This window comes from Schistocerca nitens, chromosome 6 (assembly GCF_023898315.1).
Source record: "Schistocerca nitens isolate TAMUIC-IGC-003100 chromosome 6, iqSchNite1.1, whole genome shotgun sequence".
Lineage (NCBI taxonomy): Eukaryota > Metazoa > Arthropoda > Insecta > Orthoptera > Acrididae > Schistocerca > Schistocerca nitens.
This window is the reverse complement of record NC_064619.1, coordinates 182219513-182291601: the sequence shown is the minus strand read 5'-3', so window position 1 is coordinate 182291601 and position 72089 is coordinate 182219513.

Below are 72089 nucleotides of genomic sequence, written 5' to 3'. Positions count from 1 at the left end.
TGTGTGTGATGTCCTTAGGTTAGTAAGGTTAGGTAGTTCTAAGTCTAGGGGACTAATGACCTGAGATGTCAAGTCCCATAGTGCTTAGAGCCATTTGAATTTTGAACCCTAATACAATTTGTCATAAATAATGCATCACAGTCTGAGAAAAACTGTGATGTCCATTACTACAAGCCTAGAGGAAAAAATGACCTTTGCAACCCATTATAAAAGCTGTCAGTGGCCCAGAAAGGATTTCAATATGCCGAAACAAAAGTTCTTGATCATTTGTAATATATCTGACAGATTGCGAAGTAAGTTTAAAATGCAACCAAAAACAATTCCTCCTGAACAACTCCTTATATTCTATTGCCGAATTTCTGCTTAGGAACAGGTAGCCTGTAAATATAAAAACTAAGTACAAAATAAAAAAAAAATAACACTTGTTCGTAAGTGTAATTTCATGAATGAAACCAAAAAATTAAATGTTCGTTAGTGCTAACATTAATCATGTACTCATATCCTGCAACTGACTCGTTCCACATAATATACCTAACTAAGTTCTACAGTGCTATTCTGCGTCGGACAGTGGAAGGCTATAGTGACCCGTAGGTCTCCAGACACCGCATCGGTATATACTACCCTGCCCATTACGAGCTATCGCTGGACCAGTTTTTAGGTCCGAGTGTCTTGGGGAAACAAAAAAAAAAAGGGCGTCAGTCTCAAAGGGTGCTGGCCGAACACAGGAAGAACGTAGATCCAGGAACCATCGGATTAACAGCTGTAAATTATCGTAGCTGTGTTGGGAAAGTACCAAAGGTGCAAGCGCTAATAGAAAGCGCTGATGCTCAAATCGTAATAGGCATTGAAAGCTGACTGAAGCCGGAAATAAGTTAACCGGAAATTTTTGTGACGTGCTTAACGGTGTTCAGAAAGGGAAGGTTGAACATAGACGACGGTGGCGAGTTTGTTTGTGTTACAAGTAGAAATTGAAGTAGATAGTTTCTCTGAATTGGTATGGGTAGAAGTCATTCTTGACAACAGGCACAAAATAATAATTGGTTGTTTTACCGACCTCCCAGCTTAGATAATACAACTGCTGAAAGCTTCAAAGAAAACTTGAGTCTAATTTCAATCACGTACCCGACTCATACAATTATAGTTCGTGGTGACTTAAATTTATGATGGCGGAAATACATGTTTAATTCCAGAGATACGCATAAAACATCATCATAAATTGTGCTAAACGCATTCTCTGAAAATTATTTCGAGTAGTAAGTTTATGAGTCCAGTCTAATAATAAACGATTGTAAAAACGCAGTTGCCACCTTAGCAACAAATAATCGTGAGCTAATAATGTGAATCCAAAAGGGTACAGGGGTGAGTAAGCACAGGGTTGTCGTAGTAAAAATGAATATTGTGACGCCCAAATCCTCCAAAAATAAACGAAAAATATACCTATTCAGAAGGGCAAATAAAATTCCGCTTGACGCCTTCCTGATAGGGGATCTCCACTCCTTCCAAATTAATAATGTACCTGTAAGTGTAGACCATATGTGTCTTGAATTTGAAGAAGTAGTACGAACAGCAACTGAGAGATTTATTCCAAATAAATTAACAACCGACGCAGCTGATCCCCTTTGGAACACGAAACGGGTCAGAGCATTGTTACAGAAGCAACGAAAAAAGCATTCCAAATTTAGATGAACGCAAAATATCCAAGATTGGCAATCTTTTATAGAAGCTCGAAATTTAGCGCGGACATCAATGCGAGATGCTTATAAAAGTTTCCACAATGAAACTTTGTCTAGAAACCTGACAGAAAATCCAAAGAAATTGTGGTAATATGTAGCGGCAAGACACAATCAATGCTTTCTCTGCGCGATGGCAATGGGAGTACTACCGATGCCAGTGCCGCTAAAGCGGAGTTACTAAACACTATTTTACGAAATTTCTTCCCAAGAGAAGACGAAGTAAATATTCCAGAATTCGAATCAAAAGAAGCTACCAACATTAGTAACTTAGAATTAGATATCCTCGGAATAGTGAAACAACTTAAATCACTTAATCAAAACGAGTCTTCCGGTCCACACTGTATACCAGTTAGGTTACTTTCAGAGTATGATGATGCAGTAGCTCCATACTTAATAATCGTATAAAATCGCTCGCTCGGCGAAAGATCCGTGCCCAAAGACAGGGAAGTTCCACAGATGACACCAATATTACAGAAAGGCAGAAGCAGTAATCCACTAAATTACAGGCCCATATCATTAACACCGATATGGAGCAGAATTTTGGTAGGTATATTGTGTTTGTACATTATGAATTATCTGGAAGAGAACGCTCTATTGACACACAATCAACAGGGATCTAGAAAGCATCGTTCTTGTGAAATATAGCTAGCTCTTTACTCACACGACGTGTTGAGCGATATTGACACAGATTTTATATTGATGCCGTATTTCTAGATTTCCAGAAGACTTCTGACACGGTACCTCATAAACGGCTGGTAATCAAATTGCGTACTTACGGAATATCGTCTCAGTTATTTGTCTATATTTGTGATTTCCTGTCAGAGGTGTCACAGTTTCTAATAACTGATGCAAAGTCACCAAGTAAAACAGAAGTGATTTTTGTTGCTCCCCAAGGTAGTGTTATAGGCCCTCTGCTGTTCTTCATCTATACAGACGATTTAGGAGACAATGTGAGCAGCAGTCTCAGGTTGTTTGCAGATGATGCTCTCTTGTGTGGCCTAGTAAAGTCATCAGAAGATAAAAACAAGTTGGAAACGATTTATAAAAGTTATCTGTATGGTGAGAAAATTGACAATTAACCCTAAATAATGAAAAGTGTGACGTCATCCACATGAGTGCCAAAAAGAATCTGTTAAACTTCGATAATCAGTCAAATCTAAAGGCCGTAAATTCAACTAAATACTTAGGAATTACAATTACGAATAACTTAAATTGAAAAGAACACATAGAAAATGTTGTGGGGAAGGTGAATCAAAGACTGCGTCTTACTGGCAGAAAACTTAAAGATGCAACAGATCTATTAGAGAGACTGCCTACACTATGCTTGTCCGTCCTCTTTTGGAGTACTGCTGCACGATGTGGGATCCTTACCAGATAGAGCATATCGAGAAAGTTCAAAGAAGAGCAGCACGTTTTGTGTCACTGAGAAATAGGAGAGAGAGAGAGAGTGTCATTGACATGATACAGGATTTCGGGTGTACACAATTAAAACAAAGGTGTCTCTCGCGGATGAACACAATTAAATCAAATGGTTCAAATGGCTCTGAGCACTATGGGACTCAACATCTGTGGTCATAAGTCCCCTAGAACTTAGAACTACTTAAACCTAACTAACCTAAGGACGTCACACACATCCATGCCCGAGGCAGGATTCGAACTTGCGACCGTAGCAGTCGCGCGGTTGCTGACTGAGCGCCTAGAACCGATAGACCACCGCGGCAGGCAACACAATTAAAACAAAGGTGTCTCTCGTTGCGGCGGGATCTTCTTACGAAATTTCAATCACCAAATTTCTCTTCCGCATGCGAAAATATTTTGTTGACGCCGACCTACATATGGAGAAACGATCGTGATAATAAAATAAGGGAGATTAGAGCTCGCACGGAGATATGTAGGTGTTCGTTTTTCCGCGCTTTGGAGTAGTAGAGAATTAATTTGAAGGTGGTTCGATGAACCCCCTGCCAGGCACTTAAACGTGATTTGCAGAGTATCAATGTAGATGTAGATGTAGTTGTAGATACTCTGATGCATGCAGCAGGTGCACAATATTGCGAGGAAATTAATTAGAACGAAGGTTGTATTTTAATGATCGGTTGTTCGGGGCTTGAGCTTTTGATCATCAGTGGAAGTGTTAATGTTCAAGATTTGGACTGCCTTATCACGTTCTTGATTATTCGTTGTTATAGAATCTAACAATGTTCACGTCGTGTGAGCTCGATGCAGTTTACTATCTGTGGTCCATCAATAATCAATTTGAAGTTGTCTACAACCAACCTGGAAACACTGATCCACGTAAACTGGTACAATCAGCCATAAGAAATGGTTTTATCCGACGAGTTTATTTTCTGCTTTCCTGGGCACGGCGATACTCAGCATTAATATCGCATCTATCGCAATCTGTAGCGTCTAACAATAATAGTATCGTTGCTTGTTTGAACTTCGCTTTACGCGCAAAGACAATGTTTATATTTGCTATTTCGAAAACTGTCACAGCTAAATTCGTAGTTAAATTCACTTTTCTTCAGTCGAGATTGAAATAAAATCTACGAAGCCTTGGGAAAATACCTTTCATAGCTGTTTCATCCAGACGTCGTGAAGTAAAATCACCTCAAAGTCAGTAGCGTAGCTTGAATAATCCGAAGATGCTACTATTCGGCATCTGTTCATGTAAGATATATTTTAAATGGCACTTCAGCTTAGAAAACTTTACTTGGTCTGAAAAACTTTCACCTAAGCCCATGAAATGTTCTTCAAGTAGGATTAAATCTTGAAAAACTTTTAGTCACCTTTTTAATCTGTATTACATAATTTTTGCACACACTGATAATATCGTCACGTCTTAGACATTAATGAAATGCATCAACAGCTTTGAACTATCTGTAGTCAAAGCTGCATACATCGGTTAATTTTACAACTCAAAGTACAATATTTTCTTTTTTCATCATTATTACCACAGGGAAGGCGAGTTGCTTTAGGATGTGTTCTCTGGAAAAGAGTCGTCAATTCGACGCCAGTGTAGCCCTGTGACGGTGTTGCCTTTTCGCAGAAAGATTGTTATTTCTGTCACGGCTGAGCCCCACGCTTGCAATATTAACCGTTAGAACCAACACCCATTCGTTCAAAATATACGACATTTTCCTTTATATTAACGTTGCGAAACTTATAGCTACTTACTATGTATCTTGTGGCAGATAACTATCAGTGGTACGGCTTACAAACCAATGTATGAAACGCCAGAATCCATAAGATTTCTTGGCAGCTGCTGGAATCCTTCCCCCACTATTTGTGGGAAGTGACAGATGACCTCTTTTGCTGTTTCTGAATTATTCCACAATAGTTTTGGGTGTAAATAAATGCGTGTAATGGCGGAAGAGGACCCATTCCTGCGAATGGCAAATCAGTAAAGACAGACGGCACTTCTTGCAGTTTTTCATCAGAAGGGCTGTGATGACCGATTAATGACTGACAGCGTTTTGCGCATAACTTTCATCAACACAGGCAGACATAATTATCTGATTTAGGTTAAAAATCCTACTGTTATCTGAATACCATATCAAAACATGTGGAAACATTTGGAGATTTCATTAGTAGCTACACAACACCAGAAAAGTCTTCATGTCTGCAAAGAATTTTCTCACTACTCTTTCAGGTAATTTGGGCGATCTTTTCCGTTGTCAGTCCTTCTCACACACTTTCCTCCCTTCAGGGTTGCTGGAAGACTTTCACCTTTCATCAGTCGTCTTTGATGATCGACCACGCAGCTCACATGATGCTTTGCCGGCCGAAGTGGCCGTGCGGTTAAAGGCGCTGCAGTCTGGAACCGCAAGACCGCTCCGGTCGCAGGTTCGAATCCTGCCTCGGGCATGGATGTTTGTGATGTCCTTAGGTTAGTTAGGTTTAACTAGTTCTAAGTTCTAGGGGACTAATGACCTCAGCAGTTGAGTCCCATAGTGCTCAGAGCCATTTGAACCATTTGAACCATGATGCTTTAAAGCATTCTGTAGTCGAGTCAGCGTGAGGAGATCCCTGACACCTAGAAGCGCTGCTGTCGGCTTTCAACTGTGAAACGTTAATGGCTGCAGGAGAAACAACAGTCATCTACAGAAATGCGACGACAATGAGGTATTACCATGCAGACATTTAAAAATCGTTCTCCTACTGTCTTCTGCTCTAGAAATCTCCTGAATTTAGTACTCGGCTCGAAGGAAGCCCGGTTCAATCCCGTCTCCAGCCATCCTGATTTAGGTTTTCCGTGATTTCCCTAAATCGTTTCAGGCAAATGCCGGGATGGTTCCTTTGAAAGGGCACGGCCGATTTCCTTCCCCATCCTTCCCTAACCCGAGCTTGCGCTCCGTCTCTAATGACCTCGTTGTCGACGAGACGTTAAAACAACACTAACCTAAGGAAGCCATTTGGACGATTAAATATCACACCAAAGCAACTTCGTGTCCATGAAACAGGTAAGCCTTAAAGAATAAACTTTTTGACACACCATTTATCTTCCTAGGTCTTCTGTTTCCGAAATCTCCTAAATTATGTACCTCATTCTAAAGAGACCTATGTGGCACTTACATAACACACTCTTGCAACTTTTTGTCAGTGAAATCGTCACGCATTATGACATTAACTACCTGACACGTCATGAAATTATTAATCGAGTATGTCTTGATTAATTTTACCACTTTCCAGCACATTTAGTATTTTTTGCATAAATGTATTTCATGCTGGTCTACTTGATACACTGCTTGTTCATTCCCATTCTTCATTTGGTTAGGAAAATTAGAAACAGAAAACGTTATATAATTTATGGAGAGGTTTTTTGTTGTTGTTGCAGTGCATTCACACTAGGCCAGCGAACGCAACGAACGACAGTGATTGGATTCGGCCATACGCTGGTCGACAAAGTATAGGCATTCGACCTCACACCCTCATCAAACTAAAGGGCTAAGGAATTCGGCCTATTGAATAGTAGTTGGCTCTGATAACTTGTCAAGCTTGCTCCCATTTTGTTATTGTCATAGAGTAACGTTTTAATTAAAATTTCATACGCCGGTTCTGAGAGGGAAAAAGAGTCATTGCATGTGCAACACTTATTTTACTGCCAGAAGCTAAGCATCAGGAAAAGGAAGAGAAGAAACGACGCTGGTGGATGACTACCCATCTAAAAATAGATAACAGTGTGGTGTGAGAAATTTAATAACTGACCTCATAGCATGCATTTTTATGCATGAAAGCTACTGTTTTAGGGCCTTTATTGAATCGCGTAGGTCCTAAAATTTCAAAAGATGATACCTCTTTTAGGAGAGCTGTGTCCGTTGCAGAAAGACTACCGGTCACTCTGAGATATTTTAGGTACTATGGATTCATATACCAGCTTAACGTATTTTTAAACACAATTAATACACGTCCATTCAACAGAAACCATATAAATCACTATTCGAGCAGCAGACACTTCACTCTGTCTCCAGACTACGAGAGATGTCCTCAGACCAACCCAACGCCAATACTGATGTTAGCGTTGGCCATAGGAACCTCAAGCAAGGCAAACTGCTTCCTTGATCCGATTTGCCGCCGGCACACAGTGAATGCGTATACAAACAAGACCAAAAAGAACCAATGAGGGACAACCAATCCGTTCCTTGGCCTAGATTTGGTTGATATGTATGGACGGCATATCGGTGCCAACAAAGCGGTTGGCCTTGGTTGTGGTTCAGACTGCTGGCGGTAACACCAAAGTGTTTGTCAGTTGGTTGGCCTTGGGTCACCTCTTCTAGTGTGGACATTGGGTGGAATGTTTATTCGTTTTGTTGTGATTAGCTCTGTCAGCTGAAAGGGTGTGCATTTATTTTGTTTAAAAATACTGGAGTCTGGAGTGGATTACAGGCACAGATTTGAGACTGATAGAGTTTTATCGTGAAAGAGAATGTTTGGGGGTCCCTACGAACTGCGATTAATTGAAAAGGTTAGACACTTGGAGGGAAATAAGTGCGCTGTCAGAAAATAACGAGTATAATCTGAAAAAGGCAACGGCGTTTCGTAGTGGATACACCGGTTCCTGCGAGATCACCGAAGTTAAGCGCTGTTGGGCGTGGCCGGCACTTGGGTCGGTGACCATCCAGCCGCCAAGCGCTGTTGTCATTTTTCGGGGTGCACTCAGCCTCGTGATGCCAATTGAGGAGCTACTCGACCGAATAGTAGCGGCTTTGGTCAAGAATACCATCATAACGACCGGGAGAGCGGAGTGCTAACCCCATGCCCCTCCTATTCGCATCCTTCCTTGAGGATGACACGGCGGTCGGATGGTCCCGGTAGGCCACTCGTGGTCTGAAGACGGAGTGCTTTTTTATAATCTGAAAAAGAAAGAGAAACCTTTATTGACACCTTTGCGCTTAGTAACTGAATACCTCAGAGTTCCTATTAATCTTACTGCTGCAGGTACTGCAGTCTTAAAGAAGTGTGACCTTTGGAAATATTAGGGCCTACACAATTTAATAAAAATTGAAAATGTGTAACTTTCAGTCGGAAAAGTTGCTGAATAACCCGCATTCCAATTCAGCTTCAAGATCAGCCATTAATTTTGCCACATCACATTGTTCCGCCCATTTTAAAAGAGAGGTCATTCACCAGTGTCGGTTCTTCTTCTTCTTTTCCTGATGATCAGATTCTTGGAGTAAACTAAGTGCTGCGCATCCGACGACTGCTAAACCCTCTTCTTACCACATAATATCGGCCGATGAAACTATTTCGAACGCTACTTTGTAGCAATAACAAAATGGGGTCAATGTCGACAAGTTATCAGAGCCAACTGTGATTTCACATGGCCGAATCCCTTAGCCCGAATCCTTTGGTTTGGTGAGGATGAGAGGCCAAACGACAATGTGTTGGCGACTGAAGTTCGACCAAATCCATTTCCTGTAGTTTGCTGGCCTTCGTTGGCCTAGTGTGTATGCTCGCTAAGCAGACCTCTTCCATTGAAGCAGTAGGTGGTCGTTCGTTGACCTTCGTTGGCCTAGTAGCTTTTATGGTATCACGTGTTGACACCACCCCAAGGGCGTCATAGTTGGCATTAGAATTCCGCCAGACGCCGAAAGCAGTCGTGTGGGATCCAGCTGAAACAATGGTGCACGCCTGCTGAGCTGAACGTCTACTGGCTCCGTACCGCGAGTACCCTCTGCTGCTGAGATGTAGGAGGGATTGTGGCAGCTACAAAGCCCACTCGCAGTGGGAGCTTCTTCGCTAGATGACACTATGCAGACGGCACCTAGTCGCAGCTCCGACACCACTGTTCAGAGAGCCTCTTCCTTGTTGACAATAAGAGCTGGACTCCTGTTCTTGTGCAACGCAGCTAGCTCTTTATTCGCACGAAGTAATGGCCGCTATCGACAGGGGATCTCAAGTTGATTCCGTATTTCTAGATTTCCGGAAAGCTTTTGACACCGTTCCTCACAAGCGACTTCTAATCAAGCTGCGGGCCTATGGGGTATCGTCTCAGTTGTGCGACTGGATTCGTGATTTCCTGTCAGGAAGGTCGCAGTTCGTAGTAATAGACGGCAAATCATTGAGTAAAACTGAAGTGATACCAGGTGTTCCCCAGGGAAGCGTCCTGGGACCTCTGCTGTTCCTGATCTATATGAATGACCTGGGTGACAATCTGAGCAGTTCTCTTAGGTTGTTGCCAGATGATGCTGTAATTTACCGTCTAGTAAGGTCATCCGAAGACCAGTATCAGTTGCAAAGCGATTTAGAAAAGATTGCTGTATGGTGTGGCAGGTGGCAGTTGACGCTAAATAACGAAAAGTGTGAGGTGATCCACATGAGTTCCAAAAGAAATCCGTTGGAATTCGATTACTCGATAAATAGTACAATTCTGAAGGCTGTCAATTCAACTAAGTACCTGGGTGTTAAAATTACGAACAACTTCAGTTGGAAAGACCACATAGATAATATTGGGGGGAAGGCGAGCCAAAGGTTGCGTTTCAATGGCAGGACACTTAGAAGATGCAACAAGTCCACTAAAGAGACAGCTTACACTACACTCGTTCGTCCTCTGTTGGAATATTGCTGCGCGGTTTTGGATCCTTACCAGGTGGGATTGACGGAGGATATCGAAAGGGTGCAGAAAAGGGCAGCTCGTTTTGTATTATCACGTAGTAGTGGAGAGAGTATGGCAGATATGATACGCGAATTGGGATGGAAGTCATTACAGCAAAGACGTTTTTCGTCGCGGCGAGATCTATTTACGAAATTTCAGTCACAAAATTTCTCTTACGAATGCGAAAATATTTTGTTGAGCCCAACCTACATAGGTAGGAATGATCATCTAAATAAAATAAGAGAAATCAGAGCTCGAACAGAAAGGTTTAGATGTTCGTTTTTCCCGCGCGCTGTTCGGGAGTGGAATGGTAGAGAGATAGTATGATTGTGGTTCGATGAACCCTCTGCCAAGCACTTAAATGTGAATTGCAGAGTAGTCATGTAGATGTAGATGTAGATGTAGACTCTATTTCTTGCTGCAGTATTTGTAACGGGTCTATGCTCTCTTGCAGAAATACAAGGAAGTCTTCTACTTACAGTGTTAACTTTTTCGCTAATCATTTCTGCTCCTGTCCAGCTTTCCTACGACGAATGTTGCCACTTCTCCTCACCGTCGCGTACGAAGTTGTACACAACATCTTTAGACTGAAACATTTGACCAGAAAAGGCACAGAAACTTTGTTGGCGTCATGAAGTCGAAATTGTCTCCTCAGACCAGGTGAAGGTTGCCGTCAAATTTCCCAAATTATTATGTCCGCTGTTGAAGTCGGCGATGTGTCAGTGTCGCATGACGGCTGACGCTGCCGACTCTGATGCCCCACCATAACGAGGGAGGCGCGCTGGACGGCCAGTGTGTGCGGGCCGGCCTCGGAGCGGCGGAGCGGCGTCTGCGGGGTGATTGATCAGCGCCCAGCGCGGCCCCGCCCTGTCCCCAAACAGCGGCCGCCACCACCGGCGACACTTTTATGTGCCAATTTCTCACCACGGCAAACACGGCCGGGCCGCACGCGCGCGCACACCCACACACACACATGGCGTAGGCGGGGCGCGGCCACAGCACGCTACGCCACGCCACACATTGATACGGCGCCCGCCCAGCATGTGGGTCACTCTGCAGCACGTGCTCTGCACAAACCAAGAGCTCAGCGCTCGTGCTTTACTCACGACTTTGCCGAGAAGCCGAACTTTGTAAAACCAGTGTCGTAGCGTTGAATGGGGGCACTCGATCCACCTTACATGTAATTTTGTACTTTTACAGTGTTGCAGATTTGTCAAGATCTGGAGAGTGTCTTCTCTTTGCTAGTATTGTCTGCTTTTTTTGTACGCGAGGGAAGGCGATCACGCTGGGAACCGAAGTTGAGAGTCAGTAATGAAAGTGGAACACCACAGCCGTATTTTTGAAGTACTCATTATTCAGACGAGTAGTTTCAACCCAACATTTGCTTCATCTTGAGGTCTTACTAGAGACCAAAGAAGTACTTCCAGTCTTCGGCTCATGTACCACTGGACCCGCACAATAACTAGGTGCGGTGGGCTGTACTACATCACGAGTGCAGTCACCAATGTAAATAGTGACTATACATTCAGCCGGCCGCTGTGACCGAGCCCTTCTAGGCGCTTCAGTCCGGAAACGCGCTGCTGCTACGGTCGCAGGTTCGAATCCTGCCGCGGGCATGGATGTTGGGTTGGGTTGATTGGGAAAGGAGACCATACAGCGAGGTCATCGGTTTCATCGGATTAGGGAAGGACGGGGAAGGAAGTCGGCCGTGCCCTTTGAAAGGAACCATCCTGGCATTTGCCTGGAGCGATTTAGGAAAATCACGGAAAACCTAAATCAGGATGGCTGGGCACTGGGTTGAACCGTCGTCTTCCCGAACGGGCTTGCATGTGTGTGATGTCCTTAGGTTAGTTAGGTTTAAGTAGTTCAAAGTCTAGCGGACTAATGACCTCAGATGTTAAGTCCCATAGTGCTTAGAGCCATTTTAACTATACATTCAGAATACAGGACTCGAACTGTACTGAAAATAGTGGCGTGACGCCAACAACACCTCACAGTCTTGACTGGAATCCACGCAGGGAGAATGCACAATAGCAAAACTGATACCACCTGAACAAGATGGCTGGGTCGTTAATCGAAATATTGTGCGTAAAATGGACGCAGCGACTCTGCTGAAGAGCCGCAAGCTGTTACAGGCAGGTTGTTATAGCCCGGAACCTGCGAAAGAGTATCTCGCAATCGCAAACCTGTTAGCGTCCTACTGTCGAAAGTGTCTCTCGGAAGCGGCGGAATGACGATCAGGCCACGAGTTTGCAACGAAGTGTTGCACCTTACGTCAGTGGTTGCTTAGACACAGTGTAGTGAGGTTTAAAACATGTGATTTGGTCATCTGTTTTATTCAACAACAACATCAAGTGAAGATGTCACGTTAATTGCCAGTAAATTAGCTTATTACACAAATCTTATAGTTCTTACTTTTGGCAAAATTGGTTTGTGTAACCGAAGCTATATATATTTACGGTTTACGTGAGTGTTCAGTGTTGTGCATCCCCTTTTTTGAGTGTTGCGAATAGAAACGAGATTGTCGTTGTGTTTTTTTTTTTTTTTTGATTGTGCCTGTCTACTTGCTGTGTATCTTCATTAGCGTGGTCAACCCTGTGGTTTTATATTTTAACTTCCACAACTTTCCACCATTTTATAGTTTCTAAAAAGTCACTGTTTTATCGTCTGTTTTTCTTGTTTGTTATCTTCTCATTATGTTTATTAACTCTTCTGTAGGCTACCGATCGGCATATTAAACCAAATTCAATAAAATAAATCAAATTCAATAAATCAATCAAATTCAATCAATCAAAATTCAATACAGGAAAAAACTACGGTGACGATGACTTGTGTTCTAGTCCAGTCTAATAGTTTTTGATACACTTGATATTGCTATAAGGCTGAGTGTAGAATTAAATCCCTCTGTATTGTCAAATTGCGGTTAGGCCTTTGAAAATAAAATTCAAAGAGGTGTTGCTCGTTCACGCTCCATCGCTTATCGTAAAGGTCGGCCGCTTGTTCATTGTGTGTGGTGGGATAGTCGGCGATCTGTGGTAGGTCTGATGACAGACTACGATGCTGCTGGAAGCACATAAGTTTCCGAGGACATCGTTCAGCTCGTATTGTTTGAACGTGGGGCTCTAAAGCAGACGGCCCATACGTGTTCCCAAATGTACCCAACAAAATCGTCAAGCAGCCTACATCCTTCTGAATCTGCTTAGTGTATTCATCTCTTGGTCTCCCTCTACGATTTTTACCCTCCACGCTACCCTCCAATACTAAATTGGTGATCTCTTGATGCCTCAGAACATGTCCTACCAACTGATCCCTTCTTCTAGTCAAGTTGTGCCACAAACTCCTCTTCTCCCCAATTCTATTCAATACCTCCTCATTAGTTATGTGATCTACCCATCTAATCTTCAGCATTCTTCTGTAGCACCACATTTCGAAAGCTTCTATTCTCTTCTTGTCCGAACTATTTATCGTCCATGTTTCACTTCCATACATGGCTACACTCCATACAAATATTCTCAGAAACGACTTTCTGACACTTAAATCTATACTCGATGTTGTGAGGAAGGCAACTCAAAGTCTGCATTTTATTGGCAGAATACTTAGAAAATGTAACAGATCTACTAAAGAGACTGCCTACACTACGCTTGTCCGTCCTCTTTTGCAGTACTGCTGCGCGGTATAGGATCCTTACCAGATAGCATTAACGGAGTACATCGAGAAAGTACAAAGAAGAGCAGCACGTTTCGTATTATAGAGAAATAGAGGAGAGAGTGTCACGGACATGAAACAGTATTGGTTGTGGACATAATTAAAGCAAAGACGATTTTCGTTGCGGCGAAATCTTCACACGAAATTTCAATCACCGACTTTCTCCTCCGAAAGCGAAAATATTTTGTTGACGCCGACCTACATAGGGAGAGACGATCATCATAATAAAACAAGGGAAATAAGAGCTCGCTCGTAAAGATATAGGTGTTCGTTTTTCTCCCCCGCTGTTAGAGATTGGAATAATAGAGAATTACTGTGAAGGAGTTTCGATGAATCCTCTGCCAAGCACTTAAGTGTGATTTGCAGAATATCCACGTAGATGTTAATGTAGATGTAGATCAGATGAACACGAAGAACGACGGTGCCACAGTTCCACATTTTCTTCGTCAGAGAGACATAAAAACAAAACAACTTTATTGTTACACACTCCACGAACGTATGTTACGTTTTTATTGTAGTTTAGTACCGTAAGCCGGTATTACATTTTTTATCGCTGAAATTACATAATTACCATTGAGTCAACATGGACTTAGGCATTCACAAAGTGTGAATAACGATCTAGCAGTTTGTGAGTTCCATGAAGTAAGATTATGTTGGCAGCAGTGCCCCCAATGTCATAAATATTTTGACAGCTGTTACATACCAATGATTAGTGCCTGAAGGGTTCGCATCAGCTGAGCTAAAAGTACAGTCAGTGTAATTTTGAAATCTATAATAGATAATAAGGTGAGAAACTGTCGCTTGTGTGAAGTTCAATTTAGATACTATATTTAAAACTTCTACAAAACTGTGCACGATGGGGTTACTCTATCCCAGGCCAAAGTAGCCCCAAAATGAAAATGAAGTTTCCTTAAGTTTTGTGTAGTTACATGTTATGACTACATGGTGTGAGTATACGTTGGTACTTTCGCCTGGTTATTCTTGACTTCCATATCGCATTGGGTAAACATAGACATTTTATAGTCAAAGATAGAATTAGCAGCATAGACTAATCAACAAATTTCATAAACTGTGTGAAGCAACTTTGTAATCGTACATCATCGACGGTCTAACTGTCAAATAAGTTGTCAAAAATTCGTTAACACATAAATATAAAACGAAAATACCCTGGACAGCATCGACTGATGTGAAAATGGACCAACAAGCTGTCACAAACGAAGCTCACAAAATCATAGACTGCAATTTAGCAAGCGACAGCACCGACCGATGTAATACAGAATTCAAGAAAGACTAGACGTGAGAGCCAAAGTATCCACACACCACATAGCAACAACATGTAACTACAGAAATTAAAGCAAACAATGATAGAAGTATATGTGTTATGCCCAGATAGTTTGACAATGGTATTTTTAGCCGAAATAGGCCTATCGCAGTTAAGATATACGATTGAGGATGCGGGCTTGCATATAATAAAACGAAAAGTGAACGAAGTAAATGCACAATAATGATTGGTAGTCTGGCAACACTGTAAATACATGTACGGTAAATACTCTGTCAGCATAGAAGTGCTGTGCAACTTACGCAGTGGATAGCCTTTTCGTTCAGGATGCAGGAGGTCGACTGTTCAATTCTGGGTCGCGGCGTATTTGAATTCTCATACCTTTGCATTCTCATATAGATGCGAATGGCCCTATGCCATGCGCCCAAATTAACGAAATCTACTTCTCATTGTTCATAATTTGCATGTGAGGTGTATACTGAAGACTAGTCCTTCAGAAGAGAATTGGCGGTCCACGTTCCTTCAGACGTTTCCTAATTCTAATTAGTTATCTAATATATCGTACATTGCATATCACATCATCATGTGCACGCTCCTTTCATTTAGTACTGTATGCTACGGAAATGATTCTTACCCTTATTAAACCCTAATTAGAGGAAAATGTGAAGTAAGTTGGGCAAATTGTACTGTCATCAGAAATTTACTGCCACCAGAAACACTTAGTGTTCAATTCTTTGCTTTCAGTAATAGTACCCCCATGATGGAATCTTTTCAGTCGGCTACAAGATGTAAATGCAGTAATAGCTATTTATGAAAGGCGTCGTATTCTGTGAAGTCAGATTCAAGATCGAACGTTGCTGCAGTGGACGTTGCAAAAATTGCTGTAGACACTTCGGGCAATACACTTCCTCTGTTCTGGTTATGGGATTGTGTTTTCGATGCTTAATTTAGGACGTTCTTGACAGCTGTGACAGAGTTAGTAGAGGATCTCATAGGTAACTCGGAATTATACTGGAGTCTCCAGTAAAATGGCTTATGTGACACCTTTGACGCCTTCTTACATTTTTCCTTGCATTATGTCAATACGTCAATTTCTGTACATCGAGCTGGCTGCATAAGTAAAAGGCTGTACATTCGTATGCAACAGAAGTGGGATTCAAATCTTGACACGGAGTTTTTGATTTAGATTTTCCGCAACTCGCTGTTCAGTCGGATCACGACCAATTTCTTTTCTCATTTGCATGGAACTGCCGTTCTTGTGAACAAAACATCGTATTTCGCCAGTCCCCTCTTCCCCTCTCATATTTTTCCCATTAATGTGTAATACCTATTGCAGTACTTATCAAGTCTTCTAGTGTGTACCCTAAACCGCTCTTACAACCCATCATCACAAGTTCATTCCTCCTGACTAACATACCTAGCGAGGTGATGTAGTCTGTAGTGGGTAAGGCACTGGGTTTACAGTCGGGAAGAATAGGGCCCAGTTAAACGGAATAAGGGTCAGTTTGGTTTCGAGAAAGCACTTCACGTGGAGACTGGAATGGTGCCTTTGGAAAGATCACGGACTATTTTCTTCTCTATGACTCCCAAATATTAACTTTCCCTCCATCTCTAATTTATGTATCGAGAAAAATGGAATCACCACTAGTCATGTTTTCTTCTTCCTGGATGACTCAGTACTTGTCCAACCAGCTTTTTTTTTTGTCTGATGATGGGTGTTCCCAAACAATATTTCCTCTTCTCATTTTGTTCCTAATTTCTGTTTGTTTCCTCTTTATTCGCCTAATTAACTTACAAGTATCTACACTCAATTGTGAGATCCGTTTTTTTTTGACTTGATTCATTGTGATAGTACAAGCCTTTCTTGAAAAGTACCAGTCGATCGTCCCATTCGTTCTTTGAAGTCTTTCAGTCTCCTTGTGAAGCTCCCATCTGAACGGTAAAGTAGCACTCTGTGATCCGATATCCAATTCATTTATTGACATCATTCATTCACTTCATGTAGCGTCTTTTGAACAGTCCTATGTTCTGAAGCATTCATTCACATCATTCATTCTCTTCATGTAGCCTCTGCCGAACTATCCTGCTTTATGATCTAGTTCATTCATTGACATAATTCGTTCTTTTCATGTAGCCCCTTTTGAACAGTGCTGCTCTGTGGTCCAACTCATTCACTGATATCATTCAGTCTGTAGCCGATCCCAAATAGTCCTGCCTGTTCACTGAGATCAATCATTATCTTCCTGTAGCCCCTTAGGAAGAATACTGCTCTATGGTGTGATTCATTTATTCTCACCATTCATTCTGTAGCCTGTTCCGACAAGTCATACCTTATGGTCTTATTCACTCGTTGAGAGCATTCATTGTCTTTCCGTAGCCCCTCGCCAACAGTCCTACACTAGGAAACCTATTTATTCATTGATTTAATTTCTTCTCTTTGTCTAGCCCCTCCTGAACAGTTTTACTCGACGACTGAGTTCATTCACTGACTTCTTTCATTGTCTTCGTGTATCTGTTCACGAACAGTCCTACTCCATGGTCCAATGAATTCATTGACATCAATCATTCTCTTTCTGTAGCATCTCTCTAACAGTCCTACTGTACTGGTAGAGTTCGATTCATTCACTGATGTCATTCATTCTCCTCAAGTAGTCCCATCCCGAAAATTCCCACAGGCAGAAGGTAGGATCTGAAAAACAGCACTCTCCGTTACATACTGGATGCAGGGGCCATCTATGACGTCCTACCTTTTCGTCATTAGCAGTAATTTCTCACTCCAATACGCTGGAATTCCAAAAACGTCTATTCCATCAGCACAAATGTACAGATTTTCTTTCTTTCAAAATAATGCAGCAGCTCTGTTCAGGCTGCCACAAATGGACCCACGCTGAAACTCTCTGATCTACTAAACCGCTCTCATCATCAAGGAACAGTCCGCCCCCGATATCTCAGTGGTCAGAATGGCAGAATGTCAATCCTAAGGGCCCGGGATCGATTCCCAGCTGGGTGAAATTTTCTCCACTCAGGAACTGATTGTTGTGTTGTCCTAATCATCATCATTTCATCCCCATCGACGTGCAAGTCACCGAAGCGGCGTCAAATCGAAAGATTTGCACCCGTCGAACGGTCTACCCAACGGGAGGTCCTAGTAACATGCCATTTTTATCACGGGACACAGTGTACAAGAATGAAGGAAGGCCGGGGTGGCCGAGCGGTTCTAGGCGTTACAGTCTGGCACCGCGTGACCGCTACGTTCGCAGGTTCGAATCCTACCTCGGGCTTGGATGTGTGTGAAGTCCTTAGTTAAGTTAGGTTTAAGTAGTTCCAAGTTATAGGGGACTGATGACCTCAGACGTTAAGTCCCATAGTGCTCAGAGCCATTTGAACCACTTTGAATTTGAATGAAGGAAGATGAATTTCGAACTCGACTGCATTAGATACAGGGCAGAAATTCTGGGTTGTTAGGGTAGCTAAGCGAATTGACTATCGCCTTATTAAATAGATTTCCATAACACTACTGATTTGTCTTTTAGGAAAATCATTGTGGGTGTCATGGAGAGGGGAGGGGGAGGTATGTGGGACCCCTCTCGTTCATAATACACGACTATTATTCGTAAAGAAAGTTCCGATCGGTGCTGTACTGGAGCCGGATGACGTGGCCGAGCAGTTCTAGGCGCTACAGTCTGGAACCGCGTGACCGCTACGGTCGCAGGTTCGAATCCTGCGTCGGACATAGGTGTGTGTGATGTCCTTAGGTTAGTTAGGTTCAAGTAGTTCTACGTTCTAGGGGACTGATGACCTCAGATGTTAAGTCCCATAGTGCTCAGAGCCATTTGAACCAGTTTTTTGCTGTAGTGGAAATCAGAGTGAAAATCCAATGAAGTTTTGCACATATGTATTGGGCAATGTGTGTAGTAATCCTGTCGAGCGCATCTGTCGATGTGTTCAGTTCTGAGAACACAGTAAGCATGTAAAGATGCCTAGAAAATAGTGTCTCCCGCCACGTATGAGTGTCAGGTGAGAGATTTCGCCTGATTTCACGCAGCCCACATAACATAACTGTCATGTATTTCCTTCTGCTTGACAATTCTCGGCTGCATACTGCAGGGACAATGATGACTCTCCTGCAGTGCTTTCGATGGGAAGTGTTTGACCACCGACAGTAAAGCCCAGACTTGACTCTCTCTTGGGTTTCTTCTCTACCGACACTAACTATGAAGAAAACGACTAGGCACAGACAACGAACTGCAAACCAGTGTAGATAATTGGCGGAAGGACAAGGCGGGTACCTTTTGTGGTGAGGGTATTGGAACGTCGTAGACAAATGTCTAAGTCGGAGAGGCGACTGTGTAGACAAGTTGCTGGAAGAGCAGCAGATTATAGCAAATAAAAAATTTCGGGTTTTCATTTCGCGAACGATAGGATCTTGCTTTCCGAACAGTCCTCGTTAAGTCCTGCCTGTTAACCAAAGTCCGAAGTCCGACCACGCTCAGCTGGATATTTCGATAATGTCTGAAATAAAAAATTTGACAGTGAGTGGCAGATGGTCGTCAGAAGGCGAAGCAAGTATCTTCCCTCACGGCTACCATCTACTGTTACAAATTTACGAGAAAAGAGTCTCATTACTTTACAGAAGAACCTATCGTGGAATGGCCAATTTACGGCGCAGCAGTATTCCGGCGTAGGGAAACAGCTCCGCAGAGAGTACAGGCGGCCGAACGAGTAATCGAAGACTGTCTGGGAGGGGGACGGCAGCGACTTAACAAGGCCCGCAGCAGCGCCTAAGTGGGCCGTCCCTGGCTGGGTGGCTCGTTACCCCGCGCTGGCGGCGCGCTTTGTGCCCTGCTGGGGCGCCGCGGCACGGCAGGCAAGCAGGCAGCGGCAGCAGCAGCGGCGGTGGCGGCGGCGGCGGCTAACAACGCGCGTCTCCGGTGTCCCCGCCTCTCGGCTGACACGGCGAGGCCGCCCCATAATGAAGTGTGCACCGAGCCCGCCGCGTCGCGACGTTACCCTCCGCTGGGCACCGTGCTTGAGCCAAAAAGTTTTCTGGAGCTAAGGAGGCCTTTAGAAAAGGTAAAAGTACCAAGAAAGCAAGTCGGACCCTGCGCTTCGCAATGAAAAAGGTAGGAAAATCAACTTAGCTTCCACTGATGTATTGGGCTCTGGCAACGAAGTGTTCACAACCAGAATCGTCGTCGCCTGTCGGAGATTATACCAGAAGATAGCTTCCCAACGGTGGAGAAAATCATTCTCCAGTCCAATTCTTGTATCCGATGCTAGCTATGGTTTTATGTGCGGTAGTATGGAGTGATCTGATGGTAAACTACTGACCTTAATCTGCGATTCTGATTAAGAATAGGTAAAACAGGACTTGAATATATTAACTGCTAGTCACTTCTGCATTTTAATAACATCCACTAATGTTTGTATCATGCAAACATCAGCAGGTTTTTATACTACTGGCCATTAAAATTGCTACACCACGAAGATGACGCGACATTTAACCAACAGGAAGAAGATGCTGTGATATGCAAGGTTGGCGCCGGTGGCGACACCTGCAACGTGCTGACATGAAGACAGTTTCCAACAGATTTATCATACACAAACAGCAGTTGACCGGCGTTACCTGGTGAAACGTTGTTGTGGTTGTTGTGATGCCTCGTGTAAGGGGGAGAAATGCGTTCCATCACGTTTCCGACTTTGATAAAGGTCGTATTGTAGCCTATCGCGATTGCGGTTTATCGTATCGCGACATTGCTGCCCGCGTTGGTCGAGATCCAATGACTGTTAGCAGAATATGGAATCGGTGGGTTCAGGAGGGTAATACGGAACGCCGTGTTAGATCCCAACGGCCTCGTATCACTAGCAGTCGAGATGACAGGCATCGTATCCGCATCGCGCAGCCACGTCTCGATCCCTGAGTCAACAGATGTTGACGTTTGCAAGACAACAACCATCTGCACGAACAGTTAGACGACGTTTGCAGCAGCATCGACTATCAGCTCGGAGACCATGGCTGCGGTTACCCTTGACGCTGCATCACGGACAGGAGCACCTGCGACGGTGTACTCAACGACGAACCTGGGTGCACTAATGGCAAAACGTCATTTTTTCGGATGAATCCAGGTTCTGTTTACAGCCTCATGATGGTCGCATCCGTGTTTGGCGACATCGCGGTGAACGCACATTGGAAGCGTGTATTCGTCATCGCCATACTGGCGTATCACCCGGAGTGATGGTATGGGGTGCCATTGGTTACACGTCTCGGTCACCTCTTGTTCGCATTGACGGCACTTTGAACAGTGGACGTTACATTTCAGATGTGTTACGATCCGTGGCTCTACCCTTTATTTGATCCCTGCGAAACCCTACATTTCAGCAGGATAATGCACGACCGCATGTTGCAGGTCCTGTAAGAGCCTTTCTGGATACAGAAAATGTTCGACTGCTGCCCTGGCCTGCACATTCTCCAGATCTCTCACCAATTGAAAACGTCTGGTCAATGGTGGCCGAGCAACTGGCTGGTCACAATACGCCAGTCACTACTCTTGATGAACTGTGGTATTGTGTTCAAGCTGCATGGGCAGCTGTACCTGTACACGCCATCCAAGCTCTGTATGACTCAATGCCCAGGCGTATCAAGGCCGTTATTACGGCCAGACGTGGTTGTTCTGGGTACTGATTTCTCAGGATTTATGCACCCAAATTTCGTGAAAATGTAATTACATGTCAGTTCTAATATAATATATTTGTCCAATGATTACACTTTGCCATCTGCATTTCTTCTTGGTGTAGCAATTTTAATGGCCATTAGTGTAGAAAGCACTGCTGCTGCGCAACTCAGCTAGCCCTTTTCTCACATGATATACTGGAAATTATGTATGAAGGGCAAAGGCAGATTCCACATTTCTAGATTTCCGGAAAGAATCTGACATGGTGCCCCATTGCATGTTGTTAAAGAAGGTATCAGCATATATAATAAGTTCATAGATACGTTAGTGGCTCGAAGACCTCTGAAGTAATGGAACCCAGTATGTTGTCCTCGACGCTGAGTGATCTTCAGAGACAAGATGTCGAAGTTGAGTGACTGTAGGAAGATACAAGACGACTTAGACAAAGTATCCAGTTGGTGTGAGGAATGGCAGCTAGCACAGAATTTGGAAAAATGGAAGTTAATGGGGATGAATACGACGATCAAACCTGTAATGTTCGTATAAAATATTACTGGTGTCCTGCATGACACAGTCAAGTCGTTCAAAGATCTGGGCGTAACGTTGCAAAGCAATATGAGGTTGAACGGGCGTGTGAAATCTTTTGTAGGAAATTTAAATGGTCCACTTCGGTTTATTGGAGAATTTTAGGTAGGATAGAGTGGTTCACCTGTAAAGGAGACCGCATATAAGACGCTGGTGCGGCCTATTCTTGAGTACTGTTCCAGTTTTTGGGATCCTTACCAGGTCGGATTGAAGGCAGACATAGAGGCAATTCAGAGGCGGCGTGCTAGATTCGTTAAGGTATCTTCGGACAACACGTAAGTGTAACGCAGATGCTTCTGCAGCTCAGATAGGAATCCCTGGAGCGAAGACGACGTTCTTTTCGAGAACCAATATTGAGAAAATTTAGAGAACCGGCATTTGGAGCTTACTGTGGAACGATTCTATTGTCGCCAACATACAATACATATAAGGACCACGAAGATAAGATATGAGAAATTAGGGATAATACGGAGGCATACAGACAGTTCTTTTTCCCTCGCTGTATTTGCGAGTGGAACAGGAAATAATATGACAAGCAGTGGTACAGGTTACTCTCCGTCACGCACCGTACGGTGGTTTCAACAGTATCTATGTAGATCTAGATAAGAGCAGTGGCCACCCAGTGGTTAATTAAATTAGAAGAAATTTCTGCCCTGAAATCACGTAAAACAGTGTCTTTACCGTGACACCCTTATGGAGGCGAAACCAATTTGAGCAGTATCTCATATAATTGTTAATCTAATGCTTCATGCACCTGAAAATGACCTGGGAGGCTTGAAGTAAAAGACTGGGAAATTGCTTGTACATGAACGAAGTTTAACTGCGTAACAAAAAGTTTTCCTACATGCTGCTGTCCCTAACGGAATGCAGACTTGACAAAGTGATCAGCATGGGAGGTGGGGCGGGGTGGGAGTGGGTGAGGGAGAGTTGGGGGGGGGGGGGGAACTGCCTCTCTGGGAACAAGGGAAATAATTTTTTTATAAGCTTGTGCATGAGCCAACATGCTGCAACAGAGATAAGCGTTGCTGAGAACAAAGAACAAGAGGGAAAGTTGTTATTAGTCTTCCACAGAAATTCGCAATGCTGATAAACTTAGAACTTCGTAACCGATTTGAACGGGAGAAGAGCAGCGCGAGAGAAAATTTGATGCTAATTACAGCCATTGAAACAAGAGAACCAGCACACTGGTCATACTAAAACAGGACGGTGTAGAGAATGTAGCTTGCATCACAATTCGCTAAGACTTCAGCTATTCGCGAGGAGTTCGATACTTTGAATTGTGACCACTAACAAGAACTGATCATGATATGACTAACGGTAAGCCAGCAAACGGTTGCATTGCGTCTCACGAATAATGCCTAGTGGTACAGCTGTAAAGTGCGTCCCCATTGGCCAAGAGCATCTGCAACGTGTCCATCCTGTAGCACATCCAGTCTTCAACTGCTCATTCGATCCTCTCACTCATGAGACGAAGCTCTTTTTCTCGCACCTTCCGGCCAATCACCACTCTAGCTTCCGAGCGCGTAACAACGGTATTAACGGCTTGCTTCGAAAGCGCAACCTGCGGATACCTTGTCCGCCCGTTTTACCGACGGACTCTCTCGAACGATCTCGAAACTTCTAAGGCAAACTTCCAGCAACTAATGGAAACACACGCTCACGAATTCGGAGGGAATGATCGTTCCACCTCCATGCCCGAAGACACATACGCCAAGTCAGAAAGGGCTGATGTCCTCTGCCACTATCTATCTCCTTGTTCTCCGATTCATCTCCCTGTTATTGTCCTGTGAGTTCCAACAGTTCAGTCCTCAGTTTATAAGCTTGGAGGGAGAAAAAAGTTCTCTGTAGCCCACAGAAAGACTAAGAGAATGGATTTCATGCAAGGCAGGGAATATTCTGAAACAGAGGTTGCTTATCACAAAGGAAAGTCAGATTCAAATAAAATACGTAACCCACAGGTTACTTCCTACAGGTTTAGGGCGAAATAGAAGATCATGAAGATGACACACGAAAATGATAAAATGCCTTATCTAGTTGATGGGCTCGACTGTAATAAAAGATATACTCAAATGAAAGGACGTCTTACACTAGACTAGAGCAGGAGGTGTACAGTCATATATAGCTCCGACGTTCTGGCCTCAGACAGGCCAACCAGTTCGAGCGACCGACAGCAACGTCATCCTCAGCCAGTGGCGTCATTCGTATGCGGTAAGGAGGGCCTTGAGTGTCAGCATACCGTTATTATGGCCGAGGTCACTTTTGCAGACATTAGAGGCTAGTTCCTTAACTGGCACCACAAGATTGAATGGACCCAGTTCCAATCCTTCCAATAAGTAGAAATCCGTGGCAGTACCGGGAATCGAACCCAGGACTCCGTATGGCATTCAGCCATGCTAACAACTTTTTTACAGAGTTGAAAACAGCTTTAGTTTAACGTAAGGTTTCCTTCACAAACAAGAAATTAGCTGCCTCTAAAATTTACGTTACAGAACTCTCTACATTGTATAATTTTTGTGAAATTCTACTTTTAGATCGAAGACAAAAACTTACATATTTTTCGTAATCGTTTATTCCATCTATCCTCCTTTTACTGCATGTAGAGTACGCTATCTCATAACACTAGTTTTACTACATTCACTCTCATTGTGGAATCTTCGGTAGTGAACTTTTTTCTTGCAATAAGCTATTCACACAATCGAACCTTACATTTTCAGTGTCTCTGAACAAATATTTTTCACACATACATCCTGTAAGTCAAGGTTTAGATTCTCCCTTACAATTGACAGATATATGTGTCAGATTATGGTATAATTTCTCAAGTTTGGCATTTACAAACTATATTCTCGCCACCTCCGGTAAAGAACAGGTGGTTAGGAACAAAATTTTAAATACCTTATTTATCAAAGATTCAATACACTGCACGATTAACTTGTGTTCATCTTTACCAAATGATGTCTACCTTGAACGAGAGATGGAATATGATGTATATACCGGTGACAGAGCGAGTACCATTCTAGTGTTGCGGGTTGCATACATCGTAAGTCAAGTCCCCGCTGTTTCGTTAGTGCTCAAGGGTTTCCCTCGTTCCCGTTGTAATTCCGCTAATAAGTTGAGTCTGATAACTCTGGCGCTATGGTCGCTTCCTAATCGTCGACTCCTTCACTCTTACTGAAGCATGCAGGAGTGTAATGATAGTGATGACTTACTGCTAGTACGGAAGAAGCGCGAATGACTTGCTGTTGTAAAGTACACTATGTGATCAGAAGTATGCAGACACCTGGCTGAAAATGACTTACAAGTCCGTTGCGCCCTGCATCGTAAAGCTGGAATTCAATATGGTGTTGCACACCATTAGCCTTGATGACAGCTTCCACTCTCGCAGGCATACGTTCAATCAGGCGCTGGAAGGTTTCTTGTGGAATGGAAGCCCATTCTTCACGGAGTGCTGCACTGAGGAGAGGTAGCGATGTCGGTCGGTGAGGTCTGGCACGAAGTCGGCGTTCCAAAAGATCCCAAACGTGTTCTATAGGATTCAAAGCGGGACTCTGTGTAGGCTAGTCCATTACAGGGATGTTATCGTCGTGATACCACTCCGCCACCGGCTGTGCCTTATGAACACGTGCTCAATCGTGTTGAAACATGCAATAACCATCCCCGAATTGTTCTTCAACTGTGGGAAGCAAGAAGGTGCTTAAAACATCAATTTAGGTCTGTGCTGTGATAGTGCCACACAAAACAACAAAGGATGCAAGCCCCGTCCATGAAAATCACGACCACACCATAACACCACTGCCTCCGAAGTTTACTTTTGGCACTACACATGCTGGCAGATGACGTTCACCGGGCATTCGCCATGCCCATACCAGGCCATCGGATCAAAATATTGTGTACTGTGATTCGTCAGTCCACACAACGTTTTCCCACTGTTCAATCGTGCAATGTTTACGTTCCTTACACCAAGCGAGGCGTCCTTTGGCATTTACCGGCGTGATGTGCGGCTTATGAGAAGCCGCTCGATCATGAAATCCAAGTTTTTTTCACCTCCCGCCTAACTGCCATAGTATTTGCAGTGAATCATGATGCAGTCTGGAGTTCCTGTGTGATAGTGTGGATAAATGTCTCCCTATTACACGTTACGATCCTCTTCAACTGTCGGCGGTCCCTGTAAGTCAACAGACAAGGTCGGCCTGTACGCTTTTGTGCTGTCCGTGCACTTCACGTCTCCACTTTACCATCGCATCGGAAACAGTGGACCTAGGGATGTTAAGGACTGTGGAAATTCGTGTACAGACTTATGACACAAGTGACACCCAATCGACTGACCACGTTCGAAGTCCGTGAGTTCCGCGGAGTGCCTCATTCTGGTCTCTCACTACGTCTAATGACTACAGAGGTCGCTGATATGGAGTACCTGGCACTAGGTTGCAACAAAATGCACCTAACACGAAAAACGTATGTTTTTGTGGGTGTCCGAATATTTTTGATCACATAGTGTAGCACTGACAAAACAAAATGACAAATTGTCGGGATTAGATGGCCCTTAACGAAGCTTTGTTTTGTGGGACAACAATAATTGAAGCAAAGTTCACTATTGCAGGCATGTTCCATCAGACAAGGAGTGATACCTAGAATAAGTTCACGCTATAATGAACGATTCATACGAGGAACACACAAATTTAGTCCAGTGGAAACGGAACGGTGGTATTGTTGCCTATTCCATCTCCACCACGAGAAAACACATGTGCTGCGTGGAGTGAAAACTGGGCACAGAGCAACGTCACTGTTGTATCCATGCGACAATAATTCGCGCTGTTTCTTTGTTAATTTGGTCGTGGGAACTTCCGTTTTGTATTGGAACTTAAGCTGGCTTCCCTATATGGGTATATGTTTTACTTTTTCTGTCTGTGTTTATTCATTCATTCACCTATGTTGTTTACTGCAAAGAATAACACGTGGTATGCCCACATCAGTCAACCTAGTGAGGCAACGAGTAAAGATAAAGAACATTAATTTTCTTATGTTTGTAAAAAATCTATCGGATGTTTCATCTATCTCGTACTGTCTGTCTTTTCCCGTTCATGATAGAAAGAGCACATGAATTTCTGTTTCGTTCACTAATAATATATAACATATTAATTCTTATAGTACGAATTCGACTTCACTTCATGGTTTTTTATTTCATCTGATGTATCTATCTGCGTTACCGGTACTTGTAATATTTTGCGGAAGCAAGAAATTTGAGCAGAGTGAGCTAAATAACGTCTAGGCTCAATGAACTCTCATCTAACAATCCAAGCCGGCCGCGGTGGTCTAGCGGTTGTAGGCGCTCAGTCCGGAACCGCGCGACTGCTACGGTCGCAGGTTCGAATCCTGCCTCGGGCATGGATGTGTGTGATGTCCTTAGTTTGGTTAGGTTTAAGTAGTTCTAAGTTCTAGGGGACTAATGACCTCAGAAGTTGAGTCCCATAGTGCTCAGAGCCATTTAACAATCCAATATTACATGTTACATATTTTTCGTGTATACGAAAAACAATAAGCTGGACTGTTTGGAGTGTGCGTCACTGTGCGTAAATTAGCTGAAACATACGATCCTGAGCGTACTCACTATTGTTGCGCCTCTTTTGCAGCGTCAACAAATTTCTATTGCAATTATTATTCTTAAAATTATTAATTAATCAGTAAAGTTTATGAGAACTGGGAGTTGTGTAGCGTGTCATTCATTTCTACATTTTTTAATCAATGAATCACCATTTAGAGATTGAACTTCATCCTCATGTAATGTTTTCTGGTATTAACGTTACAACTCGATAATGCCTCGAAAGTGTGTATACGTCTACGTAATTGTTAGACGTTCTCGGAACAGCTATTAAATATTTAAAAAAATTTGCAGCAGTCTTCGAAAACGTTTTATCTATATCAATTGTTGTATGAACAAAACAATATTCACTGCCAACCGATTAGTCGTTGTGCTTGTATGTAACATGCTTCTGTTATTTAAGTAGAACGGACATTTTGTGACATTTCAGCTTGCACTTGACAGTGGGTATAAAACCAAAATCTTGATTGCGTGAAGTAAATTAATATTAATTTGCCATTTAATGGCGGAAATTTCCTTCAGAACCGTTGCGTATGTAGCAGTAATATCTCGAGTCCGCTGTTGTACTTGCTCCCTCTCCTTTCTGAGCGATCCGGGCCCACTTGTAGCCGGCAACAGACTTTGGTGACGAGGGGGCTGTGGCAGAGACTGACGAGTCGGGTCTGCGGGCACACGCAGACAGCGAGTTCGAAGATGACGTCACTGGTCTCGCTGGCTATTTTAAAGCGAGTATACGGAGTTCATTTCTGACACATAATGTGCGAACCGCCTCCAAAATCTTTTGTCCCCATGCGTATCGTGGAATCCATAGGAATGTACGTATTACCATACGATTGACCGCTTGGACAGTTGTGTATAATGTTGATTTCTTGGTGGACGTATATCACTGTGATCTTTTATGCAGTCTACTTTATGTCACCTCCAGTTAATACAGAGACTGACGTCTGCATATAATGTCTGTGACTAACTAGACGTGCACTTTTGTTGAAGACTGGATTAACTAGGCCAACACCCATCCAGTTAGGGTTATCTTGTTTATTTGCCTGAACAAGAGGTGCCCCAGTCAGGATTTCACTTAACATCATCCTATCGAAAGCCTCCTTTCACATAGGAATCCGCTACTATGCACATTACAACATAGGATTCTGTATAATACTTGTCCCACAGAGAATAGAATTATTCTTGACCGTTCAGATTACAAAAATAAGTCTGATTCCAGCAATATGTATTGTCCCAATGTTTAAACCGACTGTGGTTGTTGTTTACTTGCGACATATTCCCTTAAATTTCTTGAACTTTTTCTTGGCAGCCGTGAGGGACGTGGATTTGCCCGCATTATCAAGCACCATAATAAGAACATACTATTCACCTTCTTGCACTAGGTATTTGTAAAGTTTGTAAAAATCTGTGTACATAATAACTCTAACGAACAGTTGACACCAGAGCCTTCACTGACATTAGCCTCATCGTGGCACGATCTACACTGAAGAGCCAAAGAAACTGGTACAAACTACTATTACTATGTACGGCGCCCGCGAAAACGCAGAAGTGTCGCAACACGACGTGACATGGACTCGAATAATGTCTGAAGCAGTGCTGGAGGCAATTGACACCATGAATTCTGCAGACCTGTCCATAAATCCGTAAGAATACGAGGGGGTGGAGATCTCTTACGAACAGCACGCTGCAAGGCATCCCTGATATGCTCAATAATGTTAATGTCTGGGGAGTTTGTTGATTAGCGGAAGTGTTTGAACTCAGAAGAGTGTTCCTGAAACCACCCTGTAGCGATTCTGGACGTGTCGGGTGTCACATTGTCCTGCTGGAATTGCTCAAGTTCGTCGGGTTGCACAATGTATGTGAATGAATACGGGTGATAAGACAGGATGCTTACGTACGTGTTATCTGTCAAAATCGTATCTAGACGTATCAGGGGTCCCATATCACTCCAGCTGCACACACCCCACCCCATTACAGAGTCTCTACTAACTTGAACAGTCATCTGCTGATATGCAGGGTCGACGGATTCAAGAGGTTTTGTCCATACCCGTACACTTCTATCCGCTCGATACAATTTGAAACTAGACTCGTCCGATCAGGCAACATGTTTCCGGTCATCAACAGTCCCATGTCGATGATGACGGGCCCAGGCGAGGCGTAATGATTTGTGCCGTGCAGTCATTAAGGATACACGAGAGGGCCTTCGGCTCGGAAACCCCATATCGACGACATTTCGTCAAATGGTTCGCTCGCTGACACTTGTTGATGACCCAGCATTGAAATCTGCAGCAGTTTGCCGAAGGGTTGCACTTCTGTCACGTTGAACGATTCTCTCCAATCGTCGTTTGTCCCGTTCTTGCAGTACCGTCTTCCGGCAGCAGCGAAGTCGGAGATTCTATGTTTTACCGGATTCCTTATATTCATGGTACACTCGCCAAATGGTCGTACAGGAAAATCCCCACTTCATCAACACCCCAGAGATGCTGTGTGCCACCGCTCGTGCGCCGACTGTAACACGACGTTCAAACTCACTTAAATCTTGATAACCTGTCATTGTAACAGCGGTAACGGATCTAACAACTGCACCAGCCCCTTGCTGTCTTATACAGGTGTTGCCGACCGCAGCGCGGTAGCTGTGGAGTCGTACCACAGAAATAAACGGCGTTGGCAAAATGTGGGAACAACACAAACACAAAACTTTGCCATGTTGTCGGTATAGGAAATCCCTTGTTATTCAAAACAGCTTCCAGGAATGTCAGAATGGATAAATGCATTTCCTGTATGATGTTCAAGGGCTCTGACACCATTCTTCTTACAAAATATTGACGAGTGCAATGAACAATGATGGAGATGGATATAGATCATCTGAATCGGCGAGGAGTGACTTTGGAATTCGAACTCGCACTGCAGTTTCCTACTCATGGAGCTGGTTTCGTTTTGTTTGCTGCTGACTGGTTCACAAGTGTGATATTCTGCTGTTGGTCCCTTACTTTTTGTCACAAGCCTCTTCAAAGACCATATGCCACGATGACTCAGCACACACTTTCGTCCCTGGTGTGATTTTATTTTCCGCTTTCCTTGTATGTGGTATAAATCTTTGGTACGGTGTCTCTTGAAACACCAAGCACTTTCGGCTACCTTGATTACAGAAGATCCTACCATGCGACCACGAATAATTTACCCACGTTCGAATTCACTTAGCTCCGACGTAATACATTCACAACTGTACAGAACACTGCCCTTACACGTTTGACACTTGCAACATATTGAGTACGTCAAAAAGGTGCCGTACGTGGTGAAATACAACAATGCAACCTGCAGGTATGGCCAGCATCTGCATTTATGTTGAACCACGTATTTCTCGCGATGTTTCCATCTTTTGTCCAATCCCTTCGTATCTTCGGAATAATTGACGGAAGACATAACTCCATACGTGTGTACTTACCACTTTACGCCACAGAATACCTATATCAGCAAGGCTGCATGAAGAGCGGCATTGGACAGCCGAAGCAAAGAAAAACGTTAGTTTTGCTGATTGTTCATCGTATACTTTAGTATATCAAGACTGAAACGCCCGAGTAGGGATAAGTTGGGTACTACGGGATAGCAGATTGCACCAAACTGGAGGTGTTTCTAAACTCCAGCACTAGTCACGCCACTTCAGTGTAACTGCGGAGGAAGAAAACCAGTCATTCGAAATTTAATGAAAACGATAGTGCTTTTCGGAGAGGCAATAAGTTTGCTGTTCCTAGCCCGCCCGGCTAGCCGTCCAGTCTAATGCGCTGCATACCGAGCGGGAAGGGGTGCCGATGTCCGGCACGAATCCGCATGGCGGATTTGTGTCGAGGTCCGGTGTGCCGGCCAGCCTGTGGATTGTATTAAGGGCGCTTTTCCATCTACCTCGGCAAATTCGGGTTGGTTCCCCATATTCCACATCAGTTATATTGTGTAGGCGATTGCTGCGCAAACACCGTTTCCACGTACGTGTACTTGATATTGCCGTACTACGCAAACATTTGGGGTTACACTCGTCTGGTATGGGGCATTCCCGGGGGATTCCACTGGGGGGCGGAATCTCACAACAACCCTGGGTTCGGTGAGGGTTCAAATGGTTCAAATGGCTCTGAGCACTATGGGACTTAACATCTGAGGTCATCAGTCCCCTAGAACTTAGAACTACTTAAACCTAACTAACCCAAGGACATCACACACATCTATGACCGAGGCAGGACTCGAACCTGGGACCGTAGCGGTCGCGCGGTTCCAGACTGAAGTGCCTAGAACCGCAAGGGGTTCGGTGTGGGGCGGTGGTGGGTGGGTTGACTGCTGTGGCCTGTAGTGGGTTTGTGGACCACCGAGGGCTATGGCGGGACGAAGCCTCTCCGTCGTTTCCAGGTCACCGGTTTAATGCATTCATGCATATACAGCTGTTCCTAGTGAGTTTTTTGGTGCACTTTGCGGTAGTATGTTTTGTTTGTGAGTGAGAAATATTGGATTTTTATTATATCTTTAGATATAATGGTAATTATTTGCTATGTTACCAGCCGCGACAATTTTTAGCCCTAGTAGTAACTGGTGGAATATCAAACTTCTGCAGCGGTACGTCGGGTTGTATCGAGCAAAGAAATTTCAGGTCTTACCGGAATAAACAGATAGCGAAAAAAGTTAAATTTGTTTATTTTTTTTCCTGTAACGAGCATAGATGTAGAAGTCATGATGAAAAGAACGTGAAGGAGGCCTTAGAAAAGGACAGACGTCTTGCAGTGATAATTCGGAAAGCGAGTGAGAAATATTCTGTTCCAAAAAGTAACTCAGCTTTTAGACTGGAAGCTTTACGGGAAAACAAAGAGGTGGCCAAGTAAGCTGTGTTAGGAAATAATTATGTTTTTGCGAGAACATTCAGTATTGTACGCCCATGTTAAAAATTTAGATAGATGGCTTATGTCGTGAGCAAATACATTTTCCTAATTCTAGTGTGCAAATATGCAGGGCAAATGCAACTAAAGCAGCGATTGCATAAAAACGAAAGCTGTTAAAATCTTTTGCTATTATATTATAAAAACACACGAAGATTTAATGTTGAGGTCAGCTGGATCCACGGCTTTGCAGCAGGCAGGAGGTTTCAACGAGGATCAAGTCGACAGATGCTTTGACATACTAGTTTAGCTGCTGGAGACGTTCAATTTCACAGCCATTTACGATTCAACTAAAACATTTTTGTAACAAAAATGACATTTTTACACGTTTCGGTTTCATGTAGCATGCAACCCTGCAAAAATTTAAAAGATTAAAACGAAAGAGACGAAAAAAATATTTAAAAAAATCAACGAATGTATATTCTTATGACAAAGATATTTATAATTTAATTAAATAATGTACCGTAGCATTATGTAATTTGAAGAATGTTAAAGTGTATTCTACAGAAAATACTGTAATGGGAAAAATCTTACGTGTCCGATAATATCCGAACATCCCGTATTTCGAAATCCCCACAAGTAGAAGCACCGAGATTGCAAACAAGTTGAAGTAAATGAGGGGCATGTTCAAATGGAACTCTCCTGTTTCATTCATTTGCCTACTGCTCCCTAGAAACAAGCTGTATTATCGGTGAGAAACTGGACGACAGTCGTTGCCAATTTGTACTGGTTTGTAAAAATCATCAAGGACGAGGTTGGTTTCGTGCCTCCCAAGGCATCTGAATTGAATCATGTCGAGTTCTCTGGGACGCCTTTGAACTGAATGCACGAACGTTGTACTCCGTTCCAATCAGCGTCACTTATGAGCACCTTTTGGCCAGTTGTTGAGCAGTAAAGAATCGCCGTTGTTCATTAATAATTATCATGCCTCACGCAGTCCGAATCAAGATGGAACACCGTCGCTCTCAAATCGAAAGGGCTTCGTACGCTTTGTTAAGTTGGTGTCTTCAGACCAATCAATCATGAGTGCATGGCAGTGATGACCCGTACCCCGAAAAAAATGCTGTTGTGTAGAAGATCTTTTGATACTTGAAACATTATAAATAAAGGAAACCGTAACTATTAACTACCAGTTAACAAGTAACTGGAATCAGTGTTGACAGGTGCAATTGTAATACAAAGAACGGCTTTTAACGTATTCACTTGTTATTTTCAGGACGTGTTACTTTTTTTTTAAGTCTTAATTCTAACAGTATTTTGACTGTCAAGAGTTTACTCAGCTTAACGAATGCTGAAGGTAAATTTATTTTTCAATACTTCGGACACTGCATTAAATAATACACATATCGTTAAAGGAGGCTGTAACCAGAAGAATGATTTGCAACATTCACTTACGTATATTACGAGTATTCTGCAAATCAATTATTGGAACAACGCCTATTACAGTGATAAAAGAGCTTTGGTCACGAATTACCTCAGTCGTGCTCAGTTTGTACAATTACGTTGCAGTACATATGTCATTACGCTAATTTAATGTTTTTGAGACTGGCGTACTTACAACATTGATTCGATCTTGTATTTTACTGTCTGGAATAATTACTGGTTGAACTTGTCTGCAGTTAATCGCATAGTGAATTAAAAGACTGTTATGTGTAATCCATCATACTGAAATGTGGATTAGGGACGCTGGCTTATTACCAAAGAGGATTGGAATTAAAACGTTCGCTCTGAAAGGATTCGCATCATGGGAATAGTGGCAGGTTTTTGTGTTGCAAGGTATTGCGTGATTCACGATAACCCGTTTCTGCATTATCTGCAAAGACGACTAGCAACAACTTTTTGTGGCCCGCACGATCCATTAAACAAATGACATTCAGCCCCTGCGCATGCAACGCTGAAACTTTGGCTTTACATCGATCTTTGTTGCAGACGCATGAGGTCTAACACTAATATCTTTTGACACGACTATAGCAATGTAACTCGTTTGCTAAAGATACAACTTGAACAACATACATAACAACTATGCCAAGAGTCTTTTGTAATATGGTAATATGTTGTACAACAGGAATGAAATAAATTTTCTCTCACTCAACGGTTTTCGCCCTCAGTTTTCCAGTGTGCAAGGTCTCAGTATATCAACTTGTACATAAATAACGTGTTGTCTCATCATAACTTCTACACAAGACCCCATCATTTTGCTATACTGGCTATGCATGTTCATTGAACGAAACTCCTGTAACTCCTTCTCCGTTACTACTATCTGCAGTGGAACCAAGTTACCTAGTATTTGCGTATGATGTGTCATCATCCTGAATTTAATAAATTATTGAGTCATTTTGTTCTAACATAAAAGCAGCACCGTCTTTAGAATTCCAAAATGGGCTTTCCTTACAACCAAACGCTGAAGGTTATCACCACTTCTACATTTCTCCCCTTCTTTTCGTACTCTAATAAAATCACGCAATCCATTTAACCAACTTCCTTATTGTTTGTACGGTCAGTGTTTCTGCTTACCCTATTTCCTAGGCCGCCTTTATATTCACTTGTGTTGCTTAAACTAATCTAAATTACACATTTTTAATACTTTTTTAATGTTTTAATTTTCGTAACGACCAACTAGGATAACGACACAAATTCAGTTGCTCTTGTTTCTTTGTTGTTGTCACTGTATCCCATTTTTTCAGTACTCTCTCATTTTCCCCACGTTGTCTTTTCCTTTCTCCTGTCCATGTTGTTCCCCACTTCTTATTTATTCTGGTTTGAAAGCCTTCAGGACTTATTTTTTCATTCTTAAAAATGTTTCTTTTCGTAATTCCGATTCTTTGATGTTGCTTCTTTCTAAATTTTGCCTTATTTCTGTTATCCATGCTATTGTCGATTTCTTCTTCCCGAAATACAGGATTATTTGCTTCGTTAACCTGTTCTCGTTCATTCAGTAAACGTGTACAAAAATGATAAATCTTCGCTTACTTATTACTTCCGATATTTTATCTATATTCCTGTATATCTCCTCGTTATTCCTCATTTCCCAACCATCTGTAGTTTTTATTGCACCCATTCCTTTTATAGCAATCCGTCTTTAGAGTAACTCCATTCTGTCAAACTTATAGATCATCGTTAGGCGTTCACGTCCACATACAGTAAATATTCTGGTCGTACCATTGTGGTATAGCGTTTTATATTTGTTTTCCTAGATATTCTCTCCTTGTTGTAATCATTTTTTGGCAAACCATAGGCCGATTCCATTCTTTTAACTCTTAAATCTATTGCAAATTTCTCTAACCCATTCAGTTGTATAGTTTCTCGAAGATATTCAGATTTACTTACTGGCTCTATTTAAACTACTCGTGTTTCGTCGAATTTTGGTGCATTTTTTATAGTTGTCATGAATTTTGGTCCTTCAGCTGAAATTTTGAAACCCATTCTCTCTACTGTTTCTTCCAGAAGACTTACATGAATAACTGCTTGTGTCATGTTTTCTGAAAGTATTGCAAAAAGTCCGCAAAAACCATGTAATTTACCTTAATTCGATTTGTTTTGCCTCCCAGAATTATTTTTTCAATTTTGTGACTTTTTTAGCTCCAGATGTAAGGTTCTTGCATTTTTTTAGTACGTCCATAACCAGTAAAGGTGCTAAACCATTCCCTTGTCTAACTACAATTTTTATTTCAAATAGCTGAGCTACAACTCTCATAAATTTAATTTCAGATATCGTATTTGATAGAGTTTCACGCATTTCCCGATTTAGCGTTAAATAAGATTCTTTAATGATTTTATATGTAGATCCTCTGTCTACCAAACCAACTGCTTTCCTGAAACTAATGATGTTCTGGCGCAGCCGTAAGCGTCGGAACGAAGAAGAAGAACGCAAGACCAGAGAAGGCGGGGAGGCGACGTCAGCCAATAGCGCGCTGACCAGGAAGGAGCGACCTCTGCTAGAAGTGAATATAAGCGCCGCTCCTGCCGACCTCGGCGGGACTCTAGTGGACAGGATTCACAGAGTATTAGCACGGCCTAGCACAGAGTGCTACGATATCAGATTGTAGTGATCCATATCCATAGCTTATTTGAACACTGTGTAAGTGCTACGATATCAGATTGTAGTGACCTATATCCATTGCTTTTTCGAACATTGTGTAAGTGCTACGATATAAGTTTATAGTGATACATATCCACAGCTTTTTCCAACATTGTGTATAGCAAGGACTCAGATTTATGTTGCATGTCGCCCATCGCTTGCGACACCTTTGTGCATTCACGTTAACTACTGGCAACTTCCTTTATTGAAATAAAACTACTGTTGTAATTTGCTTGAACTGTTGTATAGCATTTCGAGAATGCTGCATTCTTTAGGCACCCTATACATGACGAATCAGCATTTGGCGACGAGGGCTCAACATTAATAAATGGCAATGTTATAGATTTACTAGTTAACATTCTGTGATGGGTTATTGATTTTACTTTTTGTTCTGTGTAGGATCTTCCCTTTCAGAAACCACTCTAAAATTATCCTAGATGTTTATTTCAAATATTTATAAACCCCGTCAGAAGAATTTTTGATACTATTTTCTGTGCCACTGATGGAATTTATACTGCTTTGTAATTGTTCCCAATTTGTTTTTCTTCCTTTATTTATTCTTAGATTGGTTTAAGATTTGCTGCATCTGGCAGAGAGCTATACTCTCTCCTGCACGCAATATTCCTTCTTTTTCAGTGGGTTTCTCCTCTTTCCAGCTAGTACTGCCTCTACTTTTTGGTTAAGTTTCGATTTATTACATATGCCAGTGCTGTTTATGGAACAAATCTCTGCCAAAAGCGTCTTTGGCCTTGCTTTCCAATTGATTTAAAGGTCTTATTTAGCGTTTGTAAACTAGGACATTTCGTTTATAGCTTTTGCGTTGAAAAAGCAAAGATATTACTGGTCATTGTGTTTACTTTCATTCTTTTGAGGCGACCGTAAGTCGTATCCGATTTTTGCGGATCGTATGACAGAATTTCTACCACACTGTGAAGTTTTTCATTGGATTTTTCTTAAATGACATTCTTGTAATCGGATACCATTACCCCTTAAATGATTTTGTACTTTTTGTTCTGACAAATTGGTTTGCACTTCCCTGTAGGGAAGATGACGTTCGTTTTGCGAAACACTATTGACAAAATTTTTGAGTCGGTACTTGAAGCTGACTGCAGAATGATTCTACTGTGGGCAACGTACATTTAGCGTAAGGACCACGAAGATAGTATAAGAAAAACTGCGAGACGTTCCGAAGTATATAGACAGTCGTTTCTCCCTCGCTCTATTTGCGAGTGAAACAGGAGTGAAATTAATTAGTAGTGTTTAAAGATAGCCTCCGCCACGCACCATATGGTGACTTTGAGGATGAAGATGTATGCCAGTTTGCATGGGGGGGGGGGGGTTCCCTTTAGTAGGTCGATTGGAATATTAGAAGATTCTATGTCGTTTGATATGACACCGATGTTTTGGCTAAAGCTTGGTAGTCCACCACGATCCTATTAAACTGGATGATGCAGCCGTTGTTTGTAAGTTTTTTTCTCATGGGTGTGGGAATTATTCGCGAATACTGTTGGAAAGCTAGCAGAGACAGGCCATAACTTTGTCACACTCTTGTTTTGACCTGAAAGGAATGTGACGAACATTTTGTGAGGTCCACTTTCGATTATGTGTCTGTCAAGGTGGGTCTAACGATGACCAACAGTTTTCAATCAGCCCCGAGATCATTAAGGATTTTAGACAATATGTCATGGTCAATCGCGTGATCATTCTACTAAGACTGACATCTACATCTACATATTTTTACTTCTACATGACTGCTCTGCAACTCACCGTTAAGTCACTGGCAGAGGTTTCATCGAACCACTTTCACACTATTTCTCTATCGTTCCATTCTTAGACAGGGCGCGGGAAAAACGAACACTTAAATCTTTCCTTGCAAGCTCCTATTTCTCTTATTTTATTACAATGAGCATTTCTCCCTGTGTAGGTTGGCGTCAACAAAATATTTTCGCATTCGGGGGACAAAGTTAGTGAAAACGTCTCGCCGAAAAGAAAAACGCCTTCGAAACCTCCTGGCAGATTAAAACTGTGTGCCGGCCCGAGACTTGAACTCGGGACCTTTGCCTTTCGCGGGCAAGTGCTCATATCAGCGCACACTCCACTGCAGAGTGAAAATCTCATTCTAAAAACGCCTTAATTTTGATGATTATCGCTCCAATTCGCGTATCATATTTATAGCACTCTCTGCCTTGTTTGGCAATAATACAAAACCCGAAACTTTTCGATGTCTTCCGTCAATCCTATCTGGTACGGATCCCATACCACGCTGCAGTACTCCAGAAGAGGGTGGGCAAGCGTAGTGTAGGCAGTCTCTTTAATAGACCTGTTGCATCCTGTAAGTGTTCTGCCACTAAATCACGGTCTCTGGTTTGCTTTCTCCTACAACATTGTCTATGTGATTGTTCTAGTGTAAGTTGTTCGTAATTGTAGCTCGGATATAACGGAACTAATGGTCTTCCGTAATTTATCACGTAACCGAAATAAGTTTTAGTTCTGGTATGAGTGATCTGGCATCTTTCAATATTTAGGATCAACTGCCACTTTTCGCACAATACAGATATCTTGTCTAAATCAGATCCTGTATCTGTTCGGCTTCTTAACAGAAAAGTTTATATTTCAGATACATATGAGAAGGCAACATGCAAAAGCGAAGTTGTCCACAAATTTTTAAAAAAATGAGATATGGTACATATGAGGCATATGGAATATAAATACGTCACACAATTTAAATGAAATCGCACACGTGTTATGATAAAATCCTGTGAAAATTCCTCGAATGTATCCACATATACATTTCGGGCAAAGAAGAATTAGTAAATTAGGACAAATGGGAGACGCTGATTGTAATCACGTGATTCCCATTAAAGTCACGGCCAGATCTTCTCGCGCACATCAGCTTTTATCATCACTAAGTGGCTCTGTGGTACCTCGCAATACTGTTTCACAGTACTAATATTAATAATTCTTACTATGAGGACACAGTTACTTGCCTGCTGACCACATTTTCGGAAGGGTAGAGAAACTTATACGAAACAGGCCAAAAACTGTATCAAAAGAGTAATATAATGTGGTCTACCAGTCAATGGGTGAAGTATTACGAAACTTTGGTGAGGATTGAAGAGTTACAGACGTGTAGTCCCTATCTAAAGGTCTACGAAGTTTAAAGCACATAAGTGAAATGAAACGTATTTTCATATAGAATTTCGAAGCTACAGGGAACACACATATTGACATGGAGACAATTGCGTTCAGAGATCCCAGCAAGATGTAAAAAATCGGAAGTGTCTTTAGAAACGCGAATGGAACATTACGAAACTCTTTTTTTAACCACGAGCTGAAGTACTTCTCTGGATTAGATAACAAGAAGAAAGATGTTGGTGGTTCACTGTAAACTATTTTCGGAGAAGACGGGCAAAATCGAGAAATCTTAAGTAGGTATAGATCCGCCACTGACGATGTGTCCATGTTGTTAGACACCGAGGTAGAGGAAGTTGTCGTGACTGTGAAAAAAAAAATGGTTCAAATGGCTCTGAGCACTATGGGACTCAACTGCTGTGGTCATCAATACCCTAGAACTTAGAACTACTTAAACCTAACTAACCTAAGGACATCACACACATCCATGCCCGAGGCAGGATTCGAACCTGCGACCGTAGCAGTCGCGCGGTTCCGGACTGCGCGCCTAGAACCGCGAGACCACCGCGGCCGGCCGTGACTGTGATTATTTAGATGATGCTTGTAGTTTGTGTGTTTACGTGTAACAGTTACCTCACTGAACCATTCTAAAGGTATGTAATGAAATTGTTACATCACTGTGTTCTGGGATGGTGATTTGAAATATGATTGTGAAGCAACTATGAAATCAGATATTTCAGCAAAACACTGAATATCAATAACATTTTTCAATTTATAATTTTTTTCGTGATATCACATGCTAAATTGTTACAAATACGTGATATGATACAGAATTATAGAATGGCAAGCATTACAGAATAAGGTACAAGTTGAAGTCCGATTCCATGGGAATGATTGTGCCCCATGCATGTGATGTAATCCACGGTAGGAAGAAGGTCAACATCGGTCACAATGTCTTTTGTCTTTTTTACTGCATTGTAGATCTGGATTTCAACTGACAGTGCAGCTTTCATCAGTGCGTTATAAGCAGTCATGTAGATTGAACGTAATTATAAGGACATACATTCCTATCTAACTTACCCTTATACATGCCTATGCTAGAGTGGAATGTGTAACCTTATAATTACGTTCAGTCTACATGACTACTTATAACGCACTGACGATAGCTGCACTGTCAGTTGAAATCTAGATCGGCAGTGCAATAATGACAAAAAAAGAAAACGAAAACAGAAAACGTTACGACCACGTTGACCTTCTTTCCATCCCAGATGTAGGTAAGTTATTTTCAAATACCAAGGTAATTGCTTTTGAAAATTGTTTAAAGCGGAGCATGTCCAAATGGTTCATGAAAATGAGAACAAGTCCATATTTAAATGCAATTTTTGAAGGAATGTGTTCATTGTAGATTTGATTTACAGGTATGAACTGCTTCGTGCCACAATAGTAAAGACATATGCATTAAAATATGTTATTTTCATTCATATGTATACGTAAGATAAGGTTTACGTTGATTGTGAAAAACTGAATATAGTGGATACATTCGTCCTCGTGTGTCACCTCCTCATTTGCACTAACTAGAACAGTATTTCGGAGAGAAAGTAGCGGCGGCTCGTTAGCAGATACGCTCGCAGTTATTTCGGTAAACGACACGTATGTGGACCTTTTCTTACTCGAATGTACTAGCACCTCTTATTGTAGTTTTCATTACCAAGAGGGCTGTTCGGAAAGTAAGGTCCGATCGGAAGCCAAATCGAAACCACAGTGAAAATCAAAACATTTTTATTCACAACAGTAAGCCAAATCTTCCAGCTACCTCAATAAATAGTCACGGGACATTTATCGCGTCGTTGTACAAACTTTCAAACTTTCCAAAACCCTCATCACAGAAACCAGCTGCCTGTGCTTTCCGCCAATTCTCTGCGCTCGTCTGCCTTTCGTTGTTTGTGCCAAACTGTTGTCTTCGTAGCCAGCGGTTCATGTGAGCAGAGATAAACATCGGAGGGAGCCAATCAAGTGCTGCATTGTGGGTGATCAAACACTTCCCGTTGAGAACGCTGTTGCAGCGTCTTCATTGCTCCTGCAGAATGCGGCTGCAAGTTGTTAAGGAAAGCAACGCATGATATCTATGTTGCAAAATTATCTTTTTCGACTGTAATCAAGACTTTAATAAAAATGGTAAAGGTAATGTTAATCAGAACACTGGGAGGAGTTGTGGTCTAGATAACAATAGATTTATTCATTCTTAACATCAAAAGACAGAAACAAGGCTAAACAAAGGGGCAAAAATATGTTTTTATTGGACAAATGCTTTCAATGATATGCGGTCGGTCGTGAACAAAGTGATCAGCTGGGGATCAATACACGACACTAATCAGAACTAATCGCTTTACCTGACTTCATACATGTGAATCCATCGAATGGCCCAAAAATTACGCTACTATCAAGCATCTGTACTCTACCATTCTATAAAGAAAAATATGGTTCCTAAGAACAGGGTGCTGACAAGGGAACCTCCCCATCGCACCCCCCTCAGATTTAGTTATAAGTTGGCACAGTGGATAGACTTTGAAAAACTGAAAACAGATCAATTGAGAAAACAGGAAGAACTTGTGTGGAACTGTGAAAAAATAAGCAAAATATACAAACTGAGTAGTTCATGGGAAGATATGCAATGTCAAGGAGACTGAGAACGCAGGAGCGTCGTGGTCTCGTGGTAACGTGAGCAGCTGCGGAACGAAAGGTTCAAGTCTACCGTCGAGTGAAAACTTTAATTTTTTATTTTCAGTTTATGTGACAAACTATTATGTTTTCATCACTTTTTTGGGAGTGATTATCGCATCCACAAGAAAACCTAAATCGGGCGAGGTAGAAGAATCTTTTACCCCTTCATCAAGTGTACAAATTAGGTGGGTCGACAACATATTCCTGTCATGTGACGCACATGCCGTCACCAGTGTCGTATAGAATATATCAGATGTGTTTTCCTGTGGAGGAATCGGTTGACCTATGACCTTGCGATCAAATGTTTTCGGTTCCCATTGGAGAGGCACGTCCTTTCGTCTACTAATCGCACGGTTTTGCGATGCGGTCGCAAAACACAGACACTAAACTTATTACAGTGAACAAAGACGTCAATGAACGAACGGACAGATAATAACTATGCAAAAATAAAGAAAATAAAATTTTCACTCGAGGGAAGACTTGAACCAAGGACCTCTCGTTCAGCAGCTGCTCACGCTACCACGGGACCACGACGCTCCTGAGCTCATTTTGTCCATGATGTTGCCTATACGACCCGTGGACTACTCAGTTTGTATATTTTGCTTATTTTTTCACAGTTCCACACAACTTCTTCCTGTTTTCTCAATTGATCTGTGTTCAGTTTATCAAGGTCTATCCACTGTGCCAGCTTATAACTAAATCTGAGGGGGGTGCGATGGGGAGGTTCCCTTGTGAGAAGCATATATTGGAGCCCTACGCCATAGCAGCGAATGCTTTACCCTTCTGCAGGTCAGGGTAGCAGACCACGATGCGCTCGGCGACTGGAGTCATGGACGGCCGCAGTCTGCAATTAATGGCAAGCGCCCGGAAAATGCAAGTACGTGGTCTAGCGTTCGGCTAATTCGGAACGCAGGTAGTTCCCTATGAGCCTCTGAAACCCCGTTGGATTCCAGTGTGCGGGTGGACCCGTTTGCTGGTCTGCCAAACCAATTTGACTCCATGCCACGACTATGTGTGACGGAATATGTCAAATGTTTAGACGGCCGACTCAAGACAAATAAGTACACCCACACATCACTCGTTGTGTGCGTGCTGTTAGAAGCAGTAACTCTGACGGTTCAGATGGTGACTGGCACAAGCTATAAGTGGCGCACAAGCAAAGGACACAAGTCTCGCCGTTTAGGTAAAGACCTGCAGTTCTTTACTAGAGAAGCGCCAGTACAGGTGTGACCTCTTCTCTTTCTCTCAGCTTTCCTCGCCAGCTCGGTAGCCTAGAACTTTTACATCTTAGACTACTCCCACTTTAGCCCAAGCCAATCGCGAGATGCTGGGAGATCGCCCCTTGCTCTTGAAACACAAATTTGGCCAATGAGAGACTTTAAAATTTAATTGGGAGAAAAGGGAAAAAGATTCAGATTCGCGGCCTCTTTCCCACGCGTTTACGCCGTGTCATTTGCTAATAGCATGACCTGGATGGAACGACAGCCCTCCATAAAAAGATCGTTATCTCCCCTGTTGCATTCATTTCTAACTTTCCAAAGAACGGCCATAAAATCGCTAAAAGCCTCGTGCCTTCACAAATATGTTTTGTAGCAGAGTCGTCTCGTCTGGGCGCCACTGACCTGTCCCACAGAAATTCGCAGAAACACACAGTCGTCTGATCAGCTTCCTGCCTAACAAGGGCCCATCCTTTGCTTTATTGCTGGTCGTCAATGCCTGGCCCATAGCAGTGGCGATTCCTCGGCGCTAGTCAGCACAACTGGACGCGGTCGCCGACCAACCGGCGCCATCCAACGTGTCTGCGCAATGTCACCGCGGAAACTGGCAGTCTGCAACGTTTTCACGTAGGTTCCGCAGGAAAAACGCTCCCTTCTCCCTCAGCCACCGTACACTTTTACTGCAGTCGCTTAAATCAGCACACTCCTCCTTTGAATGCAGGTAAAGCTTACCGCTATTCCTTCACTAGAGCACACAAGCAAGAGCGTTAACTACAGCCGACGATTTCAGCATATGAAGTCAGATCGTATCCAATATAGCAACCAAGTAATAAAGATCAACTGCCCTAAGAACATTACGCAGCGTAACACAGTATCAGAAGTGAGAGTGCGCAGCAATCATCCGGTGTTATGTGGACTGCATAGCTTCAGGCGAAATCTCTCACCCGATCCACATACTTCGTGGGAGACATTGCTTTTCTAGGAATGCTCACTTTGCACTCTGAACTGAAAAGAACGACGCAAAGCGATCGACAGGCGTAATAAAGACACTGCCCAACACATCTGCGCAAAGTCCCATCTAATTTTCACAGTGATTTCCATTTCGCACTAAATCGGACTTTACTTTCCAAGTACACCTCATAATTATGACTCACTCAGCACATATCTTTGATTCCTTTCCGTTTTTGTATTAGATGACAATGACTCATAAGCATAGTAACATTTATACTCATTGTGGTGTATCTGCAACTGTTGCTAACATTTTTCATGATGAATAAATCATCTCCAGTTTACTTGACGGATCTGTTATTTCCATAAAATGGCGAACACGACCTGGGTTTCGGGATGTAAATCACATATTCAGGCCACAGCTTGTGTGTACTGTCAGTGTGTCGTGGAGCCATGTTTTCAAGGAACGGACTAATATCTGCATTTATTATACAGGGTGTTACAAAAAGGTACGGCCAAACTTTCAGGAAACAACCCTCACACACAAAGAAAGAAAATATGTTTTGTGGATATGTGTCCGGAAACGATTACTTTCCATGTTAGAACTCATTTTATTACTTCTCTTCAAATCATGTTAATCATGGAATGGAAACACACAGCAACAGAACGTACCAACGTGACTTCAAACACTTTGTTACAGGAAATGTTCAAAATGTCCTCCTTTAGTGAGGATACATGCATCCACCCTCCGTCGCATGGAATCCCTGATGCGCTGATGCAGCCCTGGAGAATGGCATATTGTATTACAGCCGTCCACAATACGAGCGCGAAGAGTCTCTACATTTGGTACCGGGGTTGCGTAGACAAGAGCTTTCAAATGCCCCCATAAATGAAAGTCAAGAGGGTTGAGGTCAGGAGAGCGTGGAGGCCATGGAATTGGTCCGCTTCTACCAATCCATCGGTCACCGAATCTGTTGTTGAGAAGCGTACGAACATTCGACTGAAATGTGCAGGAGCTCCATCGTGCATGAACCACATGTTTTGTCGTACTTGTAAAGGCACATGTTCTAGCAGCACAGGTAGAGTATCGCGTATGAAATCACGATAACGTGCTCCATCGAGCGTCGGTGGAAGAACATGGGGCCCAATCAAGACATCACCAACAATGCCTGCCCAAACGTTCACAGAAAACCTGTGTTGATGACGTAATTGCACAATTGCGTGCGGATTCTCTTCAGCCCACACATGTTGATTGTAAAAATTTACAATTTGATCACGTTGGAATGAAGCCTCATCCATAAAGAGAAAATTTGCACTGAAATGAGGATTGACACATTGCTGGATGAACCATTCGCAGAAGTGTACCCGTGCAGGCCAATCAGTTGCTGATAGTACATGCACACGCTGTACATGGTACGGAAACAACTGGTTCTCCCGTTGCACTCTCCATACAGTGACGTGGTCAACGTTACCTTGTACAGCAGGAACTTCTCTGACGCTGACATTAGGGTTATCGTCAACTGCACGAAGAATTGCCTCGTCCATTGCAGGTGTCCTCGTCGTTCTAGGTCTTCCGCAGTCGCGAGTCATAGGCTGGAATGTTCCGTGCTCCCTAAGACGCCGATCAATTGCTTCGAACGTCTTCCTGTCGGGACACCTTCGTTCTGGAAATCTGTCTCGATACAAACGTACCGCGCCACGGCTATTGCCCCGTGCTAATCCATTCATCAAATGGGTATCTGCCAACTCCGCATTTGTAAACATTGCACTGACTGCAAAACCACGTTCGTGATGAACACTAACCTGTTGATGCTACGTACTGAAGTGCTTGATGCTAGTACTGTAGAGCAATGAGTCGCATGTCAACACAAGCACCAAAGTCAACATTACCTTCCTTCAATTGGGCCAACTGGCGGTGAATCGAGGAAGTACAGTACATACTGACGAAACTAAAATGAGCTCTAGCATGGTAATTAAGCGTTTCCGGACACATGTTCACATAACATCTTTTCTTTATTTGTGTTTGAGGAATGTTTCCTGAAAGTTTGGCCGTACCTTTTTGTAACACCCCGTATGTGCGTATGCGCCAGAAGATGGGATTTACGTCGTGAAACCCTGATCCTGTTCATGATTTTATGAAAATGATGGATTTATCAAGTAAAACTGTAGCGGATTTATTCTTCATGAAAAACAGGAATTTATGGCGTGAAAGAACTACACAGGGATTAGATGCAGCTAACACGCGCTGCATAATAAACGGCCGTATTGCGAAGACTGGTGGTTGTCATCGCGCCCAGGCTGCTACCGACTTTTTTCGGACGTCGAAGTCGTCCCGGAGATTATTAATTCTTCAGGAAATTACGTTTCCTGTGAAATCCCCTCCAAATAATAATGCGCCTCGCGCAGCAAATATACTTTCCGGGGGCTGCGGGCGGGCAGTCTGCCCCGCTTCGCCTTGCAACGCGATTGTCGGCGGTCGGGCCTAAGCCGCGTGCTGGGCTGGGGGCCGCAGGCGGTGGCAGCGGGGGTGGGTGGGGGCGGCTCGGCCCCCGCCCCTAGCCGCGCACTCTGTCGCGTTTCAGTCGCGGAGGAGCAAGACGTCTGTCCGCCCCCGCGCGCTCGAGAGGCCGGGAGCTCTCTTTTTCTGGGGGCGGCTTTGGATGCCTCCGCCCTTACCGCCGCCGCCGCCACAGCCGCACTACTTATTTTTTCCGCCGAAAGTCGTCGGCGGGCGCTGGCCCGCGCTGCCGCCACCCCCAACCCCTGGCTCTCCCCTCTGACTCCGACCCCTCACCCTCCCCACCACTCCTTTCTTCCTCCCCCGCCCCCAACCCTCCAAAACATACCTCCTTTCGTTATATGGCAGCTGGGGTGAAGTTATATGAGACGATCTCGTTAGCTACGGGGCTTCTCGCCTGCTCCTTTCCTTTCCCGCTGCGCTTCTTCTTCCCCCCTTCACGAGCCGCCCCCCTCCTCGACACCCCTGCCCGCGTCGCCGCTGCAGATGAAACTTGAGAAGCAATCAGCTGAGTTACGAAGTGAGATTTCGTTCCTTTTCCCCTGCGGGCGGCGCCCTATCCGCTTGCCAGCCCGCCTGCTTGCTTGCTTCTTCCGGCGGTCCTCTTTGCCGCGCCAGCTCTCCTCAAAGGCAGAGAAAAGCAGCTAGGTGTGGTCGCCGCGAGGCCTGTGCGTGTACAGAAAATAACTTGGCGCCTCCTCGCCTCGCTAAACAGGCGCTGCGGTTTGTTGTGACCGGAGGAGCGTGTACTACACTGCAGCACCTTGACGTACGTATAATTAAGAGGTCGGCTACCGTAAACCGAGTATATTTTCAACGATTTTCAGATTGAAATATGATTATCGTGTATAAATGCAGAAAACTGTAGCCAGACACTTTTTTTAAAGTAGCTTTTTTTTTTTCCTTGAACGGATTCCGAACCTTTACACGCTCATCTTCAGATGGTACATAGGAGGAGGTTACATAGTTATTTCAAAGCGTAAAAGATGGGGCTAGCTCTAATGCATCACCATGAAAATTGCTTATATGTCAATCTGGATCCAAACTTTAATTTTATACTTACTGCGACAGTATCGGTCATCTGTCTGCTTCCGTTGTGATGGACAATTGCTAACACTTCAATCACATTTACAGAATGTGTATGTATGTACACCATGGTAACGAAACTTTGCCAGCACCCAGTACGCGCATTTACAATTGTTTCTTGTTACAAAGATCTTCATACCAAGCTATCACATACACTTTTCTCAAAGGTGTTATTTTTTCCATGTATTAAAGTCGATTTATGGGAAAATACTTTAATCAGAACTGGCGTTTACATGAATGCCCAAAATAAATAAATAATTACAAGAATAACTTCAAATGATCTGGTGTCTTATTCCTGTTCTTATATTAACGTATAATACAATCATTTTGTGGGTAATACTTCAATCAAAATTAGCATTAATATGAATGCCCAGGAAAATATAAAACATTGGAGGTATTAATTAAACAACGCCTTGAGTCACAACTTTTTCGTGTTTTATTAACTACACGATGCATTTTGGACCCTGTGCATCCATCGTCAGGTGTAATTTGTCTTAATACATGATTTACTTCTTTTCCTGAATGAGGTGAAATGCATGTTCCTGTCACGAAAAGATTTAATATTAGGTTATGAATTTCGTAAGTCGAACGCGGAAAATATGTGCACTGAAGCTCAAATCGGTATAGGTGTGGAAAGCTGGGTAAAACTTGAAATAGGTTCAGCCGAAATTATTTCAGGTTACCTAACAGTGTCCAGAAAGGATAGATTAAATACAGTTGGTGGAGGAATATTTATTGCTCTTAAACGTAGTTTACCTTATTGCGAAACTGAAGCTGGTAGTTCTTGCTAAATAGCGTGGGAAGAGGCTAAACTTGACAATCGGACTAAATCAATTGGATCGTTTTACCGACCTCCCGACTCAGAAGATATTAGTTGCTGAACAGTTCAAAGAAAACATGAGTCTCATTTCAAATGGGTACCCCAATCATACAATTATAGTCTGTGGTGACTTCAATCTACTCTCGAAATGCTGGAAAAATTATACGTTTAAAGCCGGAGGCAGGCATAAAATGTCATCCGAAATTGTACTGAATGCTTTCTCAGAAAATTATTTTGAACAATTAGTATATGAGTCCAGTCGAAGCGTAAATGGTTGCGAAAGCATACTTATCTTCTTAGCAACAAATAGTACTGGACAGGTAGGGAGTATTATGACAGTTACAGCGATTAGCGACTACAAGGCATTTGCTGCTAGGCTGAATACCGTAACACCCTCAACCAACAAAACGAAACGCGAAGTACATCTATTTAAAGAAGCTGTATTCAGAAAATATCGTTCTTGTGAAACACAACTAGCTCTTTATACTCATGAAGTAATGAGTGCTATCGACAGTATATGTCAAATCCATTCCATATGTTTAGATTTTCAGGAGGCTTTCGACACCGTTCCTCACAAGCCTCTTCTAACCAAACTGCATGCCCATGGAAATCGCCTCAGTTGTGCGACTGGATTCATGATTTCCTGTCAGAAATGTCACAGTTCGTAGTAATAGACGGAAAGTCGTCGAGTAAAACAGAAGTAATATCCGGCGTTCCCCAAGGAAGTGTTATAGGCACTCTTTTGTTCCTGATCTATATTAACGACATGGGAGACAGTCTGACTAGGGGAAGGCCTCAGACACGGCCAACCGATTCGGCTCAAATTTGGCAGGTCGCTTGTGTACAACCTAAAACGAAGGAATCTAAGATATTTTTGGTCAAAATCCCCGCGTTTTTGAGAAAATCACCCTTAAAGGTTATGACGAGCAATCAATTCAAAATTGGTTGGATCGACAGATAATTGTATATTGAGCATTTTTCATCATCAGGTATGGAGTCAGAAAACGCATACTTTTCCAGAAATCGAGATAAGAAACTTTTACAACTGCCGCTTCTGTACCCACATAGTAAACGCTTTTCGCCGACAGCGCCAACACCGCAACGGCCAAGGGAACTAGCTGGGAAACGGAGAACTCGGGTTCGAATCTTGAAGAAACCTCGCGGATGTTCTTCTTTTCGTTTGTATTTTTCTTATCTCAATTGATAGGGATAGGAGGGTTAATAAGGTAAGTAAATCAATAAGGATTGATAATAATAGCGTAGGCAAATAAATTTCTCAAACCTCTTGGGACAGTAAACAACTGAATGTTACTCCAGGTCACTTTACAATGGCTCTTCCAGTCACTGTTGTCGGTGCTGAAAGTTGGTTATCAATTATGCTGTGAATAGTTATTGCATCCGTGCGGTTGTGCATTCCCGCTGGATTTCCAGAAGCACACTGCAATTCTGAAGCCTGGAAATAAAGTTTTTAACCTGGCGATAGAAATAAACATCACACGGCTGGCACACAGGTGTGCAGTTTGGCGGTATTACTTTTATTGTGCACGTCAGCTGACCCTCGCCATCTGTAAACGTTGTGTCATATATTGTAGTATTAATTTTTCCACTCCAGGAATCCAATATTAGACAAAACTTGTTATCAGAAACGTATGGTTTTAAAACATTCTCAAGAAATGTTCTGTAAATCGCATTCGTCAGTTTCCCGGATGTGGAGCAGGTAATGTAAACATTTTTCAACGAGTCGGTTAAACGATTGACCTCTTCTATAACACGAGGACCAAATGTAACATTCGTTTCTTGTAAACACAGAAAAACCTTAGGCAACACTTTTCTAGAAGCTGTGATGACATATTGCGCCGTGTACGAATGTGTTAATTTGTTTTTACTACCAGCTGCGACAAGGGTTCGTTTTTCTCCCTTATGCGATAACGTGCGTCGTATATTCACCCGAAACTCGCATCCTGTTTGATCGGTGTTGATCACGCAATCACGATTAAAACCGGTCATAAGTGAAGCCGTCTGCGTGCTAAAAAGAGCCGCCACTTTCTGTATATCTCCTATATTTTGTACCTCCTTATGAGAGACGTATTTAGTGACGTGCCGTTGACGAGTTTTGTACTCCGGTTAGAAATTTCTTGCCCAAGATAATGATGCAGCAAACGTAAAATCCTTGTTGGCCGTATGTTGAAGCGCTGCACCTGCAGCTCACTCCTGAAGTATTCTCATTGTTACATTCTCGTTACGACAACGAGATTCGACATATCGGTCGTAGTTCCACTTATTTATCGCTGCTATTCATCGTATCTTGTCCCTCCTTTAACGATACCACTTTCCCACAACTTCAAGTCCTTCTTCCATTTCAGGGTTGTTGTTGCTCCATTCTTTTACAGTGTTTGTAAGTTCCAATTTGGATGATTCCTGGCTAGCACTACCGCCTTAACTTTTACTTCAAGGGGTATAGCGCCGTAGTCCAATAGTTTAGTAACCGGTTCGTAATACTCATCGGGAACAGATGAAGCTTATATTCCCAGTGACGTAGAGATTTCCAAAGTGTTATGACCATTTTGCGATTCAGTAGTCGGGATATCTTCCACTGAATCACCTTTTGCTTCGTCTTCATGGTATAGTACTTCAGTATTAACGAAAGTCATTTCGTTCGTCAGCTCCAAAAATCGCTCGACGGTAGCCGCTCCTATCAATCTGGAACGCCAAGAAACAGAACTGTCTGCTTCCGGTAGTGCATTGATAATGCATCTGTCTTGCAACACTTTTACAAACCAATACACAGCGTCGGTAACTTCCCGCTTGCCAGCGTCTGGGACAGGCTCCCAGCTATATATTACAGCCCTAGTTGAAAGGTGTACATCCTCCATTATTCAGATTATGCACCTGAAAGATATGACACAACAAACAATAACTAGATACTACGGAATAAACAGACCAGCTAATTACTACAAACTACATACAGTACTCGTCATATGTTACTTACGGAAGGCCGGCCGGTGTGGCCGAGCGGTTCTAGGCGCTTCAGTCTGGAACCGCGCGACCGCTACGGTCGCAGGTTCGAATCCTGCCTCGGGCATGGATGTGTGTGATGTCCTTAGGGTCGTTAGGTTTAAGTCTAAGTTCTAGGGGACTGATGACCTCAGAAGCTAAGTCCCGTAGTGATCAGAGCCATTTGAACCATTTTTACTTACGGAAGAACACTGTGTTCATTCACAAAACGTATTTCATTCGCCGCATTAAAGATGGAAAAATCACTACAAGTATCCGCGAGGTTGGCGGCAGCCTAATCACGGAAAACCACTCTTTCCGATTGACTTCTATAAGGCTCGTGCTGGACACCTTTACTCTTCCAGCTTCACGACTATGATATGACGAAGAGGCAACCGGGACAACATAACTCTCCCCGCGTGCATTCTGTCCCAAGCCTCGCTGTAAACAAGCGTCGCGCGGTTGGCTATCTGTGATCCCTCGTGAGGAATTCGCAGCACTCTTACTCGGAGTTGTTTTCATGTGACAAGGCTTGAAAGTTTAATACTTTACTAACTCACGGCATTTGGGAAATTAGTTTGCCTACCTTATTATTATCGTTACTTATTGATCTACTTACCTTATTAACCCTCCTATCCCTATCAATTGAGATATATAAAAATACAATCGAAAAGAATAACATCCGCTAGGTTTCTTCGAGATCCGAACCAAGGTTTTCCGATTCCCAGCCAGTTATCTTGGCCGTTGCGCTATTTTCTTTCTTGATCTCATTTTGTTCTGAATTATTCGTTGTGTATGTTCGGGGTGGACGCCCCATGACACCCGTTGAGGTTGTTCGTTGAGCCGTTCAGTCAGTTTTTTATTACAGAGGGCAGCTAACCCTCCGACCGAACACGCTGAACTACCGTGCCGGCAAACTATCGGCGCTGTCGGCGAAAAGCGTATACCATGTGGGTAGAGAAGCGGCAGTTGTAAAAGTTTCTATCTTCGATTTCTGGAAAAGTTTGCGTTTGCGGACCTCATACCTGCTGATGAAAAATGCTCTATTTACAATTATCTATCGATCCCTCCAATTTCGAGTCGATTGCTCGTCATAACCTTTAGGGATAACTTTCTCAAAATTGCGGGAGTGTTGACCCAAAATATCTTAGAATCCTTCGTTTTAGGTTGTACACAAGCGACCAGTAAAATTTGAGCCGAATCGGTTGGCCGTATGTGAGGCCTTCCCCTTGTGAGTAGCCCTCTTAGCTTGTTTGCAGATGATGCTGTCATTTACCGTCTTGTAAAGTTATCAAACGACCAAAACGAATTGCAAAGTGATTTAGATATGATGTCTGTATGGCGCGAAAAGTGACTATTGACACTGAATAAAGAAAGGTGTGAAGTTATTCACATGAGTACCAAAAGAAATCCGCTAAATTTCGATCACGCGATCAGTCACACAACCTGAAGACTGTAAATTCAATTACAAATATCTTACGTTGGAACGATCATATAGATATTGTTTTGGGTAGAACAAACTAAAGACTGCCATTCACTGACAGAACACTTAAAAGATGCAACAGGTCTACTAAAGACACTGCTTACGCCACGCTTGTCCACCCTATTTTGAAGTACTCCTGTACGGTGTGGGATCCGCATCAGGTGGGAATAACGGATGACATCGAAAACGTTCAAAGACGGGCAGCTCGTTTTGTATTATCGCGAAATAGGAGAGGAAGTGTCACAGACATGATACGTGAATTGGAGTGGCAATCATTAAAACAAAGACGTTTTTCGTTGTGGCGGGATCTTCTCATGAAATTTCAATCATCAGTTTTCTCCTCCGATTGCGAAAACATTCTATTGGCACTCACCTACATAGGGAGAAATGATAAGAGATAATAAGAGAAATCAGGGCTAGCACAGAAAAATTTAAGTGCTCGTTTTTCCCGCGCGCCGTTCGAGAGTGGAACGGTAGAGATAGACAGCTGGAGGATCGAATTCGGCAATGTATGTGCACCAAAGTACGGCAAGGGCGTTTGGGATAGGTCCTGAGATGGCCCACCTCCTCAGCTTTGAAATCCCGCTAACTTCCACACGCGCTACATGTCATACGGTTGATCTGACGAAAAACGTCATTCAGACCTATTTTTTGAAAAACTTTATCCTCTTCATTTTCATAAACAGTCAAATTTGCCAATGATTACTACCTTTCTGGGTTATAAACTAAAAACGTCAAATTTTTGTGGTTATTTCCATTTTTTACCCTATTCCGGACGAAAATTTTTCTTAGGACTTCGAAAATTCTGGTTAAGCACCTTCTAAAACATACAGAAAGAGCGACTAAAAAAGCTTTTCGCAAAGCTTTCTGTGGTCTGACCTTTTTGAGTGCCATCTGACAGGACTATGTACTGAGTAAGGATGGGAAAGACTAGCCATGATTTAACAAGAACAGATGTTGTTGTACTCTCAATTCAAAAAACGAAGCAGAAATTTCGACAGGTGAATGTCAGTAGAAAGGGCGCGTCAATAAAAACATTGATGCGCGAAGGAAACAACGACTTCCACGACCATAGGTTAGCGAAACTTCTCGCCGAGAATCCCAGAAGATTCTGGTGCTCTGTAAAATCATTCGTCACTCGTCGGCCAGTCTGGTGTGGCAACAGAAAACAGTAAAAGGAAAATTGAAATACTAATTCTCGCGTTTCAAAAACCCTTCACGCTGGAGGATGGTACAGACACACGATAGTTTCGCCGCCGGGTGGACTCCTCTAAGGAGGACATAGCAATAGGCATTCCTGGAGTTGAGAAGTACTGTAAATGTTGAAAACAAATTTTCCGTCACGTCCGAATGTATTCCAAACTCGATTTTACGGAGAGTGCTCTTCAGCAATGGCCCCTAATTGCTAATTATTCTACAGATATCAATTATTCCCTACGCGGGAAAATTAAAAAAAACTTTCTCACTTAATTCTATTAGTACTGATATTTTACTTTGGGAGGTCTTTTGGAAAATCTGTCACGAAGTATGTAAACTGGTAAGCTATATAAACACTAAAAAGTTTGAGTTTTTGTCTCTAAAAATTTACGTGGAGAAGTTTCTAATGTGACAAAAATATTGTGGAAAACGGGCTTGAAGATACAACAAAAGTTTAACGATCTCTCGGACCTTAGGAAGGATTTTCTGAGCCAATAGACAACTCTGCGTCTTTATTCCTTTTAGCTACTTTCATCTTTTGTCTAGCTTCCCTCTCCAGAAACTTTTGTTTCATCTGAAGATTCGTCTTCCTCTCACTGGCTGTGTATGCCAAGCACTGATCTTGTATTTCCCAGAGCACATGGCACTTAAAGAAATTTCCTTTGTTGTGTGTTGTGGTAGTGTCAGATACTCCAAAGAGTGGAGTGTAACCCACACTGTCTACATATATTTAACTTTTATATGGATTATGTGTAATGGGACCACACACTTGATGCAAATAAATAGATACCAAGGGTTAGAACATTTTTACGTGCATAACGATAGTATACCAAAAGCTGTCAGGACATTATAAAGCGAATTTTCATAGACATATGTAATGGTTGCTTAAAAAGCTGTAATCATGGTGGTACACAGAATTACAACGAGAGTGTGAACAAAGTGCAGTTTGTTCTAGCGCTTGAAGGTAGTCAACCCTAACTTAGGAGTGTCGAAGAGGTTGCCGAACACTCAAGCGCTAGAGTAGCCGTGAGGCTGAACTGGTCTCGAAATTTCTGAGGCACAGACCCATGAAACTTCTTTTCACTGAGAATCGAAGCAGATACCTCGCCGAAACCTCACTGCAGCGTATAAACATTATTCACATTATCGGAAAAATGTTTATTTATTGTTTGATAATATATACCATTCTGAGGGTTTCTTATTGTTAAAAGTGAGTTACCAAAGTATTCTGTAATTCGCACGCACATCAAAGGTGCATGGGGGCACCAAACGTATTCTCGAGCTACAGAGGGTGGGGGCAGAAGGGTGGCGGGGGGTGTTGGGGGGGGATTGATTCGATAATAATAATTATTTGATAATAAATACCATTCTGAGGGTTTCTTATTGTTAAAACTGAGTTACCAAAGTGTTCTGTAATTCGGACGCACATAAAGGTGCATGGGGGCACCAAACGTGTTGCCGAGCTGCAGAGGGTGGAGTGAGGGGGTGTGTGTTGGGGGGGGGGGGGGAGGGGATTCACTTCGCCATTTTACTCACACACATACTAATGTTTCGCTCCTCGTTCCACGCCCCCGTGACAATGCAACAGGAAGACGCAGAAGTGGAGGGTTGAAACAGCATAAATATCCATTGCTTTGCTTTTCCTTTTCAAGTTAGTGTCTCTACCATATTCATGTATTTATTAGTTCATTATCGAATTCTGTGTTTACACTGGTAAAGAACAGCTAAATGTTATACTTCTCCTACTAGCAAACGCCAAGATTTCGGTCGTTACCTTATTCCCTATTTAAGATTTTCGTTTCAATTATTAAAGTTTTCGTGGACAAGAGTGTAAATCGAAAGATTCTGTACTCCTTATTAACCCTTATATGTTGAACTTTGCTGTGGTGTTTAGTAGTCCTAAAACAAATATCAAATAATTGCAGTTATGCTTAAAAGAACCTACTGTGTCTCCAATACACGCACTGTCAAGTGAATTGTAATCGTTTGGAACAGTCGCGGAGACGTACCAGTTTTCTGGTGATACGGGTCACGAAACAGACCTTTCACAATAAAAAAGTGCATAGTTTGTGCTTAAGAAAGACATTTGTTCAGTACATTAAAAACCGTAATATACTGTCACGCTTTTAGGCATAAATATCTAGTGAAAAATAAACTTAAATAAACAGTGAATAATATTCATACACACCAGTACCATTGAAGGTTTTACATGCATTCTATGCATTCTACCTATTTGTGGAGAGTTTCTCAATCTACTCTGACATAATACAGGGTGACAATTATTGAACTATATGAAATAAAATCATCATAACTTCTGAATGGTTTGTGTTAGGACGTTCAAACTGCACGGTTGGCCGTTGACTGATGGGAATTATTAGGCCCATGTATTGTTTGGTTTAGCGACGAATTCTACTTTCATTTGGAAAAGATCGTCAATAAGCAAAATTGGGGAATTTGGGTGCTGAGAACTCGCATTTCGCGATATAGAAGTCTCTTCACTCTCAACGGGTGACTGTGTGGTGTGGAACGTTCAAATAGATCAAATGGCTCTGAGCACTATGGGACTTAACATCTGAGGTCATCAGTCCCCTAGGCTTAGAACTACCTAAACCTAACTAACCTAAGGACATCACACACATGCATGCCTGAGGCAGGATTCGAACCTGCGACCGCAGCAGCAGCGCTGCTCTGGACTGAAGCGCCTTGAACCACTCGGCCACTACCGCCGGTGGTGTGCAACGTCCAGTCAGGGAATAATCGGTGCGATATTCCCTGATGACAGAGTGACTACCGAACCGTACGCGAAGGTTTTGAAAGATAATGCCATTCCCATTCTCCAAAGTGACCTGGTCTTCGACAAGATGCGGTTCATGCAAGGCGGAGCTCGACCACATCGAAACAGGAGAGTGTGACCGCCATATTTTCCGGATGTGACTCTCTTTTATGGGGCTATATTAAAGGCAAGGTGTACAGCAATAGCCTCAAAATCTTTTCTGAGCTGAAAACAGCCAGATCGATGTTCCGATAGTTCAGCGGGTCATGCAGGATCTCGCTATTCGTCTGCGCCATAATATCGTTAATGTGGCAAGCATTACCTAAATCCGAATTTATGTAGTGACGTTTACATGTTGAATAAAGTGTGTGCACGCCGTAGTTGTAACTAATTTACGTTTTCTCTCATATGTACATCTACATGGATATTATGCAAATCACACTTACGTATCTGTCACGGGGTTCATCGAACCATTTTCACAACAATTCTCTATTATTCCACTCTCGAAAAGGATAATACAAAGCGTGGTGCTCTTCGTTGAACTTTCTCAGTGTACTCCGTTAACACTATCAGGCAAGGACCCACACCGCGCAGCAGTACTCCAAAGGAGGACAGACAAGCATACTGCAGGCAGTCTCTCTAGTAGATCAGTTACATTCTCTATGTGTTCTGCCAATGAAACCCCGTCTTTCGTTCGCCTTCCTCACAACATGATCTACGTGTTCTTTCCAATTTAAATTGTTCGTAATTGTAAGTCATAGGTATTTAGTCGAACATACGGTCTTTAGATTAGACTGATTTATCGAGTAACCGAAGTTTAACGGATTCCGTTTAGCACTCGTTTGGATGACTTCACGCTTTTCATTATGCAGGGTCAATTGCCAATTTTTGCACCACTTAGATAAACGACTAGACGATAAACGGCAGCATTATCTGGAAACAACCTAAGATAGCTGCTCAGATTGTCTCCTAAGTCGTTCATAGAGATGAGGAGCAGCAGAGGGTCTATAACACTGTCTTGGGGAACGCCGAAATCGCCTCTGTTTCACTCGATGACTTTTCGTCAATTACTATATATAGTTCAATAATTATTGTCATCCTGTATCTGTCGTTCTCTACTGAGAGGCGATGGCTGACGTATCACGGACACCATATTATCTACATTTACATATGTGTACCGCAAGTCATAATTACGCTTGCATGGCCGAGAGTACCTTGTACCACCATCAACTTTTTACCTTCGTAATCCAGTCGCAAACCGAAAACAGTAAATAGACTGAATGCTTCTGTAGGAATCTCGATATATCTTATCTCGCCTTCGCTCTGTAATAGGACACCCTCCTCTGACATTACCTTTCTTTATAGCAATAGCCGATACCAGGGATATTTTCGAATCTCGTGTAGGTGAACATTATCTCGTCTGTTTCACTGAAATAATTTCATAGGATTTTGTATACGATGTGTTGCATTTCAGGCTAAAATATATAAAACTAAATTAATTTGTTACAATCGATATTTACCTGCTCTGTTTGTATAGATAAAATTCTTCTTCTTTTAGAAATATTTGAAATTACGAAATATCTGCCATACTTAAAATTCAGATTATTAATATCACAATACAACGTTAATTATTAAATTTATTTCTGGGTTGATTTACAAAATAATGATATAACTTGGTGATAATTCTTCTTATGTGATAAAAGTTTCTAAATTCTTTTGTTTTGTAAACTGTTTGAAATGTGATAGTACCGCAGAATGAGATAATAGTAGTGGGCATGACTCCAATGGAAACGGACGTGTTTTTAATTTTGGAAAAATAATGCAGTTTTTGGATTTATGAAACTGAAGGCTGTGAAACCAGTATGATGAAGAAGAAAGAGATAAAATAAAAAAAATCATGGAAAGAGAAAGTACTTCATCAATTATTACGTCAACTTGAACCCACAAAGTCAAAACTGCAACCTCAAGAATCCACCCCTAGACGTACTGCTGCCAACAATGAGAAAATGAAGATAAGTAAAAAAAAAATTGTGTATCTTACGCCTCTCGAAGCTTTTGAAACCAATGAAGGACTGAAAATTCACTGGTGATGTGTGGAACGGTAAGATTGCAGCACTCTTGACATGAGATACACGTTGGTGGCTATAGAATCGTTGAGAAATCTGTCGCAAATGCCGGTTCTCTAACTTTTCTAAATGGTTTTTCGAGAAACGATAATATTCTTCGCTCCACGAATTCACAGTTCAGCTCACGGAGCATATCCGTAATATCTGCGTGCTGATCAAACCTACCGGTAACAAATCTAGCAGGGCTCCTCTCAGTTCCATTTCCTTCTTTAATCCGACTGTAGGGAAGCAGCCTACTCACGCTGTAGTAAATTCACATCAGTCTTTCCATTGTGTGCCAGCCGGTCCGCTGTAACTAGCTCTGACGTCACAAATGTTGCGCAATACTTTAAAAATCAAGCAAATAACCTAAAACATTTCTAGCATGTCAGGAGTAATACTAAATTAATGTGTGTTGAATATCAGTTCGATAACTTTAGCCATTTTCGAAATTTGGACGTTTCTCTGTAAAAATCATTGGCACAACAGAAAAGAGCTAGAAAGTTAAAAATTTATAATTAGATTCATTTTTCATAATTATTTAATAAAACCAGTACTTTGGATTTCACAAATTAAAATTTTAGTGGAAATTCATGATTTTCTGGTTTTTGTCTTAAAACTTAAGGAAGCAAGATAGATTAAGTAGGCTAATAAATAAGGCTAGGATGTTTATATTTAAGTAGGTTGGAGATCCGCTATAACTATGAAGATGTGAGAAGTTTCATTTGAATACCTATAAAACTATAGCGATAGCGTATCTCCAAAGGGCCAGTTCAGAGCTCGTCTACTGCGTGCAGTGTAATTAAATTAATTCTCTCGCCCAAAATATTTAACTTAGCCACGTCAAAATTTTATTATCAATACTTACCTGTGTGCTGAATGCACATTTAAATTGAGAGCTTCATCGGCCATCAGCAAAAGAAGCTATAATTTATTCAATAACTTAATGTGGTGCATTACTAGCCCAGCGGCTAGTCGGGAGAGCCGATTTGATCAGGCGTTCCCTTAGCCGTCCGCACCGCGGCTTTATATACAAGAACGCTGCGCGAGGAAGCAAGGCCCCAGTTCTCTCCAGACGCTGAATAGCACGTCATCTGTGTCGGGAGTCGCGTCGCGTCGCGTCGGTATCATTGCTACAAACAGCCTCGGATGCCGTATTAAGTTACTTGGAATACGCGTAACCATGAAATCATTTTCGAGTGAAGTGTTAATTCTGGGTTGACTTTAATTATCGATCTTCAGTTGGCGTATGTCGTATTTTCACGTGCCGCCGCGGGACAGACATTCTACCAATTATTTAGCGTGGCGTTTGATGAACCTAATCATCAAATTATGGCGAGCATTCATTTAAACATTTAATTTGGACATTTATAGTTGCATCAGCGCATTAGACTCTGAACTGCTCTGTTAGTTAGATTGTGTGGATTCTTCTGTTTTCATCTGTGACTTTCAGAATACAGAACGTTTTTTTTTTAGAAAATCGTTTTTGATTATAAATCCCGGACAATCTTCTAATTCCTCAGAGCTATAAGCTGTAACTATAAGTGTATTCTCAGATGAAGTGGGCACTAGGAATTGTAATTACAGGCTTCACGTTTTGCTAATCACTTTCTGGTAGCCAATATTGTAGTTAGAGAGCCAGTGTTGAGAACGGCGAAAGACAGCATAAACAACAGCATAAATAATAGGAACATTTTTAACAACAATAATTCCACCCGCCGCCCCACATATGGTGCATCGGCCGGGGTATGAAGTGTTTCAACATTCAATCATTTATACAACAGTAAAAATTCCACCCGCCGCCCCACACGACCTGTTGGGAATTGCAAACGCTGGAGCGGTACCGGAGAACGACTGGCAGAAGTGTTCTGTAGAAAGTCTCCTTTGTATACGATTTACAGTTATACAGAATTATTCAGTGTAAACGTCGCAAACTTGGTAATACGTGCACTACCTGTTCCCTTTATATACGATTTACAGTTACACAGAATTAGCGAATGAATAGTGTCTTGTTGCCTACGTTTTCAACGTAGTTGTACATAAAAATTTACGAATTCATTTTATAATGATACTCATCAATCCAGACAACATTTTTCGTGCTTTGAGCGTCTAATCGAACTGTTTGTCCGACTGTAGTAGTCATGGTATGCTGCGATATGCAGGTGGCGGAGGTACAAGAGATAGTCATGATGTTTTAATAATCACCTCTAAAGAAATGAACTTCAAGAAACGTGTTCGCAATTGCGAATGTGGACCACCATCGGGTGAATATTGGAATGACAACAGATTTATTCGCCAATACCAGGCCCTCGGATGCGATTATGTCCTTCCTGCAGGTTGAGGTTCAAAAATGGTTCAAATGGCTCTGAGCACTACGGGACCTAACATCTATGGTCATCAGTCCCCTAGAACTTAGAACTACTTAAACCTAACTAACCTAAGGACAGCACAAAACACCCAGTCATCACGAGGCAGAGAAAATCCCTGACCCCGCCGGGAATCGAACCCAGGAACCGGGGCGCGGGAAGCGAGAACGCTACCGCACGACCACGAGCTGCGGTCCCTGCAGGTTGTGACACGTGGGTGACGGCATATGAAAGCTTGGTTCTGGACCTGATTCGTGCACGGATAGACGAAGCGGTTAAGGCATCCGATCGCATAAACCGGGAAATCCGAGTTCGAGTGCCGGGCCAAGGCTGATTTTACCTATCATAATGGGAGGCCCGATCGTTACGCACTAGGACAATGCTAATTAGACTCGATAATGCTCACGCCGCTCTAAACAGGCACGTAACTTAACAAAGATTCCAGCGTGTCTGAGTTGCCGACCAGAGGACGCTAACCAAAAAATACGATTGTGGCAGACACAGACTCTTACAATGCACTGTTTTAATTGGGTTACCAAATTTTGCCTCACCCACACTGCCATATTCTTGTTACATGGCACGCAGTTGACTGCTTCCTGTTCAGGCCGATGAAGTATTACGTAGTAGCCGGTTCCAGAATTTAGACGAAATGATTTTAGGAGTATTTATTTATTTATTGACAAATTATAGACCTGTTACCTGATGTTTAAAACAGGTCGTACATCTTACAATTTTCGTTTTTCAACTTTTTAGTTTTCTTTTCTTTTGTTTTATCTACAACATTTACATAGAATGATACTTTTCAAAATAACAATAATTTAAGGTTGAAATATAAATAAAATTTTGTTATTTTTTAAGAAAAATATAAAAAGAAGATAGGATAGAGGAGAGATTTGCTAGTACCATCACTGAATGTGACTGACGGTGAATACCTCGGAATGGTTTCTTCGAGTCGTTGACCGCCAGTGACACACAGGCACACACACACACACACACACACACACACACACACACACACACACACACACACACACACAGACACACACACACACACACAAAAATGGTTATTAGTAGAGAAATAATGTTGCTTATACTATTTATTACTAATCCTATGTATTAACTACTTCAGGTGCCCATCCATGTACAGCATTTGGTGATTTCTTGGCTAGATCGCCAGTACCTTATGCTTATTTACTGTCACATCTCAGCTTCCTCCTCCTGTTCCTCCTCATTGTCACTATTTTCGTTGTCACTGTGGGTATCGCTATCCACCATCTAGAGATTGTTGTTACGCTGCACATAGGCATGTCTGTAATGTCGTATCCGCATATACTCTTCATGTGTTGTTTCTGAAATACTGTTTGTCAGTGCGTTTAATTGTGCCCATCGTTCTCTGTCTCTTATTGCTGAGTATATATCTATGTCTGTATCTGTGTAGTCTAAGTGTAGTGTATGTCTATTGTTCTCGTATTGCGCGCAGAAAAAGACAGTGTGTTCTGGGGAACCTTCTTCCCCGCATGTGAATGTAGGTGTGTGCCTCAGACTCACGCGGTTTAGTGCGTGGGATAAGGTCCGTGTGCGGATAAGAAATGTACCATACCGCGGCTGGGATTGATATGTCTCATTCTCAACCGCTCCCTTATGTCAGGGAGGAAGTCATGCAGTGTACGTCCCTTATGTTAGGAGTGGGACTTCTTCTGAGACGAAGTGATTATAGTGGTGGGACTTATCCTGAATGATCAAAACCCAGACTTCTACGAGCTAGACGTCCGCCAAGTAATCCATCGTCGGCTAAATGTGTCGCGTTCAAGGGGGAATACGCAGGGAATGCAGAGTACTATTTATAAGTTTCGTGGTCGCAGCTTCATTTTTTGGAGGCTATAATTAAAACGGGATGAGCAGATGAGAAATAGCAACACCGCAGCTGTACCCTGAGAATGTCTTTATTGTCTCACACTATTAGTTTCGGCCGAATATTAGGGCCATCCTCAGGCCCCACCACTGCCAAAAGAGTATTAGAACTCTTTGGCGCATTTATTGTGGAGTCCTTGTTACAAGTAGACATCGACTAGCTTTCCTCAGGAGTCTCTACCAGCCGGCCGTTGTGGCCGAGCGGTTCTAGGCGCTTCAGTCTGGAACCGCGCTGCTGCTACGGTCGCAGGTTCGAATCCTGCCTCGGGCATGGATGTGTGTGCTGTCCTTAATTTAGTAAGGTTTAAGTAGTTCTAAGCCTAGGGGACTGATGATCTCAGATATCAAGTCTCATAGTGCTTAGAGCCATTTGAAACATTTGAATTTGAGTCTCTACTCGATACCGTGTTGTCTCCAACGCTACTGGAGACAACACGGTGGCGAGTAGAGACTCCTGGTGATACTTTTTCCCATTTATATCATCAGCTGAAGTCCCTGGTCAATACAGTAGAATGGTCATCCATAAACCGGACGAGTATCTCTCGTAGATACATGCTGGGTACCTCGTGGTGGTCCAGTGGTACAAATTCCGGATAGGATTAGTATCCCGCTGCTACAGGGGCGGAAAGTGTGGAGGAGGGGCGCTGACAACTCCCCCACCCCCGCCCTTCCCCTTACCACCACCCCCTCCCTTCCGCCGCTGTCGCACTTGTGTCCGCCCTGGCAGCGCAGAGCGGCGAAGGGCGCTCTAATTTGCTGTATCTCTAAATTGGCTGAGTGTATTTAAACAGGCGGCTAATTTGCAGACAGGGGACGCCGTCCGGATCCTGCAAACACTGGTCGCCGGCTTCCGCTGTCGACAAACACTGACCGCGGCCGCAAGCGGACTCTGCCGGGCCGCGCTTCCTGCCGCCGCCGCCGCCGCCGGCGCGCGGTCCACTTTCAAAGCGGCCGCTCTCCGTCTCAACGATTGCGCGGCAGCCGAGCCAGCGGAGAATTCCGTGCCGTACTGGGTACCACCTGACGTACACTATGTGATCGAAAGTATCCGGCCACTTGGCTGAAAATGACTTACAAGTTCGTGGCTTTCCATTGGTAATGCTGGAATTCAATATGGTCTTGAACCACCCTTAGCCTTGATGACAGCTTCCACTCTCGCAGGTATACGTTCAATCTGCTGCTGGAAGGTTTCTTGCGGAATGGCAGTCCATCCTTCACGGAGTGCTCCACTGAGGAAAGGTATCGATGTCGGTCGGTGAGGCCTGGCACGAAGTCGGCTTGCCAAAACACTCCAAAGGTGTTCCATAGGGTTCAGGTGAGGACTCTGTGCAGGCCAGTCCACTACAGGGATGTTACTGTCGTGTAACCACTCCACCACAGGCCGTGGATTATGAACAGATGCTCGACCTTGTTGGAAGATGAAATCGCCATCCCCGAATTGGTCTTCAACAGTGGGAAGCAACAGGGTGATTAAAACATCAGTTTATGCGTGTGCTGTGATAGTGCCACGCAAAACAACAAAGAGTGCAAGCCTTCTCCAGGAAAAACACAACCACACCATAACACGACTGCCTCCGAATTTTACTGTTGGCGCTACACACGCTGGCAGATGATATTCACCGGGTATTCGCCATACCCACACCCTACCATCAGATCGCCACATTGTATACCATGATTCGTCATTCCACTGTTTAGTCGTCGAATTTTTACGCTCCATGCACTATGCGAGGCGTCCTTTGCCATTTACCGGCGTGATGTGTGGCTCAACCACGAAATCCAAGTTTTATCACCTCCCGCGTAACTGTCATACACTACTGGCCATTAAAATTGCTACACCACGAAGATGATGTGCTACAGACGTGAAATTTAACCGACAGGAAGAAGATTCTGTGATATGCAAATGATTAGCTTTTCAGAGCATTCACACAAGGATGGCGCCGGTGACCACACCTGCGACCTGCTGACATGAAGAAAGTTTCCAACCGGCGTTGCCTGGTGAAACGTTGTTGTGATGCCTCGTATAACGAGGAAAAATTTGTACCATCACGTTTCCCCCTCTGATAAAGGTCGAATTGTAGCCTATCGCGATGGCGGTTTATCGTATCGCGACATTGCTGCTCGCGTTGGTCGAGATCCAATGAGTGCTAGCAGAATATGGAATCGGTGGGTTCAGGAGGGTAATACGGAACGCCGTGCTGGATCCCAACGGCCTCGTATCACTAGCAGTCGACATGACAGGCATCTTATCCGCACGGCTGTAACGGACGGTGCAGCCACGTCTCGATCCCTGAGTCAACAGATGGGGACGTTTGCAAAACAAGCATCTGCACGAACAGTTCGACGACGTTTGCAGCAGCATGGACTACCTATCAGCTCGGAGACCAATGCTGCTGTTACCCTTTACGCCGCATCACAGACAGGAGCACCTGCCTTGGTGTACTCAACGACGAAGCTGGGTGCACGAATGGCAAAACGTCATTTTTTCGGATGAATCCAGGTTCTGTCTACAGCATCATGATAGTCGCATCCGTGTTTGGCGACATCGCGGTGAACGCACATTGGAAGCGTGTATTCGTCATCGCCATACTGGCGTATCACCCGGAGTGATGGTATGGGGTGCCATTCGTTACACGTCTCGGTCACCTCTTGTTCGCACTGACGGTACTTTGAACAGTGGACTTTACATTTCAGATGTGTTACGAGCCGTGGATCTACCCTTCTTTCGATCCCTGCGAAATCCTACATTTCAGCAGGATAATGCACGACCGCATGTTACAGGTCCTGTACGGGCCTTTCTGGATACAGAAAATGTTCGACTGCTGCCATGGCCAGCACATTCTCCAAATGTCTCACCAATTTAAAACTTCTAGTCAATGGTGGCCGAGCAACTGGCTCGTCACAATACGCCAGTCACTACTCTTGATGAACTGTGGTATCGTGTTGAAGCTGCATGGGCAGTTGTACCTGTACACGCCATCCAAGCTCTGTTTGACTCAATGCACAGGCGTATCAAGGCCATTATTACGGCCAGAGTTGGTTGTTCTGGGTACTGGTTTCACAGGATCTTTGCACCCAAATTGCGTGAAAATGTAATTACATGTCAGTTCTAGTATAATACACTCCTGGAAATCGAAATAAGAACACCGTGAATTCATTGTCCCAGGAAGGGGAAACTTTATTGACACATTCCTGGGGTCAGATACATCACATGATCACACTGACAGAACCACAGGCACATAGACACAGGCAACAGAGCATGCACAATGTCGGCACTAGTACAGTGTATATCCACCTTTCGCAGCAATGCAGGCTGCTATTCTCCCATGGAGACGATCGTAGAGACGCTGGATGTAGTCCTGTGGAACGGCTTGCCATGCCATTTCCACCTGGCGCCTCAGTTGGACCAGCGTTCGTGCTGGACGTGCAGACCGCGTGAGACGACGCTTCATCCTGTCCCAAACATGCTCAATGGGGGACAGATCCGGAGATCTTGCTGGCCAGGGTAGTTGACTTACACCTTCTAGAGCACGTTGGGTGGCACGGGATACATGCGGACGTGCATTGTCCTGTTGGAACAGCAAGTTCCCTTGCCGGTCTAGGAATGGTAGAACAATGGGTTCGATGACGGTTTGGATGTACCGTGCACTATTCAGTGTCCCCTCGACGATCACCAGTGGTGTACGGCCAGTGTAGGAGATCGCTCCCCACACCATGATGCCGGGTGTTGGCCCTGTGTGCCTCGGTCGTATGCAGTCCTGATTGTGGCGCTCACCTGCACGGCGCCAAACACGCATACGACCATCATTGGCACCAAGGCAGAAGCAACTCTCATCGCTGAAGACGACACGTCTCCATTCGTCCCTCCATTCACGCCTGTCGCGACACCACTGGAGGCGGGCTGCACGATGTTGGGGCGTGAGCGGAAGACGGCCTAACGGTGTGCGGGACCGTAGCCCAGCTTCATGGAGACGGTTGCGAATGGTCCTCGCCGATACCCCCGGAGCAACAGTGTCCCTAATTTGCTGGGAAGTGGCGGTGCGGTCCCCTACGGCACTGCGTAGGATCCTACGGTCTTGGCGTGCATCCGTGCGTCGCTGCGGTCCGGTCCCAGGTCGACGGGCACGTGCACCTTCCGCCGACCACTGGCGACAACATCGATGTACTGTGGAGACCTCACGCCCACGTGTCGCGGCATGCTACCAGTGTTAAAGACTGCGATGGAGCTCCGTATGCCACGGCAAACTGGCTGACACTGACGGCGGCGGTGCACAAATGCTGCGCAGCTAGCGCCATTCGACGGCCAACACCGCGGTTCCTGGTGTGTCCGCTGTGCCGTGCGTGTGATCATTGCTTGTACAGCCCTCTCGCAGTGTCCGGAGCAAGTATGGTGGGTCTGACACACCGGTGTCAATGTGTTATTTTTTCCATTTCCAGGAGCGTATATTTGTCCAATCAATACCCGTTTATCATCTGAATTTCTTCTTGGTGTAGCAATTTTAATGTAGTGTAGTACTTGCAGTGGATCCTGATACAGTATGGAATTCCTGTGAATTCCTGTGTGATGGTCTGGTTAGATGTCTGCCTATTACACACTACGACCTCCTCCAACTGTCGGCGGTCTCTGTAAGTCACCAGCGGAGGTCGACCTGTACGCTTTTGTGCTGTACCTGCTCCCTTCACGTTTCCACTTATCACATCGGAAGCAGTGGACCTAGGGATGTTTAGGAGTGTGGAAATCTCACGTACAGTCGTATGACTAAAGTGACACCCTACCACCAGACCACGTTCGAAGTCCATGAGTTCCGCGGACCGCTCCATTCTACTCTCTCACGATGTCTAATGACAACTGAGGTCACTGATATGGATTACCTGGCACTAGGTGGCAGCACAATGCACCTAATATGAAGAACGTATGTTTTTGAGTGAGACTGGATCTTTTTGATCACATAGTGTGTGTATACTATCTGCTCAAAAGAATTCTGACAGCTATTAGTGGGGAATAGTGTAGGGAGTTGTAAGGGGTCCACAATCCCTTACCTACCAATAAACACAGTTTTGCCTCACACTGACGATGGTACGCAAAATCAATTGTCAATGCCGCTAGCGTTAAGTGAGTGAAATGTCAGTCCGTGGTGTCTGGGTGTCCGTCGAGTCCGGTCGGATCTGTGAGCTACCCGTCGTGTTGTACGGGTTGAATGAGTCACTACCGCCGTGAGTTGATCCTCAGCAAAACTTTAACGATTCCTGCCAAACGGTATTTCTGATATGTGTTTTAAAAGTCGCACTTTCACGTTCGCCTCAAACGCACTGGCGATCCACTGGATTGCACTGAGAGTTGTATGTGTTAACCATTGTTACAGAGTGTGACGCAATACCAAGAATTCTGACCTGTGATGAGATTAATCGTAATTAGAAGTGTGAGACGAAAGTAGCATCTGCCTCATATTGTGCCTACACAAAATATGTAAGTCAAACACTTAAAACATCTTGGCTTTGATTACTGAACACCCTTAATCATTGTGTAAACATTGTTGAGCAGCTGTATGCTGATTAGATACGACTTCCGAAGCTGCTAAACCGAATTACCACTTATCTATTAGGCCATGGGAACTTCAAAATTGAAGCTAGGCTGTTATTTAAGTTAATAACAATCTACGCCGTATTAATCAGAAATGTTTAAGAGTATCCACCCTTCTCCTTTATGGCGTTTCCTTTCTGCTGGAGACACTTTCAGCAACGTATCTGAATGTCTGTGAAGGAATGGCAGCCCATTCATCCTCAATTACCGAAACAAGAGAGGGTAGTGATGATTGACGGTGCGGTCTGGAGCGAAGTCGATGCTCTAGATCGAGGCTAATCGCGTTCCATTGAGTTGAGGCTGGCTCTCTGGGCAGGGCAATCCATTTCATCATTCTTATTGTTCACAAACCATTCCGTCAATGGTGTTTTTTACGACAGGGTTTTTTGTCATGCTGATACAAACAATCATCTTCTCTGACCGGTTCAAAATGGTTCAAATGGCTCTGAGCACTATGGGACTTAACATCTGAGGTCATCAGTCCCCTAGAACGTAGAACTACTTAAACCTAACTAACCTAAGGACATCACGCACGTCCATGTTCGAGGCAGGATTCGAACCTGCGACCATAGCGGTCGCGTGGTTCCAGACTGAAGCGCCTAGAACCGCTCGGCCACACCGGCCGGCTCTCTAAACGGTTCCTCTACTCTACACATTACACAATGGTATAAAATGTGTTCGTATTCTTCCACATATACGATTTTCTTACGCAAAAAATGGGCGCCACACCCTAACAAGAAAACTCCCCCACGCTGTTACATCACAGCCTTTGTACTTCACTGTTGGGACTACACACGATCCTATTTAATGTGCTTCATGCACTAGACAACCCGAAAACCTTTCACCGGTTTCTCACAGATAATGGAATGATTCATCACTCAAAATCGCTCTTTTCCTGTCATCCTTTTTTCTGTGACGTAGCAAATGGCGAAGGACTTTTAATCTTTATTTCGGTAGCTGCATTGTTCCTATGGTGTATTTTGAGGACCTTTCTCCAAGAGGAACTCGATGTTGTTAGCTCTGTTTTCTCTCATCGATTTGGCTTAATGTGTAGTCGTTTTTAACTCATTTTTCGTATTACTGTTCAATGGCTCTGACATGGGCACGGACGTTAGTTGTTTTTGCGCCCTAAAAGGAAACAAACAAACAAACCACCTAAAGTGTGACTTAGCTCTGACTACAGAAATATGTGTCTCATGAGAAGCCGATCTGCCACTGTACCCTAGTCTTTTCTACTCCGTACACACACTCATTGTGCAAGATGGACTGCTGACACCACTTTGAAACTCACGAGCGATTGTTTCTGCTAAGTCGACTTGGGCGGCTTCATAAACGCTGATCTTAAATCCAGTTAAATACATCTGTCCATGCAGTACACCTCTTCCATTAATAATCTTCAAATCTTCTTAATTTATCACTATAATGTGGCTCATAGTGTTGCTCATTATCTTAACGAAGCCTCGCCCAACCCTTTTTTACTACGCTTTTCACACACAAAGATTTGCTCGCTTTTGCCATTACTCACATCTGGTCTCATCCACCTTCTGCTTGCAATTACTGTGTGTGCGTTCTCCCGTAAAACGATGTTAGTGCCATGTTGAGCTTATCTTTGGTTAGAGATTGTTGTCATACACTGGAAAACCCCTGACATTGCTAACGTGCTCACTGTATTTCTTTGCATTATTTTTAAATGATATCTAATGAATTTTTCTTATAATGTTTCAAATACGCTGAAGAGGCAAAGAAACTGGTACACCAGCCTAATATTGCGTAGGGCCCGCGCGAGCACTTACAAATTCCGCAGCAGGACGTGGCTGGACTCGACTAATATCTGAAATAGTGATGGAGGGAACTGAAAACATGAATCCTGCAGGGTCGTCCATGAATCCGTAAGCGTACAAGGGGATGGAGATCATTTCAGAACAGCACGCAGCAAGACGCAGTTGTTAGATCAGTTACTGCTGCTACAATGGCAGATTATCAAGATTTAAGTGAATTTGAACGTGGTGTTATTGTCGGCGCACGAGCGATGGGACACAGCATCTCCGAGGTAGCGATGAAGTGAGGATTTTCCCGTACGATCATATCACGAGTGTACCGTAAATATCAGGAATCCCGTAAAACGTCAAATCTCCGGCAGCGCTGTGGCCAGGAAAAGATACTGCGAGAACAGGACCAATGACGAATGAAGAGTATCGTTCAGCTTGACAGAAGTGCAACCCTTCCGAAAGTTGCTGCGGACTTCAGTGGTGAGCCATCAAGTGTCAGCGTGCGAACCATTCAACGAAACATCATCGATATGGGCTTTCGGAGCCGAATGCCCACTCCTGTACCCTTGATGATTGCATGACACAAAGCTTTACACCTCGCCTGGGCCCGTCAACACCGACAGTGTTGCCTGGTCGGCCAAGCAGGGACAATTCAAGCTGGTGGAGGCTCTTTAATCGTGTGGCGGGAGGGGGGGGGGGGCGAGTTGAAGTGATGTAGGACCCCTCGTACGTCGAGATACGACTCTAACAGGTGACAGGTTCGTAATCATCCTGTCCGGTCACCTGCATCCATTCATGACCATTGTGCATTACGAC